Here is a 72,089-nt window from a genome sequence, read left to right on the forward strand (position 1 = left end):
GCAAGAACATATTAGTTTTATAAGCATTCTACCGATACACTTAGATGTTTAACTTGCTAGGTTACATAGCTCATTTACTGTTCTTTGACCATAAGTTCAACTACTGTTCCATGACCTTAAGTTTAATTACTGTTACCTTCACCTTGTAATAAATGGTAAGTCTATTCAACCTTTAATCTTAATCTCTGATAGCTTCACTTTGTAATAGATGGTCAGTTTCTTCAACCTTATCCAATCTTGTGATATATGGCCAGGCTCTTTAAACTTCCTGGTTACCTTCATCTTATAATAGATGCATGGCCAGTCTCTTTAACCTCAAACTAAGAACTGTGTCCTTCATCTTATAATAGATGCATGGTCAGTCTCTTAAACCTCAGACTAAGTCACTGTGTCCTTCATCTTATAATAGATGCACAGTCAGTCTTTTAAACCTCAGACTAAGTCACTGTGTCCTTTATCTTATAATAGATGCATGGTCAGTCTCTTAAACCTCAGACTAAATAAGATACATAAGCTTTGTTGGATTTCTGTTATAAATTGTTACACATCATGTCATTTGGATTGTTACATCTTATTTCAGTGGTTTCTGGTGGGTAGTTGTCTCACTGGCATTCATACCATATATCTTATTGTTATATACAATACAGGGTAAATTAATACCCCAGTCTTCTAGTATATGTGCTGTTTGTATTGAAGGTTTTGGAGGGAAGTATAATGCTTCAAAATAATGTTATTATGGATAACAATAAAATAAACATACAATTGTATACATGTAATTTATCATCGTTATAAGGACAGTCATCATTCTTAAATATAGCTCAACAGACTTCGTATACGTTCAGGTATTTCACATCAAATTTTTTATGGAAATATTCTTTATAAAGCACAAAAATGTCAGTATTCAACTCAGAAACTAACAAAACCTTAAAATAGACTTATTAAGATGGGATATAGTTATGATACTGTTGTCAGGTCATTAAAGATTGCATATTTTGGCTTTAACATTGATTCACTTATACGGTCTTTGCAACAGAACTATACACATGTATTCAAAAACCAGTTGTTGACATGTTTAACCCCGCCCAATTTTTGTGCCTGTCCCAAGTCAGGAGCCTCTGGTCTTTGTTAGTCTTGTATGATTTTTGATTTTAGTTTCTTGTGTACAATTTGAAGTTTAGTATTGCGTTCATTATCACTGAACTGGTATATATTTGTTTAGGGGCCAGCTGAAGGACGCCTCCGGGTGCAGGAATTTCTTGCTACATTGGAGACCTGTTGGTGACCTTCTGCTGTTGTCTTTTCTATGGTCGGGTTGTTGTCTCTTTGACACATTCCCCATTTCCATTCTCAATTTTATGTTTAAAATAAAATGAACATACAAATGTATACATGTTTAATATAAAATTAATGTATAAAACATAATGACTTCTACAGTTTAAAATACAACGAAGTTAGTATTAAAAACTCTTTAAAATATATAGCAATCAAATGATCAAGCTGATGCATTGTCAATATATTAATAAAATGTCCACCTGTACAAATATTGTTGGAAAAACTACATTAAACTTATAGACCATTTGTAATATTAACTATAATAATTTTGAAATTTCCATCCTGCCCAAATCTGTTCTTTTTTCTCTTTCACTCCCGTTTTTTATTGTCACAAGAGCTGCCATGTAAGTCTATGGTAAGTTTTATATCTCCAATATATGAGTCTTCACTTGCAATATCTATCTGCTTTCATCTTTTCTCGCCTAATAAAAGTAGAAATCATTCTTTACCTTAAAAGACTTTGACCAATATATAAGAAAAATATTTGGTAGAAGGTAAACAAATAACATGCCTTTTAAATAATTGAAAGCTTGGACCAGAACGTAAATTTAAGATGAGGCCAAATAAAAATATATGTGTGGTTCCAGTTACATGCTTTTAAAAAATAGGGTCGGTTAGTCAGCAATTTTTTTTTTTTTTTTTTAATTTTTTTTTTAATGTCAAAATCGGGAAAAAAATCTAAGTTTACCGAAATTGTTTCTGGTATTATACACGCCCCAAATGGAAGTCCACCATTTTTTCATGTGTTTGGTTGTAAAATAAACAGTCATGATACATTTTAAGTTAATTTTGTTGCATTCTGTTATGAATTCTTGCATTTTAGCCATAACAGATACTTGTGATGGAAATTTAGATGACAGAAATCTATGAATTTAATTATTTTAATTCACCATCCTCAAAATTTGATCGTTTGAAATTTATTTTTCAGAAATGAAAAAAAAGTTCTAGGGTCCAGGGTTTTTATCTAGGGTAGGTGGGGTTAGTGGAACCACACATATATTTTTATTTGGCCTGAGGCAAGGAACATTCATATGGGTTAGGATTAAAAACATTATTAAATTTTGGAGGTGTTTTTTGTTTTTTCTTGTCATGTATATTATTTTGTGTTTTCTGTCTACAGCCAATGGCAAGTTTTCTTTTAATACCTAAAGCAAAAGGTATTTGAGATTTTTTATGTAGCTTATTTTTCAGTCTTACAAGAAAGGCTAAGATTCCTAGTTGTATGACTTTGTTTGCTCTGTGGGTTCCAATATTTTTTTAGTTTCTTCGTGTATTTAGGAAAATTTTTATTTCCATGGATATTCAATTTTCATGGTTTTTCCAATCTGTGCATACAAAACCTATTGAGAATTTGTAGTTTGTTAAACATTTGAATTCCAACAAAATGTTTAATTCAACAAAAAATAATGAACCCACAGTAATAAGGCTATTACAATTAAGTCCATACCTGTCAAGCATACATTCATGAAGAACGCCACCTTTCTTAGCTTTCTTTAAACTGCTCACATCTTCTGCACTTATCTTTAATTTTCTGTCTTGATAGCTTTGAAATTTCTTCCTGCAAAAGCAAGTTTTACAGAAAATTATTCATATTTCAAAATAAGTTAATATATATGATAGAATATTTACAACAGATTATTTACTTTACTTAAAACAGCTTTATGTTGATTTAGAGTTTTTCACAGTTTGTGTTGTATGTCTATTTTTGAATTTGTTGACGACCATTGTTGAGGACTATAATTATATGACGACTTATAGATTTCTTTTTGAAGTGGATACATGATGAAAATAAAAGAACTTTTATGTAGGTCAAGTATTTTCCATTTAAAAGATTATTGAAGAATCCAAATAAATTTAGCCAGGTTAAAATACATTTATCATTTTGAATTTTTCACCCAATATGACTTTTTCTGATAGCAACAAAATCATGTCTTGAAAGTGTGATTCAACAAATAAAGAAAATATCATCTACTATGGTGTTTGAACATGTTTGAGTACAAAACATCACTGATTCAGACTTCTAAGCGGCTTCTATTTAAACCATCAAACTAATAACTACATTGACTTAATAGCATAAGTGATACACTTGTGGTCTCTCCCCTTTCATAGCAGATGAGACAATAAATTTATACTAATTTCTCAATATTAAACAATTTAAGATGTAGTGTATTAACAGTATGAATGATAGACATAAATGACACTTAAAGCACATTAAGTAGGTTGTTCTATTTCAAACTTGATTGTGTGTAAATCAGTTGTCCTCTGTCACACACAGTTTTTATAGTATAGTCCTATTGTATAACTTTTAATCTATTTAAAAAGGACCTTTTAAAATGTAATACTGACTATTCTATCTGATAAACTTACACATAATTTATTTCTGTTAAAATGTAATACTGACTATTCTATCTAATAAACTTACACATAATTTAAATGTAATAAATGTACTAACTATTCTATCTGATAAACTTACACATAATTTAAATGTAATAAATGTACTGACTATTCTATCTGATAAACTTACACATAATTTAAATGTAATAAATGTACTGACTATTCTATCTGATAAACTTACACATAATTTAAATGTAATAAATGTACTGACTATTCTATCTGATAAACTTACACATAATTTATTTCTGTTAAAATGTAATACTGACTATTCTATCTAATAAACTTACACATAATTTAAATGTAATAAATGTACTGACTATTCTATCTGATAAACTTACACATAATTTATTTCTGCTATTCTACCTGATAAACTTACACATAATTTATTTCTGCTATTCTACCTGATAAACTTACACATAATTTATTTCTGCATCTTTTATTTTCCCTCTCTCTTCAACAGGTATGTTTGCAAATGGGTCTGTTTCTATATTTGCATTTAGTCTGATCTACAATCAAGTTTGTTTTCATTATTTTTAAATAAAAATGTGAATTATCTCCCCTAGACTACAAAACAATCATATTATCAATAATTCAAATACTTAATTTCTAGACACATACATACAAAAATTATTCAAAGATAAAAGCTATAATAAAATATAAAAAATTGCAATTATTTTTACATTTGAATTCTTTATTGTGTAGTTTTAATATTTTTAACAACTACATGTACTGTTCACTTAATGTTAGTTCCGGGCTGGTAAAAAACTTTCAAGGCAAACTCTCTATTCACATGTTAAACACAATTTATTTTGTGTTTTAAATGTAAAAGTGTGAGGGCAGTGTGCAGGATTAAATAACATAAACTTTTATCAGGGGCGGATCCAGCCATTTTAAAAAGGGGGTTCCCAACCAAGGCAAAAGGGGGTGTTCCAACTATAAGTCCCCATTCAAATGCATTGATCGTTAAAAAAAAGGGGGGTTCCAACCCCCAGAACCCTCCCCCTGGATCCGCCACTGCTTTTATATTATGGAAATAATTGGTGTCTCAAGGGAAAATACAATGGCTAGTCTCTCCATTGCAAGTAAATCAGTATTTTATTATTTAGAAAGAAACTGGTATGTACATTACTTGTATTTTGAGACATTGTATGTAGTAACATTAATCTTTTTTATTGCAAGATTCACAATGGCTTCAAATGAAGTATCTTGGGTAAACCACAAAATTTAAATGGAAGTATGTTATAAAATTTGCCAAACCTTTATATTCTGTATTGATACAATGTATCATAAGTAAAACTATAGAGAGACACATTGTTTACGTCATAATCAAGGCCATCAATGACGGTTCATTGATAAGTCTTATGTAGACGAAACGTGCGTCTGGTGTATTTAATTATAATCCTGGTACCTTTGATAACTACTATCATAACATGTAAATAGTTTTTAAGAACTATCAACTTGAAAGTCAGTTTCTGACAATTTCTTAAATAAAATAAATTTATTTTGTCAAAGATTTTACAAAGAAATTACATACTGAGATAGATTAACTGTTACTAACTTACTTTAAGCATTTCACTTTCCCCAGCTTTCTTACTGTTGCAAACAATATCTCCATCATCGTCATATGACAAAAAACAATTATTACTGCCATTCAATGCCATCCTACCCTGAAATTAGAGAAAATGATTGTCTTACAAAGTTTTTTACAATGATAATTAGATATAGGAAGATGTGGTGTGAGTGCCAATGAGACAACTCTCCATCCAAATAACGATTTAAAAAAAAGTAAACCATTATAGGTCAATGTACGGCCTTCAACACAGAGCCTTGGCTCACACCGAACAAAAAGCTATAAAGGGCCCCAAAATTACTAGTATAAAACCATTCAAACGAGAAAACCAACGGTATGTTTTACAAGGATAAGCATGATAAGATGCCCTTTTTGTTCTGAAGTACTATACATTCTAAGCTTGTTCTTCATCTCTGTATTTTGAAATATTATTTGTCTATTATAATTTTGGTTGTAAAGTACAAATTCAGACCAACCTCTTGAAAAACTGGTTCCCACTGTTCCCTTGCTCCTATAGCTTCAGATCTTCCAATAACACCATCATCTGGGTCAATACTAAGGTATTTACCATAACCAGATTTTATTGCGATTTTTGTCTCATTAACTTTTACAGCTGTCAGTATTTCTATTGGATCTGGTTCTTCTCCTGAAATGATAATGTCAAAATGATTTTGGGAACCAGAAGAATTCTCATTGTTCTTATTACATTTCTGATTTTTATTATTTTTGCGCATGTACATGTATTGTTGACATCAATGTCATATAGTATGAAGCAGGCTTTCATAAATTTCCAGAAACTAATCAGAAAATTTGTCTTTCATTGTATCTGAGTGTAGCTGTTTATAAAACTATCCTCTCACTATATCAGATCGAAAGGTTGTACCACAATATCTAAATTGTTTACAGTTACATAAATATATCTGGAAATCGAAGCGTAAGAAGGGAATCTGAAAGTTTTTTTCAGTAAATTTTCATACAGCAATGCAAATGGCCATACATTACACATATGTCCAAAAAATAAACAATCCTTTCTCTCTTTAACATCCAATTTAATGGAATAACCTTTAATGAAAATCTACAGTAATGACTAATGCCATCAAATTTTGATTGTGTTGTATGAAAGATACTTTTACACATAAAGATAAAGAATAGGCCTCAATTTGCATCATAATATCTTTCATGTTCTGTCAAGAGTGATTACATTGTGTGTAAAAATATATTCTAGTGTTTTGAGAGCAAACTTGTTTTTTGTTAATTTTTTGTACATAAATAAGCTGTTAGTTTTCTTGTTTGAATTGTTTTACATTGTCATTTCAGGGCCGTTTATAGCTGACTATGTGGTATGAACTTTGCCCTTTGTTGAAGGCCATATGGTGACTAATAGTTGTTAATTTCTATGTCATTTTGGTCTCTTGTGGAGAGTTCTCTCATTGGCAATCATACCACATCTTCTTTTTTTATATTCAAAGTAACTTTGTTGTTATTAAAACAACTAAGAACTATTTTACATTTCAATATAAAAGAAACCATCTGATTATACCATGCATACTGGAATAAAAAAAAGAAATGTTAGTCATATTTTTGATTACACTGAAAATTGTTTATGGGTATCTATCATGTCTATCACTATACTGTGTTATAGTGAAGTCAAATGTTGAAGTTTTTGTCAAATTCATTGCCATGCTGTAAGTACCAACCTTCATCCCTAGGTGGCCCCAGTTTAAATCTGCCATTATCTTGGGCAGCCAGATATCTCATATCATCCATCTCTATAGCTGTGTTACCAGATATGTCATCAAACTTCTTAGCTAACCACCATCCACCTGAAATATCAAATTCTAAGATCATTCCCTCTTTTAAGTTTACTATCTGATAGCATCCTGTACATGTGTAATGTTTTTGGGAATCAGGGCTCGGTTGTTCAAAAGCTTTTGAACAACTGGGCCCAACTGTCTTTTATGTGTGTCTATTTTTTTTATTTTGTCCATGGTGTTGCAATGTCCTTTGAATAATAATTATTGTTGTCCTTTGATGTCTTCTTTTTTTTATACAGTTCAATTATTTTGTTACCGTTTTAGAGCCTCTATGTCAGACCAGTTTATAAAGTGTTTAGTAACTTTATTCAGTCTATCTGTAAGATTCATTTAAATTTATGATTTGTAATAACTTTTCTGATCAATGGTCAACATTTACTTTCAAGCACTCACGTCCACCCTTTCCTAAACAAAAAACACTGAACTAAGTAAAAATCTATAAATGTGCACAGAATGATGCCTTCAACTCAATGAAACTAGACAATAATGTTACTATGGTTACATTGGTTGCTATGCAATGAAATCATATCAATATATAATACTATTAAATTATTTTATAAGCAAAGGTGATGAGCAACTTTTCCTCAAGAGATTTAAAAATTTTACAGTATACAATTATTTTCTACCTGTATTGTAGTTAAAGATGTTTACTCCTAAAAGTTGTACATGTTATAAACATTTCCATAACAGACTACTCTTATAACTTGGGTTACTATCAAACTTATCGAAAGCCTGTTAATTTATATTTCTATTTATTTAATGCAAATTCTATCACACCATCCAACGATGCATTTAATCCAAACTTATTTTTTGGTCATTTTCTTTGTACTCTTAAATGTTATTTCCTACTCCTCCAGGTAAAATTAGACCATTGCAATGAATTTTTATTCTGTTATTTTTGTGATTTTCAAAGTTCTGCTGGTACAAAAAAACAATTTTAAAATCTTTGACTGTTCAAAAACATCTGATTTATGTGTATTTTGGTTGTTGTTTTTTAAGACAATTAGTGGTTTTTTCACACAGGGGAGGGGGGAGTATTTATTTTACCATGTTTTTCCCTATCTCCTTTTTCTGGTTTTGGTGTATCTGTGTCAATTTCATCATGTTTCCTTTTCTTGTGCTTCTTGTGTCTGCAAAAATAAAAAAGGCTATCATGATTTAATATATTCAAACATATGGGTTAATGTCAATCAATGAACATGATGAAAATGTACAATTATATAATTAGTGCAGTATTAATATCAAACATGTTTTTACCCCAACATGCTTATATAGCTTGCTGTTTGTGGTGAGCCAAAGCTCTGTGTTGCATTGAAGACCCTACTTTGACCTATAATGGTGTATTTACTGTGACTTGGATGGAGACTTGTCTCATTGGCACTCCTACCACACCTTCTTATATATAATATCTATTTGACACCACAAATGAAAATATTGAAAAATAAAATGGAGAAAACGTAATTCTCAATAGTTTACTTGCAACCTTGTGCAAAACATAAGGTTAATTAAGGGTCTTAAAAGGGGCATAGGACATTTGAGCGAAAAAGAAAAAAGCACATAGGGTCATTTGAGCGCCGAGTTCATAGGACATTTGAGCGCCGGGATATTAACCTTACCTGAGTTTTCAGACAGGACATTTGAGCGAAATTTTCCCTGATAATTTTACACGAATTAAGATTTTTTTTTAAAAGTAAGAAAAAAAAGTAAGATTTAGTTATAAATATTTTTTATTTTATTTCACACCCGAGTAATTCGACCGGTTCTGGCTGGTTTATGTAAGTGAAATCCTAAGTTGATCTCTATTTACCAATCAATTCTACTATAATTCATTGGCTATGCAAATTTTCTTTGTTCTAAAATTCTTATATATATATCTATTAAGTGAAATGTCCCTTGGCACTTGAAATCTTAATACTAATAATACATGTACGTGTTAAAATGGATATTATTTTGACCGAGACTAATAAGGGAAAAAGAAGCCTTGTTTGTGATTCTCTGGGCCGAAGTTCCATCCTCGTTAAAACGTACTAACAATGGGCCCGAATCATTTCATGCCCATTATAACGAGCAGTTCTATCACAGTCATCCATCAATTTATATTTTCCTTGACACTATTATCAAATTGCAATCTGTGACTTACATAAAAATTCGGAGTTTGAACATTGATGCACCGCAGAGCCGAACAGAAAAGGAGAAGGAACAGAATCTCCGGGATTTGCATTCGAAATACTGCCAGCAGGAAATTACGAGGGATTTTTATGTCAGAAGCCTGGGATATAAGTTCCAAGCCCGAACAGACTTGTAAATAATGCCGTTGCCGAGTTTTATGTTTTATGACAGTGCTTTGTTTTTAGTGCTTTGTTTACAATTAAAAGATGTTTTAATCTTTTTGTTGGTAAACTCCTGTTTTATGACTGTGCTTTGTTTTTAGTGCTTTGTTTTTTACAATTAAAATATGTTTTAATCTTTTTGTTGGTAAACTCCTCATTTAATGAACTATATTCGTAAGAAAATGTGGTATGATTGCCAATAAGACAATTCTCTATCCAGGACTTGTTTTCGCTCAAATGTCCTACGCTTATTCTTATTTTCGCTCAAATGTCCTAAAATTTAGGCGCTCAAATGTCCTATACTTTGGCGCTCAAACGTCCTTTTTTTTTCGCTCAAATGTCCTGTCAATGCGCTCAAATGTCCATTGCCGCTTAAAAGGGTGCCTAATTAACTTTTCCGACTTTAAAATGCACTTTTAACAATGTTTACGTAATGAGATGTATAATTTTTTTCTTAATTAGATTATGAGGTAAAAGTGGTATATACATTGTAGGGTAGAAAAATAAAAAAATTGAACAGATTTGAAATTACGAATATTAGCATACAATTTATCAAGTTCTTCCAACAAATGTTTGACATTCCAAAAGCAAGAAAAGTAATTAATTCCACTATTTCCAAAGGCTTTATAATTTAAACAATTTATAAGCAGGTTTTTGATTGTACCAAGTGTAAGTTAGTAAGTAAAATAGATAGTTGAGTAATGAACAATGGCTTGAAGACAAAATAAATCTATAATTGTAAGGGGATTTGTGCAATTTTGAAAGAAACATATAGTTGGTACTTTCAGTGTATTTGGATCTGCTTGTAAAAAGCTCGAGGTAGCTACAGATGTAATTTTCCTAAGATGGAGTTAGTAGGTATGTTGGTGAATTGGTGCTTTCATTTTGAAGAACCTCAATGTAGAATTTATGTCAAACAATAATGCTATTGGTAGGAGTATTTTTCCTCTAAAATTTTAGGTTTAATATGATGCTTAAACAAGTGATTTCCATGTCATTTTCCCAGATTCAGTACAAGGTGATCACCTGACATGATCAGTCATCCTACATGTACATGTATGTATATACATGATATATAAGGACATGAAGGACAGATGTTTGTTGTGATAAATTTAGCAGCATACAATGACATAAATTAGTCCCTGGATCATTGGTATTGTATATTTACAGCAGTTAAGCTAAATGTACAATAAAATCCAATCAGTTTAGATAGATAGTGATTAATTTGTACTTCTTAAGTACACATGAAATAGGTCAGTGTAGGTGATTATGAAGGAAATATAACTCTTACTTCCAACATTTCTGGACAAAATGTTACTGTAAATTCAGAAATTACTGCAAGGTTTTTATTATTGCAAAAAATGCGACAGAGTTGTAAACGCAATAATTTAAACTCGCATTTTGAAATGTTTTATATGAATTAAACAGGATTTTTCTCAACATCGTAAATGACAAAATCGCAATAATAAATGCAGGCAATAATTTCTGAATTTACAGTACTTGAATCTGTGATTTGGAAATCATTCAGTGTAGTAATTCCCCTAACTGCCATGACTGCTTTAATAATAGTTACATGTACATTGTATTGTAAACACTGTTTAGTTTTCTTTTATGTTTCTCTGCAGTGAATTTACATGATTTATATCTAATTGTATGTAAATAAATAACAAATGTGATAAAAGCTCTTTCTAAGGACCTTTAAATGGAAATAAAAATAATATTCGTATTCTTATAAATTGTACATGTAAACAGGAAATGAAACAAAAAACAAACAAATTTTAACTACAATCATCAATGATGATTAAATTTGTTTTATCCTAGCTCTTCTGTCATTCTGTGGATTAAACAACAATGAACAACAACTTTGGTAATGGCGCGCACTGTTGCTTTATTCAAGTTTTTTTAGATTATAAAAGACCAAACACTATCAGAAAATAGTAAATACAATAAACAGGCTAGCATTGTTTCAAATAGATAATACAAGTAATACGGTGACATCAGCATGATCAGTGCTCATCACTTCACCATCAGAGTGTTGTCGGAGTGTTGGTATAACGTGTAAATATGCAGGAATTTCCAGGCAACCTTCATTTTGGGTCCTAATTTTTCCAAATTTTTAGCACTAAGTTAGCCAACCCCATTGCCCATATAGACATTGCAGCAAGATTTTGTTGCTGTTGTATAATTGAATTGGTTTTTTTTTTGTTTACAAATCTCTTCCATTCTTCAATCTTGTTTGCCAATTCATCGTGTTCATGCAATTCATGTAGTTATTTTTCTCAGAATGCATATTTTATTGTAAATACATGTACCATTCACTTTTTCTTGTCCTTTTACTTTTGGCCAGAGAGGAGTGGCCACCTGTCTGTCTGAGATGCGCCTGAGTCAATTACACTTTAATAGAGTTCCCCCAAAGCTATCATTTCACAAACAACATTCCAAATTGTATGGGCCCTGGCCGGCCCCTGGTCCATTTCCCCATAGCATTAGGAAAATCACTGATAGCACATGTCTCTGAGCTGACCAGGTGTTGATTTGACTTTCCTATGCACATGATCATTAACAAATTCAAATTCAAATATTTTATTGGACAAAGCACATATGATACAATGCGTATTCCTGATTAATGAATGACCAGTGGCGGATCCAGGGGGGGGGGGGGTTCCGGGGGTGCGCACCCCCCCTTTATTTTTGCCGATCAATGCATTTGTATTGGGACACATGTTTTGCACCCCCCCTTTGCCCTGGGTGCCCTGGGTTAGCACCCCCCCTTTCGAAAATTCCTGCATCCGCCCCTGATGACTATATACATACATGTACATTGCTATACATGCTATAGGTGCAGAATAATTCAATTTGATCAGGTGCTGATTTGACTTTTTCTATATATATATATATAGGTGCCAATTCGACTTTTTTCATATAGGTGCAGAATAATTCAATTTGACCAGGTGCCATTTTGACTTTCTATATATGCCAATAAAGGTGCCGAATTGACTTTATATATGTGCCAATCTTTTTTTTAAATTTTGGATAGTCATGATACTGATAGTAGTAGTAGTACCAGAAAAAAGGTAACATCGTTTATAATTTAGTAACTTTAAACAGTTAATACGTTATACTTCTTATCCTTGTGTCCCTTTAACTTCAGTTTCCCGCCTTTTACAAACGAATAAGAATCTGCCATTCTCTGGTTGAGTATTGAGAGTAGTTTAATTCTCACTAAAGCTCTCTGCTCGCAATTCAAAAAGGCAAAAACATCCCAAGTTGTCTGAAATGAGAGTAAAATTAAAACGATTTCCGGGTAAGGCCCAAAACGGAATTATATCAACTAAAAATCGGAATTATGTCAACTAAAAAACGGAATTATATCAACTAAAAAACGTGGAAAAATTTCTTAAAATATGTTTCGATATACTGATTAGTGTATTGAAGATTATCATATGAATAAGCAAATCTAAAAGGTACTCAGTGCCTTTTAATGAAATTATATTTTAATCTTCGGAACAATTGCTTCATCAAATACGTCCTTGATTTCGAAGCTTATTCGGAAGAATTCACTTCCTGTTGACGGGGAAAAAATATTGTGTCAAATATTTGTAGAGATAAAAAAAAAGATAATTTTAAGACATTTTTTCAGAAAATTGAATCAGGTAAACAATAAGTAAAAGTTGTCATCCAATAGACGTTAGCCTAAACATTAGTCATTACTGAATTTTGTAAAGTTTCCACTTTTTTTTTTATCATGTTTATCTATTTTGTCAATGTTTGTAGAAAAAAAAGATCAATCGAAGACAATTTTATTTAAAAGAAAACTGAGTCAGGTAAACAACAGTTTCATGCGTAATTTCATAATGTCAATCGTCATCCAATAGACATTACACATTACCATGATTACAGAATATTGTGATTCTTTATATAAACAATGCAAATAACCACAGACAGTTTGTACTGTCAGTGTTTTTTTTCTATAAATATCCACACTTGTATGAACAATTTTGGGGTTTAAATTTCTTAGTTATTTTTCTGAATTAGGTGTACACCAGTTGACCTGAGATTGATCTGCCTTAATGATGTCATCGAAACTATACTCCTTAACACTATTTAAAAATGTGCTTTGGCTGACCTAAGTTTTCGCGCCTGAACTATTTGACGCCATACAACAATAACTTTTCCATTTTGGCATAAGATACTTTGTATTATGACCATGATGACGTCAAAATTTTACACGCACTGTTGTGATGTCCAGTTTTGACAGACAAATCCTGATAAGGTATATTGCCAGTATTCATTTGTATTGGTTATTACTCTAGCATACATGTAATATGGGGCCAAAGTCCCCAATTACAGTAGAAAATTCAATTAAAAAATAAATTAAAAAGAAATCGGAAAAATTTCCAGAAATTTTTCATTCTACTAACATGACTAATGAACTCAAAATCATTAACTTTTTTTTTCAGATCTACTTCCTGTTCCGGTTATTCGCGCAGAAATCTACTTCCTTTTTCCGGTATTGTTTGCATGAGACTATACATATATATTTATCAGTCTAGTAAAATATAAGATTGAACTCAATACAAATTCATTTTTAATAATTGTTTGATATGAAAAAACATTACCTGATGAAAGCGTTTCTTTTGTTTACATTGAATATGACATCATAACTTAAAGAACATCACAGCTAAATCCCTAAATACATGAACAACAGAACCAAAATCGGGAACGTTACGGTATTTTCATTTCTTTTTATCAACATGTTTGAATTAAAAAAAATAATACATATAGACTTCGTCCCCATTCACAGGTTATGTCTGCCTCATACATGTATTAGGTATTATAACATTATTTCAGGAAATGTACAGGAGACTGTTCTCACACAAATTCAATAATTACTTTAACTTATATATTGTCTGAAGCACAGAAGCGCTTAAAAGTTCATACTAATTGTTCAAATAAGGCCTTCGAAAATAGTGGAATAAATTACTTTTGGAGTGTCAAGAACTCGTTGGAAGTACTTGATAAATTGCATGCTTATATTGGTGATTTTGAATCTATTCAAAGTTTTGATTTTTCTACCCTGTATACCACATTGCCTCACATTCTCATTAAGAAAAAATTCACACACCTAATTAAATGGGCATTCAAAAAATCAGAATGTGAATATATATGTTCAAACTCTTTTAGGTCATTTTTTAGTAGCAATAAACAAAAAAACTATGTTAATTGGACATGCTTTGATACTATATATGCCCTTGAATTTTTACTAGATAACATTTTTGTTCTCTTTGGGGATTCCGTATATCGTCAGATTATCGGAATTCTAATGGGGACTAACTGTGCACCACTTATTGCGGACCTCTTTTTGTATTGTTATGAGATACAATTTATGACAAAAATAAGCAAAGACCCATCAAAACAACATCTGATAAACAAATTTAATAATACTTTTAGATATTTGGATGATATTTTAGCTCTCAATAATGACGACTTCAGTATGTATATTAATGAAATTTATCCTGCTGAACTTACTTTAAATAAAGCTAATACTAACAATGACCACTGCCCTTTCCTCGATCTTGATATCTATATCACTAACGGAAAGCTGAATACTAAAATTTATGATAAAAGGGATGATTTTTCATTTCCTATCGTTAATTACCCGTTTTTAGATGGTGACGTTCCCTTGTCACCATCTTACGGTGTTTATATATCTCAACTTGTACGATTCGCTCGTGTATGTAACAATGTTTTAGATTTTAACGAGAGAAATTTATGTATTACTGAAAAATTATTACACCAGGGTTTTCGATATCACAAACTAGTCAAAACATTTACTAAATTTTATCATCGGTATAAAGACATCATTCGTAAATATAGCTCAACATGCAGACTTCTTATACGTTCAGGTATTTCACATCCAATTTTTTATGGAAATATTCTTTATAAAGCACAAAGGTGTCAGTATTCACCTCAGAAACTTAAAAAACCTTTGAATAGACTTATTAAGAAGGGATATAATTACGATACTGTTGTCAAGTCATTAAAGATTGCATATTTTGGCGTTAATATTGAGTCACTGATAAGGTCTTTGCGTCGGAACTAAACACATTTATTCTAAAAACAGTTGTTGGCATGACCCGGGTTATGTTCTTCTCATATATGTTATGATGGTATGATACTAAACCCCTAACGGGAAGGATTGTGCCTGATGTACATATGATGAAATCATAATCTTTCAGTCAGTTTAATTGAAGTCTGGAGCTGGCATGTCAGTTAACTGCTAGTAGTCTGTTGTTATTTATGTATTATTGTCATTTTGTTTATTTTCTTTGGTTACATCTTCTGACATCAGACTCGGACTTCTCTTGAACTGAATTTTAATGTACGTATTGTTATGCGTTTACTTTTCTACATTGGTTAGAGGTATAGGGGGAGGGTTGAGATCTCACAAACATGTTTAACCCCGCCGCATTTTTGCGCCTGTCCCAAGTCAGGAGCCTCTGGCCTTTGTTAGTCTTGTATTATTTTAATTTTAGTTTCTTGTGTACAACTTGGAAATTAGTATGGCGTTCATTATCACTGAACTAGTATATATTTGTTTAGGGGCCAGCTGAAGGACGCCTCCGGGTGCGGGAATTTCTCGCTACATTGAAGACCTGTTGGTGACCTTCTGCTGTTGTTTTTTATTTGGTCGGGTTGTTGTCTCTTTGACACATTCCCCATTTCCATTCTCAATTTTAAATATTGTATGCATGATCATGAGGATTTATTAAATTCTTATAATACATCAATTTTTTTTATATACATCTGAACCATGAACATGATGAAATACAATATATACATTGTATATAATAACATTTAATAAGTTAAATCAAACTTTTTGCTTGCTTTCTTAATTTTTATTCATTGTCACTGGAAGCATTTACAGTCATTAGTTGTATTTTTATTGAAAAACTCATTTTGATTTTGGAATGCCATTTGATTGTTGTGGATTTTAAAACATGAATAATGTTTTTTAATTTACTTACATGTATATACATCATGTACATGTACACCATCAGGGATAAATTTTGAATAAATTGTATACAGCTTCTCCTGCATTGGGTAAAAGTAAACAGGCAGCAAAGAAATTGGGTAATCATAAACAAATGTAATCAGCTGTAATCTTAAGAAAGATTTGAAATGTAATCACATGTAATCAGTAATTTAAAATTTTGATCAAGTTGATATAATCATTTACAGTCCATGCAGTCTGACAGTGCTAAAACAGGTTTAATAATGATTGATGTACTTTTAAACTAACATAATCTACATACACCCAACTCTGATAAATATTGATGTATGTTTCTTTCAAACTTTGGAGAGGCTTTGTCTACTTCAGGTACACATCTACTGTACCTCACGTAGAGACCAATGCAAATTACAATGAATTACATACATCCAAACTTATGAATTAATATGTATTGACTATTCCCATGAAAACTTTCGACAGGCTTTGTTTACTGGAGGTACGTCATTACATTATTTTAAATTACATATATAAATTATAACAGATGTGTACTTGCTGATTACAAATTTCTATTTGTACATGTTATACATGTATAAGAAAATTGAATTTCAATCTGTTATACATGTACATGTACAAGCAAGGAATAAAAAAATCATGCAACTAGTGTTAACTATGATGATCATGGCCCAATATGATTTTTTTTTTGCTATTTTACAATTTATGTAGTTAACCATGTTTGATGGAATGTGTGATTTTACTTTTTATTATACGACCGCAAAAATTTTAATTTTTCGTTGTATATTGCTATCACATTGGCGTCGTCGTCGTCGTCGTCGTCCGAATACTTTTAGTTTTCGCACTCTAACTTTAGATAAAGTGAATAGAAATCTATGAAATTTTAACACAAGGTTTATGACCAAAAAAGGAAGGTTGGGATTGATTTTGGGAGTTTTGATCCCAACATTTTAGGAATTAGGGGCCAAAAAAGGCCCAAATAAGCATTTTCTTGGTTTTCGCACAATAACTTAAGTTTAAGTAAATAGAAATCTATGAAATTTTGACACAAGGTTTATGACCACAAAAGGAAGGTTGGGATTGATTTTGGGAGTTTTGGTTCTAACAATTTAGGAATTAGGGGCCAAAAAAGGGCCCAAATAAGCATTATTCTTGGTTTTCGCACAATAACTTTAGTTTAAGTAAATAGAAATCAATGAAATTTAAACACAAGGTTTATGACCACAAAAGGAAGGTTGGTATTGATTTTGGGAGTTGAGGTCTGAACAGTTTAGGAATTAGGGGCCAAAAAGGGGCCCAAGTAAGCATTATTCTTGGTTTTCGCACCATAACTTTAGTGTAAGTAAATAGAAATCTATGAAATTTAAACACAAGGTTTATGACCACTAAAGGAAGGTTGGGTTTGATTTTGGGAGTTTTGGTCCCAACAGTTTAGGAATAAGGGACCGAAAGGGTCCAAAATTGAACTTAGTTTGATTTCATCAAAAATTGAATAATTGGGGTTCTTTGATATGCCGAATCTAACTGTGTATGTAGATTCTTAATTTTTGGTCCTGTTTTCAAATTGGTCTACATTAAGGTCCAAAGGGTCCAAAATTAAACTTAAGTTTGATTTTGACAAAAATTGAATCCTTGGTGTTCTTTGATATGCTGAATCTAAAAATGTACTTAGATTTTTGATTATTGGCCCAGTTTTCAAGTTGGTCCAAATCGGGTCCAAATTAAACTTTGTTTGATTTCATCAAAAATTGAATAATTGGGGTTCTTTGATATGCCAAATCTTACTGTGTATGTAGATTCTTAATTTTTAGTCCCGTTTTCAAATTGGTCTACTTTAAAGTCCAAAGGGTCCAAAATTAAACTAAGTTTGATTTTAACAAAAATTGAATTCTTGAGCTTTTTTGATATGCTGAATCTAAACATGTACTTGGATTTTTGATTATGGGCCCAGTTTTCAAGTTGGTTCAAATCAGGATCCAAAATTATTATATTAAGTATTGTGCAATAGCAAGAAATTTTCAATTGCACAGTATTCAGCAATAGCAAGAAATCTTCAATTGCACAGTATTGTGCAATAGCAAGAAATTTTCAGTTGCACAGTATTGCGCAATAGCAAGAAATCTTCAATTGCACAGTATTGTGCAATAGCCAATTTTTTCAATTGCACAGTATTGCGTAATAGCAAGAAATATCTAATTGCACAATATTATGCAATAGCAAGAAATTTTCAATTGATTGGAGTTATCTTTCTTTTCCAGAATAGTAGTTGAATCAACTTAAATCATTGTTTTATGCAATATACAATGTATATTCACTTTTATTACCAACTGATAAATTAAAACAATCTTTACCATTCAGTGATAACAAGCACCTTTTGTTACAGTTTAATATTTTATGATGTATTTAGATGAATAGTTATTGTAGTCCATTATAAATTTTAATTGAGATCAGTTAAAAACGGGGGGGGGTAAATTTTTCTCATTTCAGATTTCATAAATAAAAAGAAAATTTCTTCAAACATTTTTTTGAGAGGATTAATATTCAACGGCATAATGAATTGCTCAAAGGAAAAAAAAGTATTTTAAGTTCATTAGACCACATTCATTCTGTGTCAGAAACCTATGCTGTGTCAACTATTTCTTCACAATCCAAATTTAGAGCTGAATCCAGCTTGAATGTTGTGTCCATACTTGCCCCAACCGTTCAGGGTTCAACCTCTGCGGTCGTATAAAGCTGCGCCCTGCGGAGCATCTGGTTAAATCAGTTATTAAATTAATGAATGAATTGATTGATTTATTGTTGGTGTTTAAATGCCACATTTGAGCACCAAATTTTGGGCTATTTTCCTGGTGGCCAGTTTTATTGGTGGAGGAAGCAGGATTGCCATGAGAAACCAACCACCATCGTAAGGAAAACTGACAATCCTGCATTAAAAAAATGGTTACAATCTACATGATCTATGGGAATTAACACTGAAAGGAAAAAACAACAATAAGCTTTCTTACCTTTTAATATTAACATTTTTTTCAAGTCAAACAAAGGATCAAAAGACATGTATAATATATTAAATCAAGGTGTGGTACCAGTTGTAATAGCAGCTGAGCGAAAATGGGAGGGTATATTGATTAACATTGTAGGGGATTGGAAAAAAATCCATAACTGTGTCACTAAAATTTCAAAAAATACCAAGCTCTGTTAGTTTCAATACCGAATTATTCACGGTATTTTAGGTACTAATACTTTACTTTTAAAGATGAACCGTGTACAGTGTAATTTATGTACATTTTGCAAGGAAGAACCAGAAAGCATAGAACACTTATTATGGGGCTGTCATATTGAGGCAGACATTTGGTTCTATTGTTTATAAATCCACTGTACAGCTTCGACAGTATTAATATGATTAAGTAATGTCAATATCTATTTTTATAATGCATCAAGTCAGTATTGGAAATCCTCTGTTTTCTATTGTAAACATGCTAGAATGGTTCTGGAATGAGACTATTTCCATCAGATAACTTTTACTTTTAAAGTGGGGTTGTTCCAATAAGGTTACCTTTAAGGAACTTTGATATTGAACTTGATTCAGCTAAAAAAGGTTGTTTGTATTATTATTGTTGCTTGCTTTTATAAATCAGCTTTGTAACATTAAAACAATTAGAGTTTACCATTTTGTCAACATATCAGACCACAAAACTTATTGCTCACCATTGCTCACTGTTGATAAAATGGTTTTAAAATTTTAAAATAATCATCAGAATTTTGTGTATATCTGTAACTATTCCTGTTCAGATCTAATCTGAGTAGATCAATGATGAGCTCTAGTAAAAATAAGTTTTACATCAGTCCTGTGTAACTTATATGAAATTATCATTTTCAATAGAATGTACTGTACCTTTAGTCCAGTCAATTTACACAGGCACTTGTCTCAGAAAAAAAATTCCTATATACCTTAATATATTAGGGGGGGGTCTGAGACGAGTGCCTGTGTCAATTTAGCATAAATTTGACCCTAACCTAAAAGTAATTGCAACAGAAGATTTTTTTAAGTTTTAATCTTTAGCATTGTAACCAAAAATATACACAGAAAAAAAAGTCACATAAAATCTAACTTGAGAAAGATATAAACAATACCAAATTTTCAAATTATTTTTTTCAAAATGGTCACATTTAGCCAAAAATGTGCAATTTCTTAAACAAAAAATATGCAAAAAAAAAAAAATTTCAGTTTTCCTTAAGTTTGATTTTATGGGAGTTTTTTCTGTGTATATTTGGTGCTTAATGCTATAGATTAAAACTAAAATATAATTTGTTGCAATTAGTTTGAGGTTAAAACTTAGTTTGACTGGACTACTTGATCGAAAGTGCTGTGCAATGCTAATAAACATTATAATGAAGAGTAAACATGGAATTTATTAAAAAATGTCAAGCACAATAAAAAATTATGCAAATTCCATAATTAAAATAATTCCAAGTTGAAATAATAGCCTGTTACATTTTGTACTCTGTGTAGCTGTAACAAATTTAATATGATTTTTTATTGATTTAAATGTATGTGCATACAAGGAGTTAATGACCAGAAAATGTAAATGTAAGCTGACTAAGCATAGAACATGTACTTATAGGTTGTGTTTTTCAGTGTGTGAATTCGTTAAAAATGACAGACAAAATTATAGGTGAGACTTTTTCAACTGCATATTTTTTTTCTTTTCTATGGGATTTTGTCTTTTACTACTTTGTGGGTTTCACTGAACATGCTGAATGTGTACAAACTTAATTTTGGACATAAAAAATATAATATAATGCATATAAATTAACGTTTGACATTAGATGATTAGAAGTATTTGCATGCTTTTAAGAAAATATAATTTTTGTATAAATATGAAACCTGAAACTTAAGTGTGCTGACTCAGCATGAGTTAAATTCTATCATGTCTATAGGAAAAAAAAAACCAAAAAAACTAAAATACTTTAATACAAAATTGTTAATTTTTGAATCAAATTTAAGATGTACACATTAGTATCTTTGCAAGTATTTTTCCCTCTCTTTTTTTGTTTGTTTGAAGATATTTTATGCAAGTATTTTTTCCTCTCTTATTTTCTTTTTTTTTGGTTGGAGTTTTATTTTATTTATATCAAGCTAGTGGAACCTGAATCCATTTCATTGTAAGCTATAATAGGCCAAGAAAAGAAAGTTTACATTAGTCTCTTATAAATCATATGAATGTTAAAACTGCATTAAATACAGCCATTTCCTTAGAATGTGTTTATATCTCCTCAGAATGTGTATATATCTTGAAAGTTATAACATACTTATATCTCTAATATGAAATTTTATTTATAAATTATACTGTCTTTTAGTTTCTTATCACTGTTTATCACCACACACATTATCTTTGTTTTTCCTTTTATTGATTTTTATATTTTGGGTCAATTTTATCAGATCAGATTTATTATATGAGTTAAACACTGGTAAGTAAAGTCAAATTTTTAGTACTTTGTTGACTTTTCTTCTAACTTTTTAACGTTTTTTAATATTTTAAGAATTTGGATAAATGTTTTTGAATGATATTGTGTTTAGAAATAAGACAAAACAGCAGGGCCTTAATAACTAGCTGTTAACCTTTATCATGTTTATCCCAGTAAATAGATTCAATAATTTATGTTAAAAGACCTTAAAATTGTTAAAATTTTAAAACTAAATTTTGATGTATCACATGTCTAGCATGTCTACTGTAGTCAGCATTTTCAATATTCCAAGTTCTTAAAAAGTATAAAACTCTGAAAAAACTTATACCAGTAACATGACATGCATGATGGTTACTTTTAAATGAGTACAACAAATTTATTGACAGTACATTAAAAATTCAGAATTAAATGTTTATTGAAGCAAGACATGCATAGGAATACATTTGTGTGTAATTTGATAGAGGTTCATAATAAAAAGAATCATAAATTATAAACCCACAATGGATTCAGGTAAGGAACCTAATTTGTCTCAGACATCAGGGGGATGGAGGCTTGTAGTTTTTACTGAGTATATAAAGTGTATTGCCATATATTTAGTTAATTGTGTATTTACTGACAGTTACAATGTACCCCAGGGCGCCCACATCTTTTTCTAGTCATATGAAATGTTAACAAACAAAATTGAACAAGGATACAATTTTACCTGTTTGATTTAGGATCAAATATTAAGTTCTGGATGTTTTATTTGTTCCTTTTATTATTTGTGCAATTATATACATGAATATTGAAGGCAGCAGTAATTGTTTACCAAAGTTTTTTTCCGTATATTGTGAAAACAGACACATATATATATATATATTTATGTATAAATGAAAGAGTTTTCATATTAAAGATAAACAATATTTAAATCTAGTAAATGTATAGGTACACATGAAGGTATAGGTATAGTCTTACGGTAGAAGGAACAAATATTATTGTTTTCAGGCTTACATTAAGTGGTTTATATTAGATATCTTACATTAATAGACAATCTCATTGGCTATCATACCACATATCCTTATAATTATATGGACTATCATTTTTGTCAGGTAAATATTTTCAACTGAGATTTTGTCAAACTTAAAATCTGTAAGAAAAATAAAAGAAGTTAATTGTTAATCCGTTGATTATCAAAACTCTACCATCATGACCATTCAAAATTAGAGGTTTTAATTTAGCATGTTAAGTTTATTTATTTTTACCTGAGGATATACTACTATAGGTAATATTTATTTTAAAAAAGAGTATTTTAAGTAACAGAAACCAGACACACAACTTAAACCAGGATGTGATGATATTACAAAATTTGAAAGAGAACAATTACATCACAGATTGAGAATAGAATATTCTGGATGCGCATATATTATATTAGTGTTGTCCATATATTACAGAGATTTAGTTGATTTATTGTCCAGAGTAAAAGAAGGTAAAATGTTTTGGTCATAATTATGTAAGATTATAATATTGATTAGAATGTTGATTGATAGAGATCGAACAAGAGTGTGCTCTAATATATTGAGTAATAAATGAAGATGACTTGCACGCAAGAGTAAATTAGGTAGGCCTAGGGTTTTTCATGGCTTAGATTATAGACATTTGAATTGAAAATTCTTACCTCTAAAATCTCAGTCAACTTGCATGTGACTTGAGTATATTCTAAAGCATTCTGATTGAGCCATCGCACACTTTCCAATTGCATGTGCATGCTAGAAATGCAATTAGATTGAGGAGACTGGCTTTAGTATAAGAGTGACTGATTTTGAAGTCCCCTCAAATATAATTTGAACCATAATACTATAAGTAAAGTTATTGTTGATCGACCATTGCTACATCGCAGAGTTCTTGAAAAATGTTTGAAATTTCTAACAGTGTTTCAATTTTAGTCCAAATGACCAACAAATTGGTGACCTTTTCAGAATCAATACAGTAATAGCTGGAGTTGACTGGACTTTCATACTTCCTTTGCTAGAGTTGAGGGTCTATCATATTGAAGTTTTTCTTGAAATTTGCAATTATCATGATTATAGATTGTTCAGGTTGAAAATAACATTGTACTGCGATGCAACTACGTTAATTTAGTTGACTAGGATGAGATTTACTGAATTCTATTTTAACTAGGAATTGATTAAAACTAAAAATAGGGAAAAAATACATCATTTGTTCTTTGGGTACCTATAAGTAAAATAGAACTTTCTAAATATTTTGAAAGTTCTTGTTCTAAATTGTTGAAAGTTCTGATTTGAACATTGTTTATCTAACCTTTATATGAGCAGATGTTAAAATTTAGTCTTTAAATGGTCTTTCTTTTGATGTTTTGAAGACTTTCTCTGATGTACGATGTATATAAGTATAAAGAAACATTGATACAGTTTGAACTACAGTTGAAGGTACAGTTCTGCCAACTTTTTATGAAGCAAATGTGTGAGATTTTGCTAAAATTGTAAAGATTATAAAGTAAAAAACATTAGATCAAAGGAAAATGCCATCAAATAAACATGAACAAATCTGAGTATCACACTTAATGTGAGAGACTTGTCAGCCCTGTAAGCATGGTAAGTATGCTGTAGATAATATACAAATATGGCCCGTTGAAGAGGTGAATATCCAAAATTGTCAACACGAGAAGGTTATTTCATTGAGGGCGCAGCCCGAAGTGAAATAACTTTTAAGGGTTGACAATTTTGGATATTCATCGACTCTAAGGGGCCACAATTGTTTTATTATACCGAACTAACATTGGAAAGGCCTTTCGAACACTTCTTTGGACTTTACACAACAGTCAACACAAACACACAAGCTGAAAATACCTTTAACGGCTTTGTGTTCTAGAATTTCTCGAATGTACAACAAAGGTATAATCTTTTTGTAAAATATTGATGGCCCTGAAAAGGACCGTTTATAAGAGACACGGCTGCTGGCACTCTTTTCATGACCACTGCCTTATTTCCATTTCTCTCGGTGGGCTTAATCCAGTGTAACGTGAACGCTGCCATTTTGTTTATTTACGTCTGTGACGTCATTTTCATGGGAGGTAACTCAAGTACAAATCAACAAACTGAAAAGGTTATTCACCGGTGAATAATAGGGTTATTCACCGCTGGTGCAAATTTTTAGGGTTATTCGTCCTTCCTTGCAATTGAATGAAAAACAACTGAATTATTCCATGTCACGTGATAACGTTTCACCCAATAGAATTGTTTAAAATATTTGTAAGGTATAATAATCTTTAATATTTATTTCATTTTGAATATTTCAAGTAAATGCATATGCTAATATTACTTATCATTTTGCAAATTTTAGGTAAATCTTTAATACATATATAATTTTGTATATTTCAGATACAGATGAAATGGAAAAGACAGCAGTGTTAGAGATAGATGGAATGACATGTCAGAGTTGTGTGAAAAATATAAAAGCTGGTCTGGCTGAGGAGAAAGGAATTTACAGTTTAGAGGTAGGTATAACATCAAAGCTGGTCTGGCCAAAGAGAAAGGAATTTATAGTTTAGAGGTAGGTATAACATCAAAGCTGGTCTGGCCCAAGAGAAAGGAATTTATAGTTTAGAGGTAGGTATAACATCAAAGCTGGTCTGGCCCAAGAGAAAGGAATTTACAGTTTAGAGGAATTTTATCTATGAGGGTTTAAAATCTATAAGAGAAAGGAATTAAAAGTTTAGAGGTTGGTTATCTTGGAGGGTTTAAAATCTATAAGAGAAAGGAATTAAAAGTTTAGAGGAATTTTATCTATGAGGGTTTAAAGTCTATAAGAGAAAGGAATTGAAAGTTTAGAGGTTGGCTATCTTGGAGGGTTTGAAATATATAGTTGACAACAGAAAGACTCATTCAGCTTACGGCATGCACATTAAAGATTTTGGTGAACATTTGATTTTTTTCTAGCAACTTTTAATGAGTTTCCAATAAAGTCCAGGTAAATTATAATCACTCATACTGTCTACCATTGCAAAACAATATTTATAAAAATTGATTTTCAAATTTAAAGTTGGGTATTATCATTTATTTGATTGTCTAAATATCCATATATCTTATTCATGGGAGATAACTCTGTAATATTTTAGATGTATGATAGAAGTTACCTCCCATTACATATTTAAACACATCTATTTTTCCTTCGGGTAGTACTACATTTATGTAGTTTTATTGGTATTCAAAGATGTGGTGATTTTTATGTAACTAGTTTTCCTTTGATTTTTGATTTTATAGTTATTTTCTACAAAATCTCAATATGTTAGTTTATAATGCTTCAACATTTTTAAGCAACTAGAGGCTTAAAATGTTAAATTTCAAATATGAATTTATGAGGTACAGACAAAAACAAAAGTCCTGTCAATTGAAAAACAGTAAAAACACATCTAATCATTTTAATATCTCAGTGCATTCTTCCTATATCTTTTGTACAAGTTTTAGATCCTTGTTGTTGACTTACATAACTAGAAAGAATGCACCTGTAATCAATGTTTACCTGTACAAAGTGTAACAGGTAAAAGATAAGACTGAATTTAAATTTTATAGATATGTTCTGCCCATGGTTCAAATGTTATATAAAAAAGGCCTTGTTCAGAAATGTAAAATTTGAAATGTTAAAGGTATAACAAACATATATATATCCAGTCTAAATTGAAAACTACGTTTAAACCTTATAATGATTGCGTTACAGCATAATACAGCATAAACAAAATTTCCAAAAGATCAAAAAAGTGAAAAAGTATATTTAAACAAAACGCATATGACTATCAGGTCGAACAACTGATTTTCTTTAACACTGCTGACTGCCATTGGCGATTGCCAAATAAAATTGATCACAAGATGTAAGAAAATGGATCTTACTATAAATTTAATACTAAACAGAAAACAATAAACTTGTGGCCAAGATGTTATGCATTAAACAATAAAGAACACACATGTTGCAAGTTCTATAATTAATGATGCTCAATGTAAAGTGAAAATTCTATCTGGGGTGAGGTTTGGACCAGGGACTCATTTATAAATCTTACTATGAGAATTTGTGCAGTCCTTAGTGGTGCTGATCATCATCATATGGAGAGAAAAAAGTATTATATTTAAATTCTCCAGTTCCCCCCAAGAAAAAACAAACCCAGAAAGTGAGTTAAAGACAAACAGGTTATATAGGGTAAATATAGGGCAGATTGAGTTCCTGCATCTTAAAGTTAATTTGTATGCATATATAGATAATATTTCATTCAAAAGCAATACATCTTATAACATTTGAGTGCAGATCCATGATTTAAGGTAAGAGACACATATCCCATAAAAACATATCTTTTTGAGATATATAAATGCCAGATTTTTCAGTGAATGTTAACCCTCAAATTATTTTGTGACACAGTAACTAAAAGTTTAGAAGTTGAAAAGGGTTATATAATCAATGATCTATAAATCATTACTGTGACCACCTGTTTTGTTTAGAACAGGAAAATATGGCACTTTTAATGTGTTATTAACTGGATATTCTTCTCACATATAATGTTGTTACCTTCAGTAATAACTGAGGTGACGTGATGTTATGCTTTATTTAATGTTTTACATTCATATAATTTACATTTTACCATGTTAAATAAACCTGGTGGGAAATTCACAGGATGTTTTCAGGAAATAAGTAATGTTATATAACATATATTAAACATGTCAAATTGTGAAAATTAAGATTTTTTTTATTTGAAAAATTAATAAGCATGTTTCACTGACACTTATCTTTTTTGGTTTATAGAAATTATGCTAATTAGCCAGAAAATCTGATACAAGTGTTGATTTTATTGTAGTTTGATTGAAAATGTGCAAGAAATGTGCACCTCAGAAATCTGTTGACATATTTTAGAGTAAAAGGAATAAGTAATAACTAAATATTAGGAGGGTATATTAGAGAACATCAACAGCTGTCTTTAATCAAAACATATTTTACATGAAAAATAATATGTCACTTAATATCCTGGATTAAGTAATTCTAAGAAACACCTTACCTTCAAAGACATCTAACAGTAAACAGTGTTATTAATCGTGTTATACAAAGTTTTACATGTAAAATGACGTAGCTAAACGTTATCTAAGGGCAGATAAGATTTGTTTATAGGACTTTACACACTTGATAAAATACTTCTCTTTATAAGGACATATTGTTCAAAAATGTCAAAGATTGGATTTATCATTACCGTAATTTATTGACATTTTGAGATTTGTTATATTTCACATTTCTGTGAGGATGTTTTGAAAGTAAAATTAAAAGATATAAAGTGTAACATACCTTGGCAAGATAAAAGTGAAAATTACAGTTAAAAAGTTGAGAATTAAGTGATCAGTTATGTACGGGAGTATTTATCTGTAATACATGTGATTAGTATGGACAGATACATCATTTCCTGACGTTATGTGTAATCATCACTTATAACCACTGATCATTGTTTTTACCTATCAGACAGTGGGTATCTGGATTTCTTTGATAAAGGTGGATTAATATCAACAACATGGCATTTAAAAATAAATTGGGATATAGTAAACTTCCGGTAAATTCTACTTTATATTATTCTTTTTTTTTTAAAATGATTTGTTAGTGACAGTTATTTTTGATATCAACAATCCTACTACAGACTCATTAAATTTAAATTATTATTTGACTTGAAAGAATTGATCAGTTACTCTATTCTTAAGAAATGATTATGATGATAGATACATACATATAGATATAAAAAGATGTGGTAAGAGTGCCAATGAGACAACTCTCCATTCAAGTCATAATTTGTTAAACGTCAAAGTACAGTCTGTTTATTTATACATATATTTTTGTAAATTTTTACATGTATTTTTGTACATTTTTACATACATGTATTATTGCCTTTTTTTAGCACTGCAAAAATTCCTGCAGAACAAAAATATTTGTCCATGCTAATCATTAATCACTGAGCACCTTGCATTAAACTACATAGTATTTTTTATACATGGCTATTTAACTTGTAAATTGCTATATTTTCACAAATGCTTCTGATCATGCTAATACAGTACTGAAAATCAATAGAAACTTTTCTCACAGATTAAATTATTGTTATGTATGGATGAAATGATGAATTTATTGTTTACATTTTGTGTACCTGGTAAAGCTATATCCAATATCACTGGGACATTTATTGTTGTGGCTCTGTTTATAGTACATCTGTCAGTCAACCCATCAAACAGTTGTCAAATGCTATCAAAAAATTCATAATTTTGGATAATATATTCTGAGGCTTTTGCTGAAAAAAATGGTTGATTATATAGGGAATCATTGAAGCATGACTGGAGTTGACCCCTTAGGAAAAGTTCTTGATCAGCCACTGGTATTGTCACTACTGTGGAATATTTATTTTCATCTGTACCAATTTTTGTGTGTTAGAAATGGATAGTTGATTTCATTGAGTTGTCAAAGTCTGTGTGCAAGCCTTTATTTAGTATCTATACTTTATTGAACATTCAAGTTTGTGGTTTAACTATATTCCAATGTAATCCAAGAAAATTTGTACCCTTTGAAACCACCAAAAAATGGTATCCCATGAAACCAGGGAAATTGGTATGCCATTTATCCAGGAAAATTGGTATGCCATTTATCCATGAAAATTGGTATGCCATAACAAATGATGAATCCACAGTAATAAGTAAGTGTGACCAGGGATAAGTAGTTTCATTTTATTGTTTAGGAATTCAATATTAAATTCTCTTTTCACCTGTCACAACAGTTCTAACAGAATGTTAGCTTTCCAGCGACCAACCATTTAAGTTTCAATATAACAGTATTTTCTACGCATAAACTTAATTAATTCAGTCAATTATTCTGAAGCTAGAGCACTTCCTGTAGTCTGTATCTACCAAATATAGTAAACAAAGTGGTATTAAGTGCAATGTCTATTTCATGTACGTAACATTACACTTTTCTAAACAATCTGGGGCTTCGTTTAGGGATAGAAAATAAATTTTATATTTGTGAAACTATAACTGCCATTTTTAGCTGGTCAACTTTTTTGTTTTTGGCACAAAACTGTTGAAGGACTTTGTAAACCCTTCTCCACTTTCTATGCATATACAAAAACGTTGATGTTTTTATTTCTGAAATTAAAACTGAAAATCTATGAGTGAAGCAATTAAAATGGTAATTTTTGTGGTTATCCATTGTTTAGATATGTAGATTGTCTGTAGATCCTATTTCTGAAGTTTGTAAAAATGGATTTGATGTTTTCTTGTACTGTATGTTATAATTTATTGTGTCATTTGTGACTTAAATGATTTCTTGTCTACATTTGTACCTGTGAGAGGATGATCTTTTCTGTTTTATAAACAAACTGAGACAGGATTTAGCAATTTGTGTCAATGCTCTCATTGTCAAAAAAGGTGTAACATATTATTACAAACTCTTCAAATCGTAGGCCTTTTGCATCTCTACATATGTCATAAATGATTGAATCATGTTTTGTACTATGCTTTTGGATGAGTACAAATGTGCTGAATTGTCATTTTATCCTTTCTAAATGTCAGATATGAAGTATTCAGTTTATACAATGGAGAATTGTAAGATTCAGTTTATATTGACAGTTCCTCAATGTGAGATATCACCTTAAAGTTGAAAATTTGGCTTCTCAGCCTCTGTATCAGGGATGAAACAGCTATTTCAATGTTGATAATCGAGGTCACAGATTTAGGTGGTGGTGACTTAAGGGCCAGAGCCCTACTTAAAATAGAGCTGCATATAGCCCTCCTTATAGAGCTACATATATGGTTAATGTGTAGAATTTTTCTTAGTCCTACTCCCAACTTAACATTGCATCTGTTGACTTCTGTGTTCTTTTCATTATAAAGAAAGTACAAATATACCTCAAGAATATGTCACATTTAATAATAATTACAAGGATAATTCTTGTAGAAAATCTAATAAAACATTGTTTTGATATTCAGTGAATTATATAATGTATTATAGAAACAGCAAAATTATAGAGAAATTTGATGGGCTGTGTTTAATGGAAAAAAAAGTATTCGTAGGAAAGAATGCCTCTTTAACTTTTTATACGGCCACAAAAATTGAAAATTTTTTGGTCTTATATTGGTATCACGTTGGTGTCGTCGTCGTCGTCGTCATCCGAAGACATTTGGTTTTCGCACTCTAACTTTAGTAAAAGTAAATAGAAATCTATGAAATTTAAACTTAAAGTCTATGACCACAAAAGGATGGTTGGGATTGATTTTGGGAGTTTTAGTCCCAACAGTTTAGGAATTATGGGCCAAAAACATGTCTCAAGTAAGCATTTTTCTTGGTTTTTGCACAATATACTATAGTATAAGTTAATAGAAATCTATGAAATTTTAAAGCAAGGTTTATGACCACAAAAGGAAGGTTAAGTTTGATTTTGGGAGTTTTGATCCCACTCGAATTAGGGGCCAAAATGGTCCAAAATTAAACTTTGTTTGATTTCATCAAAAAAATGAATTATTGGGGTTCTTTGATATGCCAAATCTAACAGTGTATTCAGATTCTTAATTTTTGGTCCTGTTTTCAAATTGGTCTACATTTAGGTCCAAAGGGTCCAAAATTAAACTTAGCTTGATTTTAACAAAAATTGAATTCTTGGGGTTGATATGCTGAATCTTAACATGTACTTAGGTTTTTTATTATGGGCCCAGTTTTCAAGTTGGTCCAAATCGGGGTCCAAAATTATTATATTAAGTATTGTGCAATAGCAAGAAATTTTCAGTTACACAGTATTCCCCAATAGCAAGAAATCTTCAATTGCACAGTTTTGCGCAATAGCAGGAAATATTCAATTGCACAGTATTGTCCGGTTTTCAAATTGGTCTACATTAAGGTCCAAAGGGTCAAAAATTAAACTTTGTTTGATTTCAACAAAAATTTAATATAGGGGTTCTTCAATATGCTGAATCTATAACCATGTATTTAGATTTTTAATATTTGGGCCCGGTTATCAAATTGGTCCACACTGAGGTCTAAAGGGTCTAAAATTGAACATTATTTGATTTCATGAAAAATTGAATTCTTGGGGTTCTATGATATGCTAAATCTAACCATATATTAGATTTTGGATATTGGACCATAATTGGTAAATGTCCAATTTAAAATTTTTAAGTTTTAAGTTTAAGTTCTTAGACCACATTCATTCTGTGTCAGAAAACTATGTTGTGTCAACTATTCAATCACAATCCAATTTCAGAGCTGTATCAAGCTTAAATGTTGTGTCCATACTTGCCCCAACTGTTGAGGGTTGGACCTCTGCGGTCGTATAAAGCTGTGCCCTGCAGAGAATCTGGTTGCATGGAAAGAATTTAATGTTTAAAATGGAAATATAAAGGTCTCTAGACAATTTGATTCACTATATTACCTAAGAAAAGCTCATTAGTTATATTATTCTGAACATCAAACATTTTAAATTGATTTTGTTTTACTTTTAATTTAAGACTTCAGTGATTTTTGAAAATGTCAACATTTCTTTACTTATTAATAAGGAATATTAAGATGTTTTTGCAAATTCGAAATAATTCTGATCTTAAATAAAATGTTATAGCACATGAAGATTATGATGGCTAATATGGGTGTTGATCAGTGGTTTAGTAGTTATTAGGGCACATTTAATTTGAATAAGAATGTTTCTGATGGGAACAAAACCTAGATTGACTGGGGTATAGGATTATCTTCATCTGTAAAACTATTGTCTTGCATTAAGACCCATGGTATAAGTGTGTCTGAAACCATTATAACCAGTAAATATAAAGTACATCTATTAATGGTTCGAAACATTGAGGTCAAAAGTAAAATCTTTACCTTAGATGAATGAAAGAATGCATAGCTTAGTACATGTATTTATTGACTTATATTTTGGATTAAAAATAGAACATCAAAGTTTACTAAAAACAATTTCATTTCCTTTGAATGTTTTTGTCTTTTATATCTGACCCCTTAGATATGACATATATAAGATTGACAAAACAGAAAATGCCTGGGGCACAAACTCTGACTATGTTCATACCTGTAAAACATCAGGTTTTTCTTTACTTCTATCAAATTTACATATAGATTGACATTTGTCATCACTTTATTTCTTCCCAAATAAATTTCCCATGAATCTAGTGGTTTTCTTATTTTATTTTTTTGAAAGAACATTTATGATACACATATACAAGTTTTTTAATATTTTTGGAAGGATTTCATTTATAAACCATGAAAATGAAGGTAGTATATTTAATATTTTTTTGATATTCTAATATTATGTAATAATATGTTCATTCATAAAGTATCAGTTGTTTTTTAATATGATAAAAAAACTGGGCATGTCAAATGACGCCATTGACATTGTGACGCTGATTAAATCTTAGGTTTAGGTTTAAAAAGGGAGATAAATATAAATATATTTATAGATAACTTGAATTTTTTTTATTTTTCATTTTAGTAGTTGAAAAAATAAATGATCCATTTATATACAAACATTATATAGAGGTAATTCTTAGCTGTTTTGTTTTGTTGAAAGTAAGATAAAACATGTGAAAGTCTAACAACAAATTTGATTGGTTGATATCTGTCTAATGAAAGAATCCTTTTCCTATATTTACAGGTTATATTAGAGAAAAAAGAGGCTGTGATCAAGTACAGTCCTACAGAAATATCACCACCAATTATTGCTGAAAAGATAGATGAAATGGGTTTCCCAGCCAGAGTGAAAACTGTCCATCCAGCTACTACAGATGCCAGGGTAGACAACTCCGAAAATAGTGTGGAGATTAGTGTAAAAGGGATGACCTGTATGTCATGTGTCAGGAATATAGAAAGTAGCATTTCCAGATTAAATGGAGTAAATCAGATCTCTGTTTCATTAGAAAACGAAAAAGCTACAGTCATGTATGATACAGTGAAAATATCGCCAAATCAGATTGCAGAAGCAATCGATGATATGGGATTTGAAGCAAATGTTGTAAAACAGCCGAAATCTTTAATAACAAGAATAACTGTTGAAGGAATGACCTGTCAGTCTTGTGTTAGAAACATTGAGTCAAACATTAAAACCCAAGCTGGCGTTGATGAGATTAGAGTTTCTCTTGCTGACAAGGAAGCCTTTATTATTTATAACCCAGACCATACAAACCCAGAGGTACTCAGAGAGGCTATTGATGATATGGGTTTCGATGCTTCTTTACCCAGACAGTCTTCTGTTGATAAAGAATTTGACCGTCTTGCAGAGAGAAGTTCAACACGATCTGCAGGCCCGGAATCTGAATGTGAAATTTCTATTATAGGCATGACATGTAAATCATGTGTAAGAAATATTGAAAGTAATATAAAGGATAAATCTGGGATCATTTCAATAAGTGTTAGTCTTGAAAAAGAAAATGGAACTGTCAAGTACAACAAGCTAGTTACGACACCAGAGAGGATAGCAGACATGATTGATGATATGGGGTTTGATGCCAAAGTTGCAGGGGATACAGGGTCAGATACTGAGACTGTAACAGTTGACATCAGAGGCATGACATGTCATTCATGTGTCAATAATATAGAGGGGAATATCTCAAAGAATCCTGGTGTAAAGTCTATCAAGGTGTCACTGGCCGATCAAAATGGTGTGATAGAATATCTGAAGAACAGAGTCACCCCTCAGATGTTATGTGATGCCATAGATGATATGGGCTTTGAAGCCTCACTACCAGGTAAAACTTTAAAATTTGAAAACTGTATAGATGTTGATTGATGCTATGAACTTTCATATTATAGTTACAAAACTATTCATGAAGTGTGATATGAGAATGGAGACTCACATTTTATATGTCTTCATGTGTTCATAATACTTTGAAAATGTTTCCCATCTTTTGTCTATCATTTCAAGTGGTGTCTGATGTTTAGGAGAATGTTTTGTCAGGATTTTCTATGACTGTTGTATTGCATAACACTTTTATGGGATATAGGAGTATCTGGGAAAAAAAGTTGTGTAGTTTTTCAAGAAGCTCTGATGCATTCAAGCTTAAACTTGTCCCAAACCATACATGTGCAAACTATATACTTGCATGCCATTCTAGTGCACTTTGATTGATAAAATATTTCTACAGGCAATTCTTTTAAAAGTCCTTTTTCTGGTAACACTCAAATTCAGTAGGAAGTTTGGTACTTAAGATTGATTTTAGTCATCATTTAAGTTTTAACACATTATTTAAGGAGTCTTTTAATGTTAAATTTAAACCAAATTAATTACTTTGTATTTACATAGAGGGAAAGTTTTTAAAATTACCAAATAGAAAATGTGTTCTATAGTTATCTTGTATTTATATAGACATGACAGAGGTATTTTACATCCATGCTAACACATTGTCTGACCCACATACCACATCAAAGTATTTACATTGTTATAGAGACGTAGGTATGCTTGTATAAAAACAGATGTAAAATTTAATGGATCACAATTTAAAACTCTGTCTGTCTTGTAAACAGTTCAGTTACTACAGATAAAGTGTAGATTAGTTATCAATGAATTAAATTAAGATTAACAGCTAAAAATCTTACTGCAAGATAAACATGATAAAGGTCTTCAAAAAATGAGTGAAAATCTCATAAATGTTTGAGGATAATAAGGAGCTGACCAATCATGTATGTTTTGCTTTAATGACAGCTGAGAAGTGACTGACTGATTGTCAAACAACCATAAATGCTAGAACTGACCAGACAGGCAGTCAATACCAGTAAACACTGTCTAATACTGAGAAATTTTGAAAGGACATTATTATAAAACCAGTCCTAACCTGATCATTAAGTAAATGTGGAAATACACACAGTCATTAAATTAATGCTAGGGGTTCAGAAGGGGCATGTTTATGATTTTTGAATGGCACAAATGAGTATGATAAAAAAAAATATAAAGTTATGCTTATAATAATAATAATAATAATAATAATAATAATAATAATAATAATAATAATAATAATAATAATAATAATAATAATAATAATAATAATAAATTCTTGATTTAAAGAGGTAAACTCAGTTAGTTACAATAAACTAATCTTCCCTGAGGCCCTTACATACAAATTACAATACAATCAAAAAAGATATTTACACATAGTTAATTTACAGTCAATGTTTGTAGTTCAATGTCATTAACATAAGATATAATGCTGTTTAAGATGTACATGTAGTCAAAAAATCAAATGAAAATAAAAAATATACAAATACATTGTAGCAAACATTTCTAATAGCCCTTGTTCCTTACCCCAACATGATAACTTATGTAGTGCTATGTTTTATTTCATGAGAATGAAACAATGGAAGCTTTTACAGTTTGTGCAGATTTGAGAAAGACAAACAAACGAACTTATGGAAAACAAGCCATCTTTTAACAATAAATCTGGAGGAGACAATTAATGATATCAATTCATTCAATTTGATAAGTTAGAATTTAAAGAATCATATTTGGCTACTTTTGAAATAAAAATTATTAAATTCCAAGTGCAATAAATGTCCAACTTATTTAGTGGTTATAAACAATGATCAATAAGAAATGGATATCAATGATCGAGTTATTAGACATGATAGAATCAAAAAAGAAAAGAGGGATCACAATATTTTTAATATCCCTGTTTGCTCCCTATATTACATTGTAGCAAGATAACAGGAGGCAATATATATATACTACTTGCATAAAAATTAGAATAACACATACATGACATAAAAACATTCAATTTAGATAAAAAAAAATTGTCATTTGCAGGAAAAAATAATTTCACAGATTTCACCTATATTTCCAGTTTTCTCTTATATGATGCCTATTTTTTTTTTTTTTGCAGTTATACACAATGACTTAGAAGTTCCTACAGTAACTATTACTAGATCAGCTAGTCAGGCATCTAAACTCAGCGGTACTGGTAGTCTGAAGGTTGATGTTTTAAAGGGATCTGTGCAGTTTAAAAAGGGTGTGAAAGATGATGATGATGATGAAGACTTGGAGAAATGTTTTCTACATATTACAGGGATGACATGTTCATCATGTGTCAGTTCTATAGAGAAAAATCTCAAAAAAGTCGAAGGTGAGAAGGGTTAAATACAAATAACAAATATATAGTTTTATGTAGAATATTTCAATTTCAAATATCCAATAGGAAACCTGTTTCAATGATTCAAACAGTTGCCTTCCCTATATATACATGTATAAATTTCTATTTGGTTGTAAAAAGTGTCACCCAAACAGATATAAGAAGATTTGGTATCAATGCCAATGAGACAGCTCTCCATCCAAGATACAATTTATAAAAGTAAACCATTAATGATTATAGGTCAAAGCATGGTCTTCATTCAACATTCATACCATTGAAACAGGAAAACCAACAGTCTAATCTAAATAAAAAATGAGAAACGAGAAACACTTATGAACACCAGTTTCCTGACTTAGGACAAGTGCAAACAAATGCAGCAGTTTAAATGTTTTAACAGCACCAAACTTCACCCAACCTGAAACAATAGTGTATCATCACAAAATAGAAAGACAAAGACTACATGACAAAAATTGATAATTTGAAGATACATGTATGCAATTTTTCAGCAAAGAGTGGATGCACATTGAGTTATTTGTTATGATTGTATTTGCAGGTATAAAACATGTTCTGGTAGCACTAATGGCACAGAAAGCTGAAATAAAATATGATCCAGAATACATATTATCCAATCAGATAGCTAACAGGGTCAATGACCTTGGGTTCCATGCTACTGTTATGGAATCAGAATCCCTTGGAAAAGGCACAGTAGAGTTACTTGTGAGTAAACATTATATATGAAAATAAGGAGATGTGGTTTGATTGCTAATCAAACAAATATCAACCTAAGTTCAAATAAAATGGATGTAAGCAATAATAGGCAAAGAACAGCCTTCAACAATGAGAAAACCCATACTGTATAGTTTGCATTAAAAGTCCGTTCATTTTGTACATGAAAATATGAAATTTTCAATTGAGAAAACTAACAGCATAAAAAAAATAAATATGACAGACATGAACCAAAAACAACTACTGAACTTGAGGCTCGCTGGGATATGCATATAAAGAATGGGCTGGGAATAAACATGTGAGTGAGGGCTGAATCCTCTCCTCACCTGGGAGAGTGGTTTTACAGCACAACATCAAAAACAAACCATCAGATCGATGGATACAGTGCAGAAAACATCTAACAAAAGCACAGACCAGATTTTGCAGGGTATTTTTAAAACACTTACACAAAGTACAGATCTCAGAGTACCCACAGTTAATGACAGCTAGTTCAAAGACATCACAACTAATAAATAAGTATTGTTTAAACAGACAACTAACAGTAACAGTGACTGTAGGTTTCCATGTCATTGTTAGAATTTCTTAGCAAAGTACAAAAAAATTACTTTCAAGCTGATTTAAAATGTCTTTTGAAAAAGTTTGACTTGTTTTATTTGCATTTTCATTTTGAATTTTATTGTCTTGTAAAATTTTATTGGTCTGTAGTTGCCATTTATTGGAAATAAAATTTTCATTTTTCTTCTGACTAAAAATACATGATATGTACCTATACAGATACAGATACAGATGTTTTGTACTATCTGTGATAGGTTTTTAAAAGTTATCTAATTTCCATGTCAAAGTCTTTGTGGTAAGAGCTTGTATTAACTTTATAGAATGACTTTTAAATGTTCATGTAACTACAATACAATAGCATGCTCATTAACATTGATTAAATCATGTTAAAGGCTCAGACATGTTAATCTAAAATTCACTGAGAATATTTGTTGCCTTTTAGAAAATATCATGTTTATTTATACTGCAGCTGTGGCATTTAATTTGAATTGATTGTATAATTCATTTTATTACATACTTAATAGTTATTACAAGTAGATTTAGTATGACGATCATTTTCACTGAACTGGTACACATTTTTATTTAGAAGTCAGATGAGGCCCACCTTCAGATGCAGGATTTTCTCTCCGCATTGAAGACCCATTAGAGGCCTTTGGCTGTTATCTGCTCTTTGGTCGGGTTGTTATCTCTTTGACATATTCCCCATTTCCATTCTCAATTTCATGGGTAATACAGAAAATAGTAATCTTGCTGTATCAGCAATCCATGATGATATCAAAATCAGTCATGATTTCAATGGCTTTATCAAACTCCCAATCTGTATTATTTATAACCGCTATTTAACGAAAGTTTCCTTTGATCTTGCTGACTGATAGTTTCCTTTCTAAGCAGAGTCTAGTGATATGAAAATTATTGGTAATTTGGTAGAAACTATGAGGACATGTGGCGTTGCTGACGAAATTGACATGAAAATGACAACATGGTCATAGGTAAATGATCAATTCTAATGCAATTTGGATGTAACAATTTTTTTCATTGGCTAAAAGTTGCCGTCAAATCCACAGTTGACCAGGCGTAACTAAGGAGGGACCCGCCATTATGAATTGTTGAATCAACATATGTTCGATTACTACTATATAATCGAAGCCAAAACAACACCTACCTCGAATTTGGCGTTTTAATGTAATTTTATCCGAATTTGAAGCGTACAGGTAACGTAAAAACCTCCAGTTTGTAAGTTTTCATTTGTATGACGTCATGTTTAGCCATGACGTCTTTAGCCAAAATCATTCATGAAGTTTCCCGGATTTTTTTCTATTTGTCAAATTTAGACGTTTTTTAAAGTTTTATCGTACTTTTCTTTTTGTAATGCATTAGAATTGGAATAACAGTACTGTAGTTGAAGAGTTGCCACCGTCAATTTTGATTTGATGGTCGCAAATCTCTGTTTTACTGTCTCCGCTACACGTCGCCAGTAAAACTGCATTTGCGACTGTCAAATCTACAATTGACGGTGGCAACTCTTCAACTACAGTACTGTTATTCCTTAATTAGCTTCACAATTCAACTGTTTCTGATTCTTATACAGTGTACTTATTAATTGTATTATTCCAAATTCATGTTAAATAAATGACTTTATCTAAAGATTGTTTAAGGGTTACCGAAAGTAAAACTTTTATGATATTTCTATTCAACAGATAACTGGCATGACATGTTCGTCATGTGTACACATGATAGAATCTACACTAGTAAAGGAAAAAGGAGTTTTAACAGCTTCTGTTGCCCTGGCTACCAATAAAGGAAGGTTTACCTTTGATACAGAGATCACAGGACCAAGAGATATAATAGACAAAATTAAGGTACTGGGTGTTTAAGTTTGTACTGCATATATTCATTTAGAGTTCATCTATAGGCAAGTGGTCAAAGTATTTTATCTTCTATATCACAAGCCTGTCAGCGTCATAGTTATGAGTTCCTACTCCACCCCTGTGTTCAAATTGACTAGGATTGTCAGTTTTCCTCTTGAAGATTAATGATTCTCTTTGGGCAATCCTACTTCCTCTACAAATAAACACTAACTGCCATGATATACCGGTAGACAATAGTAATGACAGTGGCTCTAACAATCAACCAATCAATTAATCTTTATGATTTTAAAGTATGAATTTGCTAAAAACAAGAACACAAAAGGATAATATAGAGGGCTAATAATAGAAATTGTAATACAAGAAAAGCATAAGGAATACTATATGAGGGAAATCTTTTGACACATTAAGGATCATGTGCCTACACTATTAAGAGTCTTAATGTGTAGGGAAATTCTAAGATAAATATCTTGATACATAAAGTGAGATATTCTAAACTACCTTATTTTAAAGAACTATCAAACTAACAATTGTTTTAGACTACCACAATATCATTCATTCATCTTTTAAAAATATGACCGGGTTTAATGATAAATGAAAAAGTTTATATACCGTTGAAGAAAAAATTTCTATTATATAATTTATGGTATTTGTGTATATCGTGCCCTTTATTGCACACTTGCTATTTTATCAAAATTGATAAGCAAACAAGGAAAAACATAGAACTATTTTATGTCCAAACCTACAAGTAATTGTTTTATAAAATTAGTATAATTGTGATGTCAATTTATAGAAGAAGGCACTGTATACATGTTTTCAATATTTTTACTTTCATATTATATTACTTTAGGGATTGGGTTTCAATGCAGATTTGTTTACTGATGATGATAAAAATGCTTCCAGATATGACCACAGACATGCTATAAGGAGGTATGTTTATACTTATATTTATTTGGTAGGTTGGGAATAATATAGGGTTATTGCATGAATATTGGGGAATATTGTCCCGAGTAGAATTTTATATTGCAGGAGCTTGCGAGTGCAATAAATGTTCTACAAGGTACAATATTCCCCAATATTCATGCAATAACCCTTTTATTGTATAGCAATATAATATTTGAAAGTAAAAAGTTGATGACGTCATGAATTTTGAAGATTTATTGCACGCTAACTTTTGGCTACTTTCTGTGGGAAATATTATATTGCTATACAATAAAAACAATTACTGTGTATCATAGATTTACATAATATTCTTCTCATACTGATACTCTTGACAAGGAAATACATACATAAAATTGAATGGTCTTTGTATCTGGACCTGTACAGATTTTTCTGCCTATTAACTACATTAAAGGTTAGCGCCTCATTAGATTCACTTACATATAAAGAGGCAAGGTATTAATGATACTTAATTGAGTAAGAAGCTGGGATGCACCGGATTTACACAGTACTATTTTTATGCCCCAGCACCTAATAATATTGGGGGGGGGGGGGGGCATATTATTTAACCCAAATCCGTCTGTCTGTCCCATTATGGATATATATAGTTATTCCCCATAACTTCTCTAACAGTTTGAATCCTAGAAAGTTTTCACTTTGCAGGCTGTTTGTACATATATTGAAGGTGTGTATGCATGGTATGTGGCCAGGGTTTTTGATTTTTATTGATATTTGATATTTTGGGAGATAGTTGAACTTTGACATTTTTTTGAGTATTTACATGCATACTGGAAAGCGTGCTCCCATGCTCAACTTTGTGTATTTACATAATAGTTCTTCAAAAACTGGTCATTATCGTGATATATGGACTGCCCTAAGGACGCTGGTATTGACTAAGAGAGTGATAATGACTGAGCCGAAGGCGAGGTCATTATCGCTGTCACAGTCAATACCACTGTGCTACGGGCAGTCCATGTATCACGATAATGACCAGTTCTTCAATAACTATTATGTTTATTTCATAGAGGAACCATGTTTTTAAAAATTCTCATAAATTCAGAATGTTCAAAGCAAATTCGAGTAGTTGTGCGATTTTCTATGGCAAAGAGTGAAGACCAGTCGTAGTAATACTGCCATTCATTTTAGTGCAATTTTTCAGTTACTAGTAGTAATAAGTTCTCTATAATTTTAAAACTTACGTTAACATGTATTGTAAACAATTCAACAACTTAGATATAATATTAAAAACAGGAAAATGTTTAATTAAAGGGAAATCTCTCTTAACAGAGAAACCACGCCCCAACGGTCATTAACAGATAAACCACGCCCCAACGGTCATTAACAGACGGAAACCTTGCCCCCATTAGTCATTAACAGACGAAAACCACGCCACACCGGAGTGTAGTGCAGGGGCATCACTTTGTCTAGTTCATTTTGTAATGTCATCTCAATATAATTGCACTGTATGAACACTCAAATCAGACATTGTTTGGTTAATAGAATAAAATTGTATCATGTAAACAGAACTCTTTACCATTTACCTGTAATACTATCAAATGCACTTAAACAGTCAGAAATTCCCAAAATAAACCATTCATAGTTTTTTAATTATGCTATTTTTAGATGGAGGAACTCTTTCTTATGGTCGTTGATATTTGGTGTGCCAGCCATGTCTATAATGATGTACTTTATGTTTGTGGAACCCCCTGACGATGACCATGCAGACCATAGTAATATAACGGGCAACATGACAACACCTAAACCTAAATATAATGGTCACATGTACCAAATAATGTTGATGCCTGGCCTGTCATTAGATAACTTACTGATGTTCTTATTGGCAACACCTGTTCAGGTAAATATAATGGTCACATGTACCAAATAATGTTGACACCTGGACTGTCGTTAGATAACTTACTGATGTTCTTATTGGCAACACCTGTTCAGGTAAATATAATGGTCACATGTACCTAATAATGTTAACACCTGGACTGTTTTTAGATAACCTTCTGATGTTCTTATTGGCAACACCTGTTCAGGTAAATCAGACAATTAAAAGTATTGACCTATATTAATTAGGTTTTCTTTATGATTCCTAGGATATTGGTTTTACATTCCATATCTAAAGTTATGCTGCTTTAGAAGTCATTCAGGAAACTTATTTTTCCACATCATGTTATTAATAAAACAAGTTTTCTTTTTTAAGATTTAATTTTTTATACACTATTGTTATTTGACACTACTGCTTCCTCCAGCAATAAAAACTTACCCCACATAATAGCACAATAGCCAAAAGTGAGATTTAACACCAATCAATTAAAGTTTTAATTTGTTTTTGCCCAATATCATTTGTGTTATTTATTCAAGAACACATTTTTCTTTTCTCTCCATTTTGCATATGTCATCTTGTTATCCCCTTAACTTTTAGAAAAATCTTTGGTTCTGAAACTTCTTTTCCAACTAGAACAAAACTAGACCACAATCATCCTTAGGGTATCTAAAATAAAATGGTAATTCATTATTAAATTTTGTTCACAATTGATTCTTTTATGAAATTCCAGGCCAGGCCATATGTATCTGTATAAAAATGTTTTGAATTATGCTATTCAGATGATTTTGGTAATTGATAAGTCTGCATTATTAAAAATAGCAGTGAGCAATTGAGATGCATTCTTTAATATCCAAAAGAAAACTTGAGAAATACAGTGGAAAATTGAAATATTGATACTAATAAAAATGTTATTGAATTTGTCTATTTCAGTTTCTTGGAGGTAAATATTTCTATATACAAGCATGGAAAGCAGTCAAACATAAAGCTGCTAACATGGATGTATTGGTTGTCTTGGCAACATCGATATCTTACGCTTACTCGGTGATTGTTGTCATTGTTGCTATGATACTCAGGGAACCAATGAGTCCTGTTACGTTTTTTGAGACGACTCCGATGTTGATGGTTTTCATTTCACTTGGAAGATGGTTAGAACATGTCGCAAAGGTATACTTTCTATTTTATGTAAAAGACAATGGCCAGTTAAATACTTATAATTGTAGGACTTGCAACATATCAAAATATAGCCATTTACTGACGAATTTGAACGAACAGAATTATATTAAAAGTGTAATCCCAATGAACCAAACAACTAAATGTTCATACCATTGGAAGTCATTTTCTGTCCACTGACAGGCTTGTGAAACTTCAACCTACGTGACCAGTTAATAATTGCAATCATTTGTCCTAAACTATAATAACTTTTTATTTCTGTATCAAGTTTTGATTTTCTTCCTCAACATACTGTTAACCAACTTACTTTCAAGGATGTTAAGGGATGATTTATTTTCACATTTTTTTATTTTGTTGATGTTTTTTTTATAAAACAAGTTCCTAGTTTAACATATACAAGACAATTTATTTTTCCTGTTATTTTTCTACTTATGTAAGGGGTGATGATCAGTGGCTTGTGATAAATAAATTGGTTTATAACTGGACTGTTTAACACCTATACTAGCAAAGCATTATCCTTGACAGTCTAAAGAAAGATATAACAATAACTGGAATCTATTTGGGATTATTTTCAGGTTTAGAAAGACTAAGTGTAATTATTTTTTGACTTTGATATTGAGGAGGAATACTTATGAGTTATTTACAGTAACAAAAACATTATTTTATTGTGTAATTGAATGAGGAGAATGATATATTTATAGCTAGCACTTTTATATTTGACAGGGTAAGACATCAGAAGCTCTAGCTAAACTGATGTCACTTCAAGCTTCAGAGGCTGTATTATGTGAGGTAGACAAAGAGAACAACATCATAAAGGAATCTACAATCAGTGTAGATCTGGTCCAGAGAGGAGATGTTTTAAAGGTATGTGTAAACTATGTTTTCTCTAAATTTTGACCTGGTCAATAAAGGAGATGTATTATGTATAACATACAAGGTTTATATCTGTATACAAGAGGAGAGGGTTTGAATTTATCCATAACAAAGATTGAAAGTATGCTAAATGGTTGAAGAACTTTGCTCAGTGCTCGGAGCACAAAAATCATGCTCGAAACATGAAATTAAGCATTTAGATTGGTTGATTTTGGAGTACGAATACAAAAATCGTGCTTGAAAGTTTTATGACCACCAGACACTTTATCTTTACTTAAAAGAATATATGAGTGCCAATAGTGAAAGGTATTTGATAAGGAAGTTCAGCTCCTAGTGTAGATTAAGTCTACAGAGGTTAAGTAGGAATATAACTTTGTGATATATATCACTTTAATATAAAGTGTGCATAAGGTCTAGTAATTTTAAACATTTTTTAAATCATCATAGGACAGGATTGATAGATGAATCATTTGTGAATTATGGAATAAGGGAGACAACCTCTAAATACTTTTGAAAAAAGTTATAAAATTATACTATTTGGTCCAGAGACACATTCATTGTACATTTGTTTTGTTCATTACTAAACATGTAAAAAACTAAAGTTAAAATCATGATTAAATTTTATTTAGTATCCGGAAAACCTGATAATACCTACAAGGAATTGATTTCTAAATTTTATTTTTGTTCGTTTGAAGGTTGTACCCGGTGAAAAGATTCCTGTAGATGCCAGAGTTATAGAAGGAACATCAACATGTGATGAATCTCTGATTACTGGAGAAGCTATGCCTGTTGTTAAAACCACTGGTAACTGTTGTTCCTTATTTACATAAAATTGAGAATGAAATGAGGAATATGCCAAAGAGACAACAACCTGACAAAGAGCAGACAACAGCCAAAGGCCACAAATTGGTCTTCTTAGCAGTGAGAAAATCCTGCTGCCCCTTAAATAAAATTGTTTAATAGTTCAGTGAAAATAGATATCACACTTAACTTCAAAACATATGAATGAACTAAAATTAAAAAACTTACTTTAAGACTAACAAAGGGCAGAGGCTTTTGGTGCAAAGAAAAGGCGGGTTAAACAATGTATAATAAAGAAACACATAGCAATACACACAGTAAACATGTTTGTCTGAGTTGTATTTTGCAGACAAGAACAAAATCCATTCTAATAGATGATTAACAAATCACATTTGCATATGTATTACACTCTTTAGACAGTGTTGTAAATTTATAGATAATTCTGAGATGTCAAACTTTAAGTCAATAAATATGCTGTAAAAGATTTAATTTCATTGATCATGTAAATGCAATGATTTGTTATTTTCAAAGAACTCTAAAAAGATGAAAAAAAAAATAGTCTTTTTAAAATTTTTAAAATGAAATATGTTATCAAGCATATTGTGACCAACCAAATCATCAAATAAGTTTGTACCAACAAAACTATGTTGTCAAAACTTAAGAACTATTTTTCTCACCAAGATTTGCTAAATGTAGATCTTGTAGAAATTGCTGCCCTTTAACATATCTTATATTATTCACATTTAATTAATTATTTTAAATCTTCTGTGATTAACAGGCAGTGATGTAATAGGAGGATCTATAAACCAGAATGGTATGTTGTTAGTACAGGCCACACATGTTGGATCAGAAACCACTCTCTCACAGATTGTCAAACTTGTAGAGGAGGCACAGACATCTAAAGCACCAATACAACAATTGGCAGACACCATAGCTGGATATTTTGTACCTATCGTCTGCTCTCTATCGACCTTGACCTTGATTGCTTGGGTGATTGTGGGATATGATAGTATTTATAACATTGATCCACAGTTTGATGTAAGTTTATCAGAAACTAAAATATAATTTGCATACTGTGGATTCCTTTAATTTTTGTGGGTACCAATTTGCGTGGTTTGAGGAAAATTTAAATAATTGTGGATCCTTAATTTCCTGTTTTTTGCAAAGTCAGCATTCATTCCTTTAGAAAATTTGTAATTCATTATACATTTAAATTTGTGGTTCCCCTGTGCATAGGAAATCCATGAAAACTGGTATCCAAAAAGTATTGTTAAGTATTAAAATTTTATTAAAATATGAAGTAATGATATATCAAAAGAAAATTGTCAAGGATAGTATTAAAAGCAAAACCTCTAAATTTGTTAAATTGATAAATCTGTTCATTTTGTTGATATAACTTTAAATGAAAAGAAAATAGCAGGCAAATACATAAACCAGCTAGCACTATATGTTATTTTAAAAAGATAAAGATATCAATTTACAACATGTAGACTTTGATGCCAGAATATTTGAATCAGACAGAAGCATCAATTCAATGATAAAAATATTTGTTGGCTGCATTGAGATATAACAAATTTTGAACAGAAATATTAATCACAATAGTCATCGAATACATAACATTATCTTTACTTTCAGGAGAATGAGGGTATCACAAGACATGAACTGATATTCCAGAAAGCTTTCCAGTTTGCTATCACTGTACTGAGTATAGCCTGCCCATGTGCCCTGGGTCTGGCCACACCCACAGCTGTCATGGTGGGCACTGGGGTAGGAGCTTCAAATGGAATATTAATTAAGGGTGGAGAACCACTAGAGACAACACACAAGGTAAGGAATGTAATTAGACGTGTTAATGGAAGTAAGTTGTTTGTCCATTGATGAGAGATCTAACCTATATCTTTTCATTTCATAATCTTCACAAGGAAATACTGTGAATTAAGTTATATCTGCAATACTTTATATCACTTTTTAGCTCACCTGGCCCGAAGGGCCAAGTGAGCTTTTCTCATCACTTGGCGTCCGTCGTCGTCCGGCGTCCGTCGTCCGTCGTCCGGCGTCGTTAACTTTTACAAAAATCTTCTCCTCTGAAACTGCTGGGCCAAATTAAACCAAACTTGGCCATAATCATTATTAGGGTATCTAGTTTAAAAATTGTGTCCGGTGACCTGCCCAACCTTCCAAGATGGCCGCCATGGCTAAAAATAGAACATAGGGGTAAAATGCAGTTTTTGGCTTATAACTCAAAAACCTAAGCATTTAGAGCAAATCTGACGTGGGTAAAATTGTTCATCAGGTCAAGATCTATCTGCCCTGAAATTTTCAGATGAATCGGACAACCCGTTGTTGGGTTGCTGCCCCTGAATTGGTAATTTTAAGGAAATTTTGCTGTTTTTGGTTATTATCTTGAATATTATTATAGATAGAGATAAACTGTAAACAGCAATAATGTTCAGCAAAGTAAGATTTACAAATAAGTCAACATGACCGAAATGGTCAGTTGACCCGTTTAAGAGTTATTGCCCTTTATAGTCAATTTTTAACCATTTTTCGTAAATCTTAGTAATCTTTTACAAAAATCTTCTCCTCTGAAACAACTGGGCCAAATTAAACCAAACTTGGCCACAACTATCATTTGGGTATCTAGTTTAAAAAATGTGTGGCGTGACCCACCCACCCAACCAAGATGGCCGCAACAGCTTAAAATAGAACATAGGGGTAAAATGCAGTTTTTGGCTTATAACTCAAAAACCAAAGCATTTAGAGCAAATCTGACACTGTGTTAAATTGTTCATCAGGTAAAGATCTATCTACCCTGAAATTTTCAGTTGAATCGGACAACCCATTGTTGGGTTGCTGCCCCTGAATTGGTAATTATAAGGAAATTTTGCTGTTTTTGGTTATTATCTTGAATATTATTATAGATAGAGATAAACTGTAAACAGCAATAATGTTCAGCAAAGTAAGATTTACGAATAAGTCAACATGACTGAAATGGTCAGTTGACCCATTTAGGAGTTATTGCCCTTTATAGTCAATTTTTTACCATTTTTCGTAAATCTTAGTAATGTTTTACAAAAATCTTCTCCTCTGAAACTACTGGGCCAAGTTAATTATAGATAGAGATAATTGTAAGCAGCTAGAATATTCAGTAAATTAAGATGTACAAACACATCACCATCACCAAAACACAATTTTGTCATGAATCAATCTGCGTCCTTTGTTTAATATTCACATAGACCAAGGTGAGCGACACAGGCTCTTTAGAGCCTCTAGTTTCACTTTCTAATCCACTTTGCAGCTATTGAATTTTACAATTTTCTAATTAGCTTGATGTAGTTGATGAATAAGAAAAGATCCAAGTTTTAAATATATCTGTGACGATTTATTTTGCATTATTTTTCTACTCACAAAAAATAATAACTCGCACAAATAAGTTGGTTTACAGTATGAAATACTACAATCAAGTTTTAATCTAGGAAAAACATAGCCCTTTTAGCTTTCATCATGATTCTTTTAATAAATTTACATTTACAACACCTTTCACATTTATTACACAGGTAGGAATCATATAAGTAAAGCTTTTGGATACATTTTTGATGAGACAGCAATAAACAAAATTGAAAGCAAACAATAGTGAAGAGGTCAACAGTAGTCTTTACTGAATGTCTAAATCAGCCAATTACTACTTTGTAATTCATTTTTATGTTCTTCTATGCAAGCCAATGTACCAAGTGCCATCAATTCATGTATAACAAATAAATAAAAACACAAAAGTATTTCATAAAAATGTATTACCTAATAGAAATATGAAATCATAATATCTTATCTACATGTTTCTTTTTATGTTACCTCAGATAAAGAGTATTGTTTTTGACAAGACTGGAACAGTGACACATGGTGTACCAAAAGTATCACGAGTTGCCAAGTTTGTTGATGACCAAGTTTGTTCATTAATGAAGCTGTTAGCCATTGCAGGGACAGCCGAGGCCAGCAGTGAACATCCAATAGCATCAGCTATTGTCAAATATACAAAACAGGTACAGTATACAGTACATTATACAATACATCCAGCTTTCTGAGCTTGTCTCATCAGCTTATTTTAACAAATCCTCAACAGACTTACACAATCTTGAATTAGAAAACAATCTAGATGCATCTTAATCTTAGTTTTGATGATAATCAAGCCTATTCGTTCCTGAGTGATGGGACTACATGTATTATGTTTTTACATGAAGAACATTTTTACTTTTCTCATGATCTATAGCTCAAATTAGTTTTCATGAATCCTAATGTTTATTTATTTTATGTAATGCCTAGTTGTATATAGACTAGCTGTAACTTTGTAGCTATTACAGGAATAAACTGTGCAATAAATTCATTTCACATGTTAAATGTGATTTCAGACTTTAAATGCAGATAACCTGGGTAAAGTCAGTGATTTCCAAGCAGTTCCTGGATGTGGCCTGAAATGTACTGTATCTCAGATAGAATCTTTACTTACCAACTTAGATCTAGAGCAAATCAACAATCGTAAAAATGAAGTCGGGAGCCTTCGTATCAAAACTGAAAATGTTTTAAATGATGGCAATACTGCTATACATATAGAGGGTAGGTTAAATAAAATCAAATGTGATAAACCCTATAGATATTATAGAAGTTAGGTTAAATAAAATCAGTTGTGATAAAACCTATAGATATTATAGAAGTTAGGTTAAATAAAATCAATTGTGATTAAATCTATAGATAAAAAAGCTCACAGTAAAAGCTTATAAATTCTATCAACAAATTATTATGTATTAAAGAACTCTGTTTAAAACTGTAAAAAGTCATCAGTTCATTGCTCAGTGACTTTTGAAAGTCTTTAGCTTTGTCTTACTTGCTTCAAGTGGGGTGTAATGTATCTGCATTCACATCTCATCATGAGTTACCAATTTTATTATGAGACTAGTTCAACATGCTAAGAGGGCCTTCATGATTGTTCAAGTATTTTCTTCTGTTCTGAAGAGAGTAAAAAATAATTTTACCCATGATTATGCAATTTAAGGTGTGAAAACAGTACTTTTACTTTCTCATAACAATTTATAATCCAATATTCCTACATCAACAGATATAGAACTTATGGGAGCCTCAGCACCTCAGCCATATCAGGTGTTGATTGGTAACAGAGAATGGATGCAGCGCAATGGACTGATCGTCACAGATCTAATGGATAAGACTATGTCAGAACATGAAGATCAGGGTCACACAGCTGTTTTATGTGCAATAGATGGTAATTTATTTTAAAAACTTTTGTAGAGCATGATTATTCTATATTTTCTATTTCAAGAACTAATATAATTGGTTTATAATTCATTGACTTGCTATTAAGATGAGGAAGCCTACTGTTTCAAGCCAACATTGAATTACAAAAAAAGGTATTAAAGAAAGTACATTGTGGGGTTTTAAGGACATGTTTGTTGTAATTTACTCTGGAAATTGTATATGGGAGGCCTAGGTATATAAGAATATTTTATATTAAATTTAATTACTCTTTGTGAAATAGATCATAAAGTTAGATATGAGAAGAATGCATGTTAAATGAAAGTGCAACTTGTTACTCATTCTCCTAGAGAATATATATAGAGTGACTTCTGAAGCCCAATAGTTGCATATCATTCAGAAAATGACTTGATTTATTTTCTAGGTATTTTGGTAGCCATGTTAGCTGTGGCAGATACTGTGAAGTCAGAGGCCCACCTTGCCATCACTACACTTAGAGAAATGGGATTACAAGTTATCTTACTGACTGGAGACAATCAGAAAACAGCAAGGGCTATTGCCAGACAGGTATGGTTACCTTAATTCATTACTGGAGTCTTAAAATCAACCATATACAGAAAAACTCCTTTTTAGGTCTGTACGTCTAGAAATTGGTTTCCTTTTTCTAACTTTGATTGCCTCAACCACATGTTATGAAACTGATAATGCTTAACAATACTAGTTAACACAACACACAGATCAAGTTTGAATTTGGATGGCCTCACTTTTACCCTTCTAGAGTTATGCCCCTTTACAAATGGAAAAATTGCTGAATTTTTTTCATTTCCTTTCTCTGACTTAAGTTTGCCTCGACCAAATGTTATGAATCATGTACACAATGCGTATTACCACAAAACTCAGATCCAGTACAAATTTGGGTAGTGTCACTTTGACTGTTCTTGAATTATGTTCCTTTATAAAGTTATATGCAAGCAGGGGTATCATCTGTTTCCCATAGACACTTTTCCCATTTATTGGGGAAGTATTTGGTTACATGGCAGATGCTAAATTGAAGAATATGTAAGATATGCTTAACACTGAATGTATTTGATTAACATTTCTCCATCAAACATAGAGATACAAGGTGTTAACATTGATACTTATTCTCCAAGATGATAAGTATGTGTAGTTTTAGTTTAGTGTAAACATCACATCTCTATTTTATTAATTGCTTCAGTGGCCTTACAGTTACATTATTGCCTTAAGTTGCTTAGTTTGGGAGGTTGTGGGTTTTTAATCCCTGGCTTGGTCATGTCAAAGGCTTCTCTGCTAAGATTGCAATATTTATGAGAAAGAGCAAATGACTGGTCAGAGTTAGAATAATTTATAAGAGGATGGTGATTTGTCTCACTACAAAGTGATACTTTGTAATTTGTAAACATGCAAGTTCAAAATCAGGCTCAGTGTGTTGGTCTCATAAAACATAAAAAAAGAAGATGTGGTATGATTGCCAGATATTCTCAATTTTCGACATCAAAACCCCCTGGTTTAAGTAGGCCAAGATTCAGATACAATATATTTATCTCTATTCTACAGCAAAATAAACAAATCAGTCCATTTCAATTTATTTTTCAATTTAAAATTTCATAAAAACGAAAATGCTGCGAAAGGATTTTATTGTCTTGGCATGGCAACGAAACAAGTATGTTTACGCAACAAAAAATCAAATGTAAATACCAGGCGTTTTAAAGCTTCTTGTACGCCTCAGAAAGAAAACTACCTTGGAAGAAAATATAAAAATTAAATTGAATTGTATAATATTACTAATATTATTAAAATTGGGTAAAACGGAATAGCCAAAACAATATCATATGTATAACGCTTTCACAGTATTTAAATTGGTATTTAACCCTTAGCTAACGCTCAGGGTAAAATAATTGAATGTAAATGTCCAACCCATGGTTAAATAAAAATAAATCTATGGCTGCCATGAATTATTTCTTAAGTAATGCATTTGAATGTGCCTAAAGAATGTTTGATAATAGGTTAATATGTTGTCATTTATTTCCAGGTGGGAATACAGAAAGTTTTTGCTGAGGTTTTACCATCACACAAAGTGAAGAAAATAAAACAATTACAGAGTAGTGGTCAGAAAGTAGCCATGGTTGGTGATGGAGTGAACGACTCGCCAGCGCTAGCCCAGGCTGATGTTGGTATAGCTATAGGTACAGGCACAGATGTAGCAGTTGAAGCAGCAGATATTGTTCTCATCAAGGTATGTATAATGACTCACCAGCACTAGCTCAGGCTGATGTTGGTATAGCTATAGGTACAGGCACCATTGTAGAAGTTGAAGCAACAGATATTGTTCTTATCAAGGTATGTATAATGACTCGCCAGCACTAGCTCAGGCTGATGTTGGTATAGCTATAGGTACAGGCACCATTGTAGAAGTTGAAGCAACAGATATTGTTCTTATCAAGGTATGTATAATGACTCGCCAGCGCTAGCCCAGGCTGATGTTGGTATAGCTATAGGTAAAGGCACAGATGTAATACGTTTTCTGTTTATTCGAAATAACCTTAAATATGTAGGTGATACATGAAAACTTTTAAGTTCAATCTGATCTGTATTTGCTATTTATATTTCAGAATGATTTACTTGATGTAGTTGCTGCCATTAAATTATCCAAGATGACAGTTAGAAGAATCAGAATCAATTTTGTAGCTGCTTCTGTCTACAACCTGATAGGGATACCTATTGCTGCAGGTACAGTTCAGATCTCATCAAAAATTTTATCTCATGGTCAAATTTATTTTAAGTTCTCTTGGCCTAAAAGGTCTTGTGAGTTTTATATTTCCCCTGAATGATGATTTTGGCATGTTTATTATAATCTATTGGGGTAAGAGAAAGAAATTTAAAGGCTTTAATGATCAACAAAATAAGATAGTGAGTCAACATGGCTACTGGTCAAAGGTTTTATTGTCATTAAACTGTTTGCAAAAATGAAAAAACAAAAAAAACAAAAACAAACATTTTTTACTGGTTGAGCAAATTTAAAGACTTTTTGGAACATCTTGTTTGTTCAAGCAAGCTTGTTAAAGTAGGAGACTTATCTTTTGATGTAGAATTATGATATATTGGATGTAGGGTTTATAACCATAAAGTTACTTGTTCCCTGCTGTTATAACCCTCTTTTGAACTTGAATTTTCATCTCAAAGGCAGAATCCAACCTGTTGTGGAAACTAACAGTAAGCTTTTATTAACCAGATTTTCTAACATAGACTTATGATATCTCCTGGTACATGTTTAGTCTTTTAAAAAATAAATATTTGATATCTTTGTTTACAGGTGTGTTTTCACCACTTGGTTTGACCTTGAAACCTTGGATGGCCTCTGCTGCCATGGCAATGTCCTCTGTCTCTGTTGTGACATCTTCACTGCTTCTTAAGTTGTAAGTTAAAACAATTTCTACTCATTAAAAGTCTGCATCATTGTTATTGCTAAAATATTTAAGGAATAACAAGGTACACATGTTCAGTTATACTGCTTTAGAAGAGGGTGGTAAAGGGTTATTTTCGTGATTGCCGTTTTTTATTTCATGTTCAACGTGTTTTTACTTTTTTATTTGACGTTCAGTCGTGCAAGACGGGTGCCTCGTTCAACGTGTTCTGCTTATTTAATTTTACGTGCATCGTGATTTTCAAAGTCTTATTTTGCGTGCTCGGTATTTTTCAAATAAAATTCAAACACTAGGCAGGGATCATCAAGAAATACTTTTTTAAAAGCCGTAAACCAATTATATCATAAAAGTGTGTACTAAATCGGGAATATCAAGTAAAACAAAGAGTTAATATATACAAGAAGGCAGTGACTCAGTCACAAAAGGTTCAAATTAAAGTATTTATTTTTCGTGCAACGTTCATTACAGAAATTATTTCATGTCAACGTGAAATTATGTCTTATTTCACGTTTTCTTCGTGCAAGCACCCCCTTTACCACCCTCTTAGAAATGAATATAATATTAAGTAGGTTATAATTTAAATATAATATAAAAATATGGAGTAAAAGACTTCAAAAAAATTGTTAGTTTTTAGCAATATATAATTTGGCAAAACTTGCGCTTTTAGGTCTCATTTGAATCACAAAAATGGTTTATTTCCAGATATATATAAAAGTGCAACTATTAATTTATTACTTTTTGTTTATAGGTTTAAGAAGCCAAAGAAAGAGAAATTGCTGACACAGGAATATCATATGCAATTTGTCAAGGACCAGTCACTTGAAATATCAGTACAGAGAGGTATAGGCTATGAGGGAACCAGTAGAGAAGGAAGTACACAAGGGAGCTTACTCTCTCGACTCAGTGGAAAACGTAAACCACAATCTGTAGATCACACCAGTCTGTTGGAAAACAATGAAGATGAGGAAGACTCCGACCAAAACACCAAGTTGTAAAAACTTCTTGAATAAATAACATTCAACTATTTACATGTGCAGAACTAGTGCTAATTTAAGATATGTTATATTTATTTATATTTATATTATTTTCATTCTCAATCAACAAACAAAAAGAATGTGAACTTTTACTGAAACTAAAGATTGAGTAAACCTGTAGATTTAATGTATTAAGATTATTTTCACATATGTTTGTTTCTGGTGCTTTTTTGTTATTTTATTGTAATTTGAAATCAGCAGTTCACTAAATCCAGTTTAGTTTTATTTTAAAAAGTCACACTTCTAACTATTTGATAAAATACAGGAGGTTATATCCTTGTTTATACTACAGCAATATTGATAACGAAAACTTGGCTGTTCACTTCCTTTTATGTTGGATGTTTATTCCAGATATCTGCACTATGAAAGGGACCACATTTTCTTAACCTTACAAAAATGTATTTGTTAAATATTATAGTATGATCACTTTCATTACCATTTGATAAAAAATCTTTTATGTATATACATTTTTAATCATTTGATATGTTTCATATAATCATGAGTACCATTTAGTAATTACTACACATTATTATAATTTCCTTTGAACCAATCAGGATTACTTGTCTTTGGTATAGTTTATATGAAATAATACAATGTTAACCATCTGAATAGACATATATATGTCTTTTAGTTATTTATATTATTGATTGTCTATCTTATTGACATCACAACTCCTGTTGACATTCAAGTTCCAAAAGTCAAAGTTTCTACAAGTTAAAAAAGTAAATGATATAAAAAGGAAAAGTGAAGAAACAATCACTGATGGGATTTCAAGGTCACTAAACATCTCCATAGTAGTATAAGAAACAAGTAGAATATGGATTAATCTAGAGAGTTAAACACTTCTATTATATTGTATCTTAATGTCATGAAAAATGTTGTTCATTGCAATGAAAATTAAAACAGGGACCAAAATAGCGCAATTATATCATTTTGATTTCTGAATTTCATTGAAAAGAGTAAAGTATATCACTGCAATCAAATTTCTAAGTTTTCATACATTGTTAAAGATTTTATAAAAACGTTAATTATGTGTCACAAATTACAACATAAACATATCTTGTGAATTATGTATATATACTGTTATGATATATTTTTGTATCGGTTTATTATCATGAGTGTATTTATGATTGTTTTCTCCTGAAATGTCAATCCCTACAAAGATACATATAGATCATGGTGTTCTAGAGAGGTTTTCAGGTGTTTGAAACCCTATCAACTAACATCCTAACAACCTTCTTTGAATACAGTCTATGATATTAGATTTTACAATTACATATACTGATAACTGAACACTTTGATCATACAGTATTTTGATCTGATTATAAATGAAATGATATTAACTTTTGAAGATCTTATTTGAATAAATAATCATGAGTAATGTATTTTCTGCAAATAGAAAAATAATTTAAAATGTAAAACTTTGATCTTTCCTTATTTGACTTCATCCAATTACAATGGATTTATTTATTTTTGTGGTATTCAATTTTCGTGGATCACTGAAAACTTGTATGTTCGTGGATATTTGATTTTGTGGTTTTGCAAATCTCTGTATACAAAGCCTTTTGAAAAAGTTATATTCCTTGAACATTTGAATTCGTTTTTCACCTGTACCCACAAAACCCACAGAAATGGGTATCCAATGAGTATTAATGAATCCACAATAATTCAATCACTGGCAAGTTGGCAAGAATAGGCTTTATGCCAAAATTTATACATTTATATATCAGCTTTTGTGTTAATTACAGTATCAGGGGTGGATCCAGCCATTTTTTAAAGGGCGTACCCAAACCAGGATAAAGGGGGTCGGGAAAGGGTGTTTTCCAACTATATGTTCCAATTCAAATTCATTGATCATCCATAAAAAAACAAGGGTTCCAACCCTAACCTCCCCTAATGTTTTTATATAATACAGGATAAACAATATAATAATTGTGTGTATAAACTACCAAAATTACATTTAAAAGGTTGAACACTTTTATCTGATTGACTCAGACTACCGAGATATTTGTGATATACACTGTGATAAATGTTACCGGTATTTAATGTATATATGTCTTTAAAGATATTCTAAAGTATACAGATATTGTAATAAAATCGAAACTCAGAAAAGATAGCTTTTGTTTTTATTTCTCATCTTGTCCAAATGGCTGTTAACTTTAAAAAGAATCTTCTCTGAAACTATTGGACCAATCAGACCCAAACTTGACAAAAATAATCATTTGTGTATCTTGTGTGTGTAATAAATGTGTCTGATGATTATGCCCAACAACATGGTTTAAGAAAGAAATAATGGTCAAATTCAATTTTTGTCTATTATCTTGAAAACTGCTATAGATAGAGAAAATCTTACAATGTAGAAATGTTCATAATGTTGACATCTACATACTGTCTATTTACATTTACTATGTTCGACTACTCCTTAAAGGAGTTTATAGTCAGACTACTCCTTAAAGGAGTTTATAGTCAGACTACTCCTTAAAGGAGTTTATAGTCAGACTACTCCTTAAAGGAGTTGATAGTCAGACTACTCCTTAAAGGAGTTTATTAAACTTAAATGACAAATACCTTTTTTCCATTTTTGTCTCTTATCTTAAAAATATGACAAATAGCGAAAAAAAAACTTCAGTATAATGGAAAAACATACAAATTATAGGCAATTCAAGTTTACTTAAAATAAAAGAAATGTTTGTTATGACTTATATATTCTAGTTTACAATGTTTTAGAGCATCTATTGTTGGAGGACCTTCAAATCATACAAACCATACCATAATTAATTGCTTCATTGCTTGTCTATAAAGATAAGCCTCATCTTAACTCCAAGACTAACCATTATAAAGAATTTTGATCAGCTTGATGTTGTTCTCGATTTTTGTTTTCATATTCCTTTTATGTATATTGATACAACAGTCATAAAGAGCAAAAGAGAAACACAATTGTTTTAAAATGTTTGCTCAAAAGTACATTATGGATCAGGTTTCTGAGTTTTAAAAACAAATCTTTACCCCTTAACACCATGAATCTAGAATACGACCACATTTGTTTTATGTAAACTTTATTGACAATACATCAATGTCACCAACTGATCACAGGTAAGAAACCTTGTCTTTTGCTCTCTTTATTTTATAAGGTTGATCAAGAATTCGGTGTTTAAAAATAAATAATGATTGTCAGTGTTGGATGCATGTACACTTTCCTAGACTTGGAGATGGCTGGCTTTACAGTGGACATATTCAGTCATTGGTGATCATATCATCTTATGATGTCTTATTTAACTAAATAGTTTACATTTCAAGAATATATAAAAAAAACAATGTGACATGTGATACTGAAATCCCAACAGCATAATGCATGTTACAAGTTTTGGTTAACTTTTGTATCAAGACATAGAAAAATACACATTCAACTGATTAAAGGAATTAATTTGTATCCGAGAGACAACATAAATTTTACTCTCTAAACTTTAGTTTAAGAAAAAATCAAAACAGTAAAAATGGAAAGTATAAATTTGCTATCCAAGAAAACTATTTTATTGAAAATTACAGACTTTCGAACAAAATAAGTTTTAAAAGGTTAAAAATAGAACATTGCCTAGATCTGAGTTATGCTACTTTGTCCGATGAATATCATTTCAAACCACTAAAACTGACGACAAATTCAAAATCCCTCAAGTTTTTAATTTTGTCGCCTCAACCTTCACCAATGATGATGATGACGAATGGCTGCTTAACATCCAGCGGCAAATTGATATGCATATTCAGTAGGAGAACCTATTAATGTTATACGAATATTAACCCTTCTATCTACTAGATCTACTGAGCCGGAATTTTAATGTGCATGCTCACAAGATAGAAGATATTCATCAAGTGGGTTTCTGTATGGTCTTTGTGACGACATAAAACCAACCAAATGATGTTCAGAAATATGACTTGAAGAAGTGAACCATCTGCTTTACTTAGTCTGAGCGAACGCTAATTATCGAATCTTGTTTTAGCAGGAGTACTGAGATAGTTGTCAATAATGAACCAGCTTTTCATACTACCTTGTTCAAGTTTTCCACATAATAAAACGAAAACAGAACTAAATAAACATTAATACATTTTCTTTCTTAGAGCCACACAACATACGTAATTTTCTACACAAAGGAAATGCATGTACCCAGCCAGAAATATAAAAGTTTTTCTATTCGTTGGTGTGTTTGAGATTTTGTTTTTGCCATTTGATAAGGCATTTTTCGTTTTAAATTTTCCTCTGAGTTCGGTATTTTTTTGTTCAACTTCATACATAGAACAAGGTTAAACAAGATTTATATTACTAAATCCTACCCTTTCTCGAACAGTGGAATGCCAATTGGTTAAAAAGAAGAATGTAACATGTATTTTAACACAACACATTTGTGTTGTAGTATACTATACAAATCTGGATGGGATTTATAGAATAAATAGTAAATGAGCAAAGTCTGCATAAAAATGGCAAAAAAATCAACAGAGAAATAGATGACACAAAGTAAAGTCAAAGAGAATAATGGAGTGCTTCAACAAAACAATATACAGCGAGGCAAACTCTCTGCTACGATGTTGTAGTGCAGTGTAGTGTCTATTGTTTGGTCTCTCAAATCACAACGCCCAACCAGAAGAATATATTTAAATTATAAAATTAATATCATATAGAGAAGTTTTTTTGTTATGCAGTATAATAGACAGTGTAGTGTTGTGTACAAAAAAAGGAATTACACGAAATTAACGCAAACAGTTGAAACGGGCATTAACAATTTCTCCTGTGGCTTTCACAATGGCCTCAACAGCAATATCAGGCCCTCCAAATCTCATCCCTACCACGACTTCCCGTTCACACCCTCCTTGAATATCCGACATATCAACCTCAAGATCACCGAGGTATGTACAGTCTTCTTCATCTACATACTGGGGATCTATTGATAGTGAAACATAAATAGGAAGTATAATTCGGTTCTGGTCAGCTGTTAGAGGGTTGTATGTTTGTTGTTCGCTAACTTCCCCTTGTTCAATTGATTGACCTCTCTCAACATGTTTGCCAAATCTTTTGCGGCAATACATTATACCATTGACGATTTGCTTTTTGTCCTCCGGGTCTGTATGGGGACGGAAGCGTTTGTTTGTACTTACTCCATACGTAAATCGACCGATGCGAGGACTGATTACTTGTGGATTGAATCCGAACTGAACAGCACCTTTTAGTACCGCCACACCAGCTTCGTTTGGTATTATCACAGTCATGTTTGGAAATGCTGTCTTTATTGCCTCCTGAAGCATTGGGGATTCTGAGAAATCTCCAACCATCACTATAGCTTCCGTACCTATGACTGCTGATTCTTCAAAGATGCCACTTATATGGTCAATTATTTGTCTGGAAGCCTCAGTAAAGAAGGATTTAGCAGTTTCCGCATCGAGGCGTAATTTATCACCAACCCATACTATCGATTTGTTAGAACTTGATACTTCTTTCAAGGACATTCCTTTGACGTCCTGCAGCCTCTCGATTAAACAAACTGGTACACGTATTGTACACTTTGCTTTGCTGTCGGGACGAATATCACGCTTTTTCATTTCAAATTCCCTGCAGAGGCTCAAGTATTCTAATTTATCTTCCTCACGGAACACTTCCATTGTCTCCATTCCTACCATATCCGTTAGGAATTCTTCGAATGCTTGGTCGACTTTTACTCCACCCCAATCTCCACCATTGGCCATATAAATCTGTTTGATATTACCGTCTGGTTTTATTTCTTGTACAGTGATGTCAATCGTACCACCTGTCAACAAAATAAAATACTAGTAAGAACTCAATTGTTAGTTTGTCTTTGTCGATACATTTTGAAACAAGTATGAGACAAGAGCTAATCACAATATGTGAACCAAATGATCATGTACGAACCATTGTGTCTTTGAAACATTCGTATTACAACGATACAAACAACAGACTCAAGATGAAACAAACCAGGGAGTACTTTTTGGTGAAGGTTTATAATTTAGTAAGATGAATATATTCGGAATTAATATCAAAGTAATCGGGCTTGTGCTACAAACGAAACTAAAAGGATACAACCGTTAACATCGACAGGGCACTTGAATTCTTTTTTTATTGTTATTCCAATAGCATTTAAAAACTCTAATCTAGATATTTGTGATCGATGTTAAAAGATCTGGATTACCTTTTATCAAGAATATAAACAGAACCACAATCGTGTCCGCATACATCATGCAACACGACGGGTGCCACATGTGCTTACCCTTCAGGGGCACATGAGATCACCCTCAGTTTTTGGTGAGGTTCGTGTTGCTAAGTCATTAGTTTGATATCATGTGTACTATTGTTTGTTTGTTTGACTGTCTCTCTGGTATCTTTCGTCCCTCTTTTATATTGTAAAAATTGCGTACACAGGTACTTTTGCATTGGTACTATTTCTGTACTGAAAATCTGTAGTACTGGAAATCTACTTTTAATATTTAGTACAACTTCTCTACCTTAGAAATATTGTAATATTTAGGTACTTGTATTTTCCAGTACTTGATTTGTACTTAAAATATTGGTACAAAAAAAAATCTCAAAAATGATCACAGTATTCCATGTTTGAACATCATAACTTTAAGAGAATTGAAATTGACAAACTTTCAAAATGCTGAAAATGTAACCGTGCAACCAAAAATCTGTAGTACTTTAAAATGTACAAGTAATGTAAAATACAGGTAACTAAATATTACAATAATTCTTAAGTAACAAAATAGTACTAAATATTAAAAGTAAATTTCCAGTACTACATATTTTTGGTACAGAAATAGTACCTATGCAAAAGTAGTTGTGTAGTATTTTACAACGAATAAAACGTACCACATGATTAGAGTTTTCCATGAACAGTCGATCGGTACCAAATGTAATCATAGTAAAGCAGGTTCTGCTTACCCTTTCCGGGCAACCTGGTAACCACCCGTCTTGTGAAGGGTTCGAGACGCTCAGTATTGTTTTTTTTTACAACTGTAAGTTTTTTGTAAACTTGTTGTTTTCGTAGTAGTGTTTTTTCTTTTCTCTTTTTCGCCAGGGTGAATTAAAAAGTATTTGTTTAACATTACCTCCCGCGTCCAGTATAAGATACTTGGTACCAGGTGAAAAAACTTCAAGAGCAGATTTCCGCTCAGAACATACTGTTCTATCTACAGGTAAGTTCTTACAGTAGACGGAAGCAGCCTCTGGTTCTAACGCCAGTATAAGGCGGCTGTTGGGTATACCTGCCTGTAGAATGTAATAATAGATATAAATGAAGTAACTATCTCCGATATATTTATCTAAAAAGTATAATAAAAAATACTGAACTCCAAAGGGAAAGTCCGTAAAGACCGATTAAATCAAACATCATAATGCAATCAATGGAACAAACCAATGATTCAATAATAGTTTGACTCTAAATATGTGATAGGAGTTCCAGATTAAAAGTATCTATCACTGTAAATGTTAATCTTTCCATATGTGTTAAAAACAAATATATTATACCAGTTTTTAGCGTCATTGGCATGTTTCTGGGACAGCTTTCATTGACCACAATTTTAGGCCGACTAGCATGAAAAATAACCAAAAATATTGAAAAAAATCAAAATTTCATATTTTTTCTTCACATTATGAAGTTGGAATTTTTGTCAAGTAGACAACCGTAAAAAAAACGACTGTTTCCCGAGTTCTTTTTAACAGTAATATACAATTTGTAACTTGTCGTCGAAAAATAGCATCTAAAAGCTTTCAAGAAACATACAAATGCTGATAGTTTATCTCGTTACTTTTAAATTATCGCCCCTCGCCCTCTTCCCCCAATGATAGTTAATAAATTCAAATAAAAGACGAATGAACCAGCAAAATAACTTACAGTATTAGCAGCCTCTCTCATAAACTGCTTTGCAGGATCTGACCAAATAGCTGGGATCGTTAGCACCCATTCTATCTCCTGTGGTTTAATACACACTGTTTTACTGTTGATATGATTCTCTAAGTGTGTTTTAAGATACTTAATACTCTCTGAGAAGACCTTCATTGCAGGTATAAAACAACCATTCTCACTTACCAACATAAAATCCCTGGATATTTCCTGTAAATGTAAAACACAAATGTTCGAATTTCGTCTACTTTGTTCCATTAAAAATTATGTATATAAACATTTATTTGTAGTGTCTTTTGCACAGGTTGGTTATGATTTAATTATTGACCGACACGCTGAGTCCAATTTATTTCAATTAAAAGAAATAAACCAACAGTGTTTTGGCTAATTATACATCCAGAATCTGGCCAGATTAGGAAGCAATGTGCAGTGTTGAGTTTTCTTGCTAAGTTTTATAGGAACTACTTGTGATAGGTCAATGACAATTTCAAAACGATTGCATTACTGCCGCTAGATATAGTCTGACGACTGTTTTGATGACTTGACCGTTAGGTCATGGTCTAGTGACATTCAATTAATAAGAACCTTTCAATGTTATTTTTCTGCATTAATTCGTTTGATAGGAACTACTTATGATAGATCAATGACATTTTCTTTTTTAAACTTACCTTATTATCATTTCATATCAGTTTGAAGACTATATTGAGCATCAATTTTCATTCCCATATTTCTATATTAATACATCCATAAACTGAGATCCTTTCTCTTCCATTATCTTCGATTCAATTTTTTCTTAATAAGAATAGACCTACCTCATGTTCTATGTGATCAAGTTTAAATTGATAACGTAAAAGCAAAGGTAAACTGTTTTCCTACAAATCCTGATTCGTAAAGTTTACATGAAAGACTAACCTGTTTGTCATAAAGCTGCATTTTGAACCTTCTAAAGAAGGACCAGTGTATGTGGTCTTCCTCCTGTGCTAGCTCTGAGTATTTATCTTCTGCTTCAGCACCAAAGGCAAAGAAGTTTTGAACTTTGTCAAACAGAATGCAAGTGGGTGTTTTGAGTGACAGTCCCGGTTGTGAGCCAGTAGACCATGCATAAGAGGATATTTTTGTTGGATCATCTTTAAAATCACCTCTGGTGGCGAAAGCGTAACTTGAAAATGTTGTTCCTAAATCAATCGCTGCGACCATAAGCGGCTCTGTAATAGTCTCTCCACATGCCATCAAGGGCGAATATCACTTCTGTAAATTATTGAAAATTAGGTTTATCATAGGATATGGATGGTACATCTTACATTATTGGCTAACCGGGTCTAAAATGGCCTTATGTGAACTTACGCCATCACTTAGCGTCCGTCGTCGTCTGTCGTCGTAAACTATTAAAAAAAATATTCTCCTCTGAAACTACTAAGCCAAATACCTTTCAACTTTAACTGAATGTTCTTTATGGTATCTTATTTATAAAATTTATCCAAAGTTTTGATCCATCAACAAACATGGCCGTCATAGACAAAAATAGAACATAGGGGTCAAATGCAGTTTTTGACTTATATCTCAAAAACTAAAGCTTTAAGATCAAATCTGACAAAGGGTAAACGTGTCCAATTTGGTCATGATCTATCAGTCCTGAATCGAATCCTGACGAATCGAACAACCTGTTGTTGGGTTGCTTCTAACACAATGTCCCTTATTAAATGGCAAAATACAAAAAATCAAATACAATAAACGAATGGAAAACAACTATTATATTCCTGCCTTGGTACAGGACAGACGAAGACAGAGTCCGGACAAAGGTGCGGGTAAGCTTAAGACTACCTTAACAATCAAAAATTTGTAAACGAAAACTTCTTTTAAACTGATTAGTATTTTTTAGTTTGGGTTATAAGTTGAACAATATAAAATGTGTCCGGTGCATTACGTTTGTGCGCATCATCATTACATTTGCGCGCATTGAATTGACAAGTAAACGCAGGTAAATAAGGTAATAAAAGTTATTTTTTTTATTAGTATATTCAATCATTTTTAAGTAACGTTTATCTGAGAACAAAAAGATAAATGCCTGAAAATTTAACCAAAAGCTGCGCGCAAACGACAAATATTTAATTCCAATGTTCGCACAAACGTAATGCCTCCGATGTGTCACTGTGTGAACACAAGGATACACAATCCGTAAAAAACATAATATGCAAATCATAGTAGTAGTATTTTATATATTGTATATAATATTTCACTAAACTGTTTTACAACACAATTTGAAAAAATTATGAATTGTATGTTTAAACAAAAATATAGTAAAATTCATTTCCTCTCAGAAGTCCTTAAACAAGAGGAAAGTAAACATTTACATAATCCCTAGCTATATATATATATAAGAGAGTCTTACTTTTTCAATATACTATACTGTACATAACTGCAAAACATGAACACTTGCAATTTATTACACACACATATGTTACAACAATACATTAGTATTATAGATTCTAATTATACATACACAGTAATATATATATTTTTCTTCTAGAACGTAAGTTTAAAAATCTTTATAAGTGAAGGTGCTATCTTTAGTCAAATTCAATATAAAGAGAATCACAATTTACCAAGGACGTACGAGCCGCGGTGTAATTGTATTAATGTATATGTTCCGGACCATATGAGTATTTGGACCATACATACGCGTATGGTCATGACCATATGGGTATATACTCATATGGTCCGACCATACGCGTATGGTCCGACCGTACGCGTATGGTCGGGGCAATTAACACTCTGTTACAGTTTACTTTTGATACTTCTAAACTCTTCATATTGTATGACCGTTCATTAAAAAGACGCTTTCATATGTAGGTAATTTTATTATTATATTATAATATAAAGATTATCTAAATAAAATAATAAGTTTCACATAGTTGATTTTGCTTACTTGTCAAAACTATAATAAACACATTTTATACCGATGGTCATTACCGATTTGTTTTTACGAGTGAATGGCAATATGTCGACTTAAGAAAATAAATTCAAAAAATTGCTTTATGTTACACAAGAAGTCACTGGAAAGTAACATAGTTTATTTAAGTTGTATTGTAAATATTGTGTATTGCAGTCATGTTACGATATTTGAGATCTAGAGCTTCTTAAAAACACTGTAGACATATCGGAATGGCACAAGGCCTCGGTATCACACGCAGCTACAAAAAAAGCTAGCTTTTCACTCTTAAACAAAAGATGCAAATGAAAGGATCGTGCACAACAAATGAAAGGATCGTGCACAACCAAGACTTGCAAATGCAAAACAGCTATCGGATACCGTGTGGAAGTAAATGTTACCCCAAGCCTACATGCATGCAAGAATGTAATTAGCGATGCAAACTAACTATGGCATCAATATTAATTTTACGTAGTACATGGATTATAAAAATAATATATTGTTATGAAACCATCATTGTTTTTAAGATAAAGATTTTGTATTATTGAAACTTTTATAATGTAATTCAAAAAAAAAAATACCTATATGGTCCAAATCCTCATATGGTCCGGCCCGTTAATAACAAAAACGAGTATTATACTCATATGGTCCGACCATACTCGTTACGGACTGACCATACGCGTATGGTCGGACCATATGAGTATACGCATATGGTCATGACCATACGCGTATGGTCCAAATACTCATATGGTCCGGAACATATATACCATGTACGGGAATATGTCAGACCCCTTCTAGGATTTGCACATTTGGAAAAGTCAGATATGTCTATCCAAGAGTATATGATACTTACACATGTTACAGTTTTCATGTATAAAAAACATACACACCTTCCTACCAAATCATTTAATATTTATAAACAAAGAAGGCTAAGTTACAAATAACGGAATAATAAGCTCACATATACTTTTCTTCGTACTATAAATTAACCACAAGATAATCAAGATATTTAAATACACACTATAGTTCAGATTTAAATAACAAGATTAAATTTAAAGAAAAACAAAAACTCACAAATTGCTATAATATCTAATACCTAAATAATGATAATTTTAAAACATTTACTTGAAATGTTTTTATATAAAGTAATCTGGCGCAATATCCGCAAGGGTAGCCGCCATTAAATTCTATTTAGTAGTAGTGAAACTGAGAATTAAATGCATATCAAAGCATGTTGATTTTAAGTCCTGGATACGAAATGTAAATAGAAACGAAATTATAAAATATAGTGAATTATAAAATACAGAGAATTGAAGTCCAAAATATCAAAATTGAGAATTTTATACTAAAGTTCAAAAATAATAACTGAAGCTGCTTTTTCCTTGGTCACACTGCGTTATATACTGGAGAAAGTTGCCCTGTCTTTTTTATGGCGATTAACATATCCGGTATAAATACATAATACACAATATACGATATATAAGATTCATTTAAATGTTGAAAATTGTAAAAGGAAATATGTACCTGTGCTGTACTATGAAACTCCACAGCAATTAATTTTCTTCCTGGACGACGCTATAAATAATTATATATACATGTTAGTCCAGGTGGTTAATTTCAACATTTGTTAAATGGGATATGGGGAAACTGGGTGGATATACTTTAGACATTGATATTGAGTTAAATAAGTATCTGCAATAGAGACTAAGCTATCTTCTATCGCATATGCACCATTAAAACACTATTTACTGTTCATAATGTATGTACATTTTTTATATTATATATAACTAAGGATAAGAATTTATTGGATGAATGTGGTTTTTCAAATATTTGGATTTCTAAATGTTTTTGGTAACGTATATGATTAAAAATGCACTTAGGTTGCGATTACAAGATCAATTCAAACAGTTGTGGAATTCACAATTACAAGAGTCTACGAAAGCAGGTAATTATAGCTTATATTTTGAAATGATTTTGATATCTTGGATCTGCACGACAGTATTATTTGATGTAGACATAGAACCATAAACATAAAGACAGAGAGGTGGAATAATGTTAATAGAAATTATAGAATATGCCATCTTTACAATATCTTTTGATTTTGACATTTGATTACAGACTTTCCTTTTTGAGTTTTTCTCGGAGTTCAGTAAGTTTGGATTTTAATTTTGTTTTGGTAGCATTGAAGACGAATTGCATTGTATGCTAGAATGTCCATTTTTTTAAACTTCAGTAGAAAACTATACTTTGCTTAGAAATACTATTTGGCTCGTGTTAATACACTCAAGTTTCATAAAGTGTGTGTTCTCCTGGCTTAAACATATAGTATGTTGAAACCAACTGTATTTTATATATATGTTTTGTACATAGTTGCATATTTTAATATGTATATATTTTGCACCCTCTCTGTATATGTACCTGTGTAATGTAATTAGTATAATAAAGACAAAAATATCACTTATAAAAAGATGAAGGGGTCTTTTTTAAGGACTTGCATCTTGATATTTACCTGTAATTCATCTGTTTTATATTATTAATATAGTTTTAAAAATAGGTGTATTTTTAAAAGGATTATGGAAAAATAATTTAATGCGACTGTCATACAACTGTCAGTGAGAGGTTTATCGCTATAAAACCAGGTTGAAGCATTTGAAAATGCCTGTACCAAGTCAGGAATGTGACAGTAAGTTGTCCATTCGTTTGTTGTGTTGAATCATTATTTTTTTTGATTTTGCCATTTGATTACTAGGGACTTTCCGTTTTGAATTTACCTCGAAGTTCAGTATTTTTGTGATTTTATTTTTTACCCTCATAACCGCACGGTCAATACGTGTATACTATTTATATACTTACAAATTGAAAATTGAATCCTTGAAAACGACTAAAAAGGCGTCTAAAAATGTTACCGTTACGGTGCCACGGTCATACCCCTTCCTCCACACATCAATATAATGACAGCTGTTACAAACTGAAAAAAAAATCTATAGATTGCAAATATCAACATACTCAGAACTACAGAAAAACATATACACGACATGTTATCATGAGAAATTGATATTTTTAAACGTTTGAATGAAATATGAGAATTATATAAAATATTTGGTCATATTTATCGCGTTATGTTTAATGCACTAACAAAAAAAGGCTGCGCATGTCTTTTTTATATTTAAATATGTATATTATCGGAGATCATGATTTATTTTGAATTTGTAATTTTCTTTTAACTAGATCCGGATAACTGAGAGCTCTTTTAAATCGGTGCCTTGTGTGTTTTGTCTTAATGGTAGTAGATTATCTTATGGACCAAGCCATTTTTAACTGCCTTTTCCCAATTTGTGCCTATGCTGTATTGATACACCACTGGCCAATGTCAGGGGAGGAGTTGAGTGATAACAAACATGATTACAGTAACCTTACATTGTTCTTTATAAAATCAGCTTCATTTGAACGCTGTTGAATAGTTGTGCTTGGTTTTTTGAATGTCATTTATATCACTTATATATAAAAAAAACATCTTTGCAAAATCGCTATAAAAAACAATACTATTAGCATATGTGGTTGTTTTGCGAGCTAGCCAAGGAAAAATAATATGTGAACGGAATTGTGCGGACAAACCTATTCTGAGTGAAAGTAAGTATATAACTTATTTGATTTTGGCGACTATCAAGCGAGAAGAGTGATATGAAAAGTTATCACAATCAAAGTGATGGAAATCACTCATGGAAAGATTAGAAGAGTAGTTTGAATTATTTCATATTAAGGTATGGTGGGGGGAAATGAACATTTATAAAGCACTATTGCTGAAAATTGCATTTACAGCAGGTCTTTAGAAGGAAACTTGCTTTTCAAGTATGAGGATAAAATGAGCTCAAATTAAATAATATGGGTCTCTTAATTTGCACAATTTTATTTAAACTGCAGTTTATATCTTATCGAAATTATGTTGTCAGTTCTGAACATGTTTAAAAAAAAAAACCAACAAAAAATGCAAAAATTCTTCTAGTAAATGTTACCAACTATCCTTGTAAGACATAAATCTGGACCAACAGCTTAAAACTTTAAAGTGTCAACAAAAAAAAAAAAAGAAAAATGTTGTTTTTGTTTTTTTTTTAAGTTGAAACAGAGGTTATACGGCATTGAAGATTAAAATTTTAGAGTGCCTTTAGATCAATTTCTAAAGTATTTTTCAACACAGGGCATTGAAAATGTACTTTGTCAACGTAAACAATGGTAAACCAATTAAAAAACTTATCTTATTGAAATGTGGATTCTTTTTTGATTGCAAAAATATATATTCACTTCTAACTGAGACTACTATACTGTGTTATAGTAGTCTCAGCTTCTAATAAAAAATGCAAATGACTAAAATAGACATAATGATTGATGGGAAATAAACTAATAAACAATGGTTTGTTATAATTAAAAGTTTTAAAATTTTTAACTGTTTCAAACCAATTCCTGATAAAAAAAAGTGTACTAATTTAATTGTTGATTAATTACAGATGATTATTGGAAATTTATCAAGTAAATTATAGGTCTTACTTGAATACCTTTTATTTATAATAATAATAATAATAATATTTTTTTTATTTATTCATATTTATATTCATATTTCATTTTTTTATGATCTTGTTAATCCATTAATCATTTATCTTTCAGATATAATTTACAGAATCACTTTATGTAATGGAGATCAAAAGTAATTGGCAATCATCATAAGGCTTATAAATATCAAATACACATTTGTGTATTCAATTATGAGGTCAAATACTTGTGTATTAAGAATTATATGTATATTGAGTGGTCTGTATATTTATGTAAGACTGAGGTTGATAGGTAATGTGGTCAATTTGATTGACAGTTTAGGAGGAGGGGCATTGTAATTAAAGGTCCACCTTGTCTCTGATTGTTTAGTAATAACGACAGTTGTCAATCATACTAGTTGAATCAATACCCAGTTACCTAATCAACATGTTTTTAAAGAGCCTGCACATCAACACACCTTAATGACATACATTCTTGAATTAACTGCTCCAATAATATACCCATTTTTTTCAGTTTATATGTGTATTATGTGCACATACATGAGGACCACATTTCAGTGTGAATACATTTAGTAACAGTAGCTTACCTGTCCTGTTGTAAGGGAGGCCGGTGCCTAAGTAAAGATTTAGAACAAGTTCTAATCTTTCCAAAAACGAGTACAGGAAAAACTTATTTGCGAAATAGCGATAATCCACCATCCGAAAACAATTATTTAGAATAGAATAAGTATGTAGAAATAAGACAATATATAGTTAGTTCGGGGAATAATTTATTTCCTTAATCTAGCGAGATTCATCGACATGCAACCTTTAATTCCAAAATATTATATATCGTTACATAAAGGACAGAGCAATGTTTCCAATTCAATAAACATTTAAACAAACAGAACGTAGCAAGATCATTATGCAACCAATCACAGATTAGTATTATGCAAATTAAACTCACACCTGGTGTGCAAAAAGCCTGGTATCTTTGACGAGTTTTACGACCATGAACCGAGTGGATGTCACTGACGGAGTGTTTAACCAGCTAAGAACCGAGTCGATGTCACTGACGGAGGGTTTAACCAGCTAAGAACTGAGTCAATGTCCCTGACGGAGGGTTTAACCAGCTAAGCACCGAGCACTTTAGTGTTGATATGAAATATCGTTGTTATGTTCATTTTTGATCAATTTAAC

General features: G+C 31.4%; 3 protein-coding genes and 1 long non-coding RNA gene across 6 annotated transcripts; 1 reads left to right on the top strand and 3 right to left on the bottom strand.

The window, feature by feature from the left end:
* Positions 1-1,378: 1,378 nt before the first annotated feature.
* LOC143085089 (protein FRG1-like) lies at positions 1,379-28,309 on the bottom strand. Its single transcript, XM_076261274.1, has 9 exons — positions 28,246-28,309; positions 12,563-12,711; positions 8,158-8,240; positions 6,994-7,119; positions 5,773-5,942; positions 5,289-5,393; positions 4,141-4,232; positions 2,780-2,890; positions 1,379-1,754 (listed from the first exon to the last, which is right to left on the bottom strand). The coding sequence occupies exons 2-9, from the start codon at positions 12,625-12,627 to the stop codon at positions 1,718-1,720; spliced, it is 789 nt and encodes a 262-aa protein (XP_076117389.1). The 5' UTR covers positions 12,628-12,711; positions 28,246-28,309; the 3' UTR covers positions 1,379-1,717.
* LOC143085090 (uncharacterized) lies at positions 8,802-9,814 on the bottom strand. The gene is made up of 2 exons (XR_012981240.1): positions 9,166-9,814; positions 8,802-8,943 (listed from the first exon to the last, which is right to left on the bottom strand). It is a non-coding gene; the product is annotated as an uncharacterized LOC143085090 (long non-coding RNA).
* On the top strand, positions 22,416-55,763 carry LOC143085088 (copper-transporting ATPase 1-like). The gene is made up of 21 exons (XM_076261273.1): positions 22,416-22,440; positions 25,308-25,423; positions 33,581-34,670; positions 36,795-37,034; positions 37,594-37,757; positions 40,019-40,180; positions 41,037-41,116; positions 42,749-42,980; positions 43,887-44,120; positions 44,850-44,990; positions 45,695-45,803; positions 46,579-46,838; positions 47,436-47,627; positions 49,655-49,837; positions 50,204-50,408; positions 50,908-51,069; positions 51,484-51,626; positions 53,110-53,313; positions 53,690-53,807; positions 54,391-54,493; positions 55,251-55,763. Exons 1-21 carry the CDS (start codon positions 22,431-22,433, stop codon positions 55,495-55,497), a joined length of 4,395 nt encoding a protein of 1,464 aa, XP_076117388.1. The 5' UTR covers positions 22,416-22,430; the 3' UTR covers positions 55,498-55,763.
* Positions 55,764-60,167: 4,404 nt separating this feature from the next.
* On the bottom strand, positions 60,168-69,354 carry LOC143085087 (heat shock 70 kDa protein 12A-like). 3 transcript variants are annotated; one of them, XM_076261271.1, is made up of 6 exons: positions 67,891-67,916; positions 65,827-65,853; positions 64,350-64,685; positions 63,429-63,647; positions 62,644-62,803; positions 60,168-61,328 (listed from the first exon to the last, which is right to left on the bottom strand). In XM_076261271.1, the coding sequence occupies exons 3-6, from the start codon at positions 64,665-64,667 to the stop codon at positions 60,277-60,279; spliced, it is 1,749 nt and encodes a 582-aa protein (XP_076117386.1). In that variant the 5' UTR covers positions 64,668-64,685; positions 65,827-65,853; positions 67,891-67,916; the 3' UTR covers positions 60,168-60,276. The 3 variants fall into 3 exon arrangements, with proteins under 3 accessions (XP_076117386.1, XP_076117385.1, XP_076117387.1); XM_076261270.1 differs by lacking the exons at positions 65,827-65,853; positions 67,891-67,916 and adding an exon at positions 69,220-69,354; XM_076261272.1 differs by lacking the exon at positions 65,827-65,853 and having other exon boundaries at positions 67,891-67,930.
* Between the last annotated feature and the right edge of the window lie 2,735 nt (positions 69,355-72,089).

The sequence above is a fragment of the Mytilus galloprovincialis genome, chromosome 8 (genome assembly GCF_965363235.1).
Source record: "Mytilus galloprovincialis chromosome 8, xbMytGall1.hap1.1, whole genome shotgun sequence".
Lineage (NCBI taxonomy): Eukaryota > Metazoa > Mollusca > Bivalvia > Mytilida > Mytilidae > Mytilus > Mytilus galloprovincialis.

Bases quoted from the DNA above. Each gene is read 5' to 3' on its own strand.
- LOC143085087 (XM_076261270.1), bottom strand. From the start codon at position 64,667: ATGGCATGTGGAGAGACTATTACAGAGCCGCTTATGGTCGCAGCGATT. The intron at 62,804-63,428 runs GTAAGTTATTTT...TACATTCTACAG, and splicing joins TGAGAGAGGCTGCTAATACT to GCAGGTATACCCAACAGCCG. The intron at 61,329-62,643 runs GTAATGTTAAAC...TTTTGTTGACAG, and splicing joins TCTTATACTGGACGCGGGAG to GTGGTACGATTGACATCACT.
- LOC143085089 (XM_076261274.1), bottom strand. From the start codon at position 12,627: ATGGCAGATTCTTATTCGTTTGTAAAAGGCGGGAAACTGAAGTTAAAG. The intron at 7,120-8,157 runs GTAAAATAAATA...TTGATATTTCAG, and splicing joins AGGAGATAGGGAAAAACATG to GTGGATGGTGGTTAGCTAAG. The intron at 4,233-5,288 runs GTAAGTTAGTAA...ACTTGATTGTAG, and splicing joins GGGAAAGTGAAATGCTTAAA to ATCAGACTAAATGCAAATAT.
- LOC143085088 (XM_076261273.1), top strand. The intron at 37,758-40,018 runs GTGAGTAAACAT...TCTATTCAACAG, and splicing joins AAGGCACAGTAGAGTTACTT to ATAACTGGCATGACATGTTC. The intron at 47,628-49,654 runs GTAAGGAATGTA...ATGTTACCTCAG, and splicing joins CACTAGAGACAACACACAAG to ATAAAGAGTATTGTTTTTGA.